This window comes from Aricia agestis, chromosome 17, assembly GCF_905147365.1.
Source record: "Aricia agestis chromosome 17, ilAriAges1.1, whole genome shotgun sequence".
Classification (NCBI taxonomy): domain Eukaryota; kingdom Metazoa; phylum Arthropoda; class Insecta; order Lepidoptera; family Lycaenidae; genus Aricia; species Aricia agestis.
Window position 1 is genome coordinate 4,599,503 of NC_056422.1, and position 60,948 is coordinate 4,660,450.

A 60,948-nucleotide genomic window follows, 5' to 3' on the forward strand; every position below is an offset into this window, starting at 1 on the left:
CGGGCTAATAAAGGCTCTCGGTTCTAAGGTAACAGGCAGACACGATATATACGCGGATACGCCCGCAATTCCGTTGCGTCAAAACTCGTTTATCGCTCGAGAACAGCTTTTTTTTTTTTGAAAAAAGCATCATAATATTATTATTATGGCATAAGGACATAATTATCCCGGGACTCTAAGTATCTCCATACCAAACAGCCAAATCGGTTCAGCTGTATGGGCGTGAAAAGGATAGACAGACACACTTTTTAATATTGTTATGGATATTTAGAATATCAGTTTAGACTGTGGTTTAGACATTGTTATAATAATATTGTTTCTGATAATAATTTGTGGGTCAACTCTTGTCTCGACTCTTATTGCGACTTGTGGTTGGGTTTTTTCGTTTCTATCTACGTAACATGCATTCAATAACATAAATTAGTAGTGCCATTAATAATTTCGCATACATTATGAGTTATGACTATATATTGTATGGTAATAATAGCTCGGACGTAAGTGAATAACAGCCAAATACAAATAAAAAATCCGTTTAAGCCGCCAAAATAGTGAAATTATCAAATTACAAACACGTCTTTGGTTTGCCCCATCATAAATTTTTTTGCATACTTAAATAAGACAATCTTATCTTCTTATATATATAAAATTTTCGTGTCACAATGTTTGGCCGCGTGCTCCTCCGAAACGGCTTTACTGATTTTAACCTTTTATATGCATATTCAGTGGGTCTGAGAATCGGCTACTGGGTACTTTTTATATTGATAAGTACATTTGTTGAATAAATAATAGTAAATTATAACAACTCGAGACTGACGGCGACCATTATATTTTGTGCGACGGGATAGCGATGGACGTTGCCATAATGACATAATATTACTTATTTAATCACTTCAATAAAATAATACGGGCGAAGTGCTGGCTAAATACTTTATATGGCAAAGAAACGTTTGCCAGGACAGCTAGTATTTATATAAAAAATATAATAAGTATAATATGAGTTAATATAATATAAAATTTCTACAAAATGCTGAATTCCCAAATACTAATTTTTATTGATGTATCTTGTTTTGTTACCAACAATAAATATTTTTTGCGCCGAAACCCTCACTTTTTTAAAATATTTTTACACACACGGGAACGCAAAAAACGTCCGCTCAGGTCGGCCTGTGGTCAGTCCGACCGTGTATAAGGGCCCTAAAAGTTAAGCTTAGAACAAACCTACGCGTAAAATTGCGTCAAGTTGTCAAATGTGTTTTTTGTATACAAAACACACATTTGACAACTTGACGCTCCGCTTCGCAGTCGCCTGGTCGCGTAGGTTTGGCCTAAGATTTAAAAGCGAAACAGTTTATTTCCGCACATTTCCCAGACACTTCTAATGTTTTCTTTAGATTAAAGTGAGTGGATTTAATGAAAAGCTTTCCTGTAGCGAGTTGAAACGGTATCGACTAATTCCGAACCACTTCATTTTATAGTTCAATAAAATTGAAAGACTTTTAAAGTTTTTAACCCCCGACAAAAAAGAGGGGTGTTATAAGTTTGACGTGTCTGTCTGTCTGTTTGTCTGTCTGTCTGTCTGTCTGTCTGTCTGTCTGTCTGTTTGTCTGTGTGTGTATCTGTCCGTGGCATCGTAGCATCCAAACGGGTGGACCGATTTTGATCTAGTTTTTTTTGTTTGAAAGCTGACATGATCGAGAGTGTTCTTAGCTATAATTCATCATCATCAGCCTTTTCAGTGCTGAACAATCAGGGTTTATCTGGTACATGAAAAGCCGTTAGCAACATGTAGTCGTTTGATGGGTTTTATATTTCATTCTAGTTTGTGACATTTGTGAATATACAATATACGTATATACATAATAATGGAAAGTTGACCTGGTGCTGCAACATCACTTGGTAATCAATAAGACATTCAACTCCTCGCCAACTTAAAGCAGAGGTTTGGTGTTTGGGCTCATTTTAATTGCGACAACCAGTAAGAAGTAGATAAACAGTAAATATTTACATGCTGCTGCTGCTGCATCACCTGGATTCTATAGGAACCGAGCTTCGTATGAACCCAAAGTGGAGGTTTCATGTTTGGACTCATATTAACAATGAGGCATCGAAAACGACATTGATAGATGGTAATCATGAGAATATGATTCTGTTGATAGGAATTTAATTTTATTTAATACTTTTTAAACACAAGTTTAAAAAGTATTAAATAAAATTAAATTAAGAAATTTAAAAAAACCCCGCCAAACAACTTTAAAAAGTAATGAAATAACTGCCTTTAAGAGGAGTCCACACCGCTCTTTTTACCATACAAACGTTGTCCCCTGTTTCCTCCCTGGATAATGCTAGTAGAGTTATAATTTTTTTCCTGAATATCTACGGCCACTAATACAATACAATGTCCCTATGTTTTCTTTTTTTTCATAATTTAATTATTAAATAAGATATAAACGTTCAAAAACCAAAAAAAATGGCCAGATTTTTCGCTGTGTTCAAACTTCCAGAAAACAGATTTGGCTAAATTATACAAAAAAAAGCAAAACATAGGAACACAGCTCAAGCCTTTTTTTAATCTTTAATGAAAAAAGTACTTAAATCGGTTAAGTTTTGGAGAAGGAATCAGGGGACAACGAATCGATGATTTTCTCGATTTTCTACAGTTGTCTCTATCGCGTTCTGCGGTATAGGCTTGAGGTAAGGGAGACAGCTATAGATATTACACGTACTTTTTTTTCATTTCTCTAGCCCCTGGTGTATCCTCTTAAGTTCAAATAATTCCTAACTTGTGTAAAGTAATATTTTAGTCCATAATTTGTTGTCACGGTGTGTCGGGGGACCGCTAATGTAGATGTTTGATTTCGCATAACAAGTTTAAGGATCAATTCACAGCGAACTGAATAGAGATAATAGCGACTTGGCGGTTGTAGGTTGTTGTAGTTTACTTGGCGGTCCCCCGACACACCGTGACAACAATTATGGACTAAAATATTACTTTACACAAGTTAGGAATTATTTGAACATAAAGGCAGTTATTTCATTACTTTTTAAAGTTGTTTGTCGGGGTTTTTTTTTAATTTCTTAATAGCTACACGATCTGATTTACAGGATTAAGAAATACTGTATCGTGTATACTCCGTTTAAATTTAACTATATCATTATTTAAAATTTAAATCTAGATAGTCGTGTAAAAAAATATAATAAATATTTAATTTTTTATGCTTTCCAACATACTTCTTGACATTTAAAATAGCAGCATAGACTTCTCTACTGAACTATGTGTACATAATATTGGTGTCACTGCAGCACTATAATGAAGTATGAATATCAAATCATACCAATTTTACCTGCTGAAACTACAACTGATAATGCAATTAAATGGTAGGCAACGTAGTTTCTTCGTTCGACTTTCAAAAAGTGTATCATGATACCCATTTTGAATAAAAAGATATTTTTATTTTTTTTATTTTTTATTTATAAATACAACTAGCTATTTGACCGAGCTTTGCTCGGTATTCGGTAAAACACGAATAAAACGACATTTTCTAAAAACGATTCTTAGCTAGATCGATTTATCGCCCCCGAAACCCCCTATATACTAAATTTCATGAAAATCGTTGGAGCCGATTCTGAGATTCCAATTATATAAAATATACAAGAATTGATCGTTCAAATATATAAGATAAGATAAGATTACAAGAATTGATTTAGGATTCGGGATTTCATTGTACTCGGTACTATTGTAGTCAAATTCGAGGTCAAGTTTTTTTTATCAAAATACTACTAGTATTCATTTTCATAATTCCTAGCATGCCTACCACCGGCAAGAACAACCGGCCTCAGAAACAAGTCCAAAAATATAGTTTTTTTTTTCTAAAATCTGTCCTTTAAAATCTTTAAAATAGTTCTGCCAATTTGCAGGAGCGTGTAAGCACAGCTTTCCGATCGTAACAACTTGTCTAACCATTTATTAAAATAATTATTGACTGGGATTGACAGTAATAATTGTTTGTTATTCAATTTTTCTCATAGAAAAACTGTCCGGGCATCCGATTCTCGTTACACAAATTTTGCTTCGATCACTATTCATATTAATCTCTTTTTTTTTATGAAATAAGGGGGCAAACGAGCAAACGGGTCACCTGATGGTAAGCAACTTCCGTCGCCCATGGACACTCGCAGCATCAGAAGAGCTGCAAGTGCGTTGCCGGCCTTTTAAGAGGGAATAGGGTAATAGGGGTGGGTAGGGAAGGGAAGGGAATAGGGGAGGGTAGGGAAAGGAATAAGGTAGGGGATTGGGCCTCCGGTAAACTCACTCACTCGGCGAAACACAGCGCAAGCGCTGTTTCACGCCGGTTTTCTGTGAGCCCGTGCTATTTCACCGGTCGAGCAGGCCCATTCGTGCCGAAGCATGGCTCTACCACGTGATCTCTATCGAAGCAACGTTCGAGTGTGTGAAAATTGAGCCCCTAAATTAAAAAAAGTTTCACGACTAAGGCCGTTTGTGCACTACACGGAAATTTACCTTCCGGCGCGACGCGGGCGTCCCGATTTCTTACGTTTTGATATGGAAAACATTTAAAAAGTTATAAACGCCGGACGGTAAAATTCCGTGTAGTGCACAAACGTCCTAAGCATAATATTATCCTTACACAAGTCCGATTGTCGTACAGTCCATTATCTTCCGCTTTATAATACTTAATATTATAAAGCGGAAGAGTTTGTTTGTTTGAACGCGCTAATATCAGGGACTAGTGGTCCGATTTGAGAAATTATTTCAGTTGTAGATAGCCCATTTATCGAGGAAGGCTATATTTTATCACGCTAAAACTAATAGGAGCTAAGAAATAGAGGAAAATGTGGAAAAAAACGGGGTAAATTATTTGAAATTGCTTAAGAAAACTACTGGAGCATTTTTTATGTTATTTGGCACACATGAATTATAGACCACGTGAAGGGATATGGGTTATTTTTTTATGCGGAAAATGTACGGTTTCCGTGAAATCCCAGTTTTACTAGGCTGGTACCGCCGAGATTTTGTTGTGTGCCGTACGTGGCGATGCATTGATACTATGGCGCACACTGCACACATACAAGCCGCGCGCGGTGCCTTTGTATGAAGATAACTTACCGTCGTCTTACCTCCCGTCCTTTACTATGGTTTCGGTGACGGTGGCTGGTTTCATTAAAACCAGGCTAGGTACGCAGGAGTAATTTTATAGTGCCCAAGTGTATGCGCATTACACAAGAGCACTCTCTATTTCTTTACTCTCATAACCCACTCCCAGTGGGACGGAAGACCGACACGACCGGCGAGAGATCAGGCGCAGGACCGACTTTTTACATGCCCATCCGACGCATGGATCATCTTACTTGTCAGACAATCAGGTGCATGATCAGCCTGCATTGTCCTAATCAAACTTGGAAATAACATGTTTCCAACGCGGGAATCGAATCCACGACCTCCGAGTCTGCAAGAGCCACGCTCTTAATCACTGGACCACGGAGGCGATATTAATATTATCCTACTAATATTATAAAGGCGAAAGTTTGTTTGGATGTATGGATGTATATAGATGTTTGGATGTGTGGATGTGTGGATGTATGGATGTTTGTAACTCTTTCACGCAAAAACTACTGAACAGATTTTAATGAAACTTTACAATAATATAGCTTACACATCAGAATAACACATAGGCTACAATTTTAACCGACTTTCAAAATGGGGGAGGTGTTATGTTCGTTTTCTTATGTTCAACGATTACTCCGCCGTTTGTTAACCGATTTTCAAAATTTTTCTTTTGGTATGTAGGGTATCATCCCAATTTAGTATTATATTCACAAAAGTGGAGATGATGAAGGATCCATAAGTAATCGAGGGAACTCCTCAAAATTTATGGGGAAACATGTGGTGACTTCGGTTTCGTGAGAAGTATTCTAAGCATATGCTACAAACAAGTAAGATTTTGCACCGAGGTATACCTGGTATACCGTGGTTCGGAAGGTGCTGAGAGAACTCCTGATTCTTTATAGATACAAGTTTGGGAGTTTCGGCGTTGTTTTAAGAACGGAAAGCATATGCTACTATGCAAATTACATCATCATCATCACTACCATAGAATTATACCATGCATCGTCCCATGATTATGAGCGTTTTCATAGTCTTTTAGATCGAGGCTCGAGTTTCTCAAGCGATAATTAAAAAAAATCTATACTTTATATTATATAAAACCTGAAGAGTATGTTTGCTTGAATGCGCTAATCTCAGGAACTACAGGTCCGATTTAAAAACTTATTTCAGTGTTAGATATCTCATTTATCGAGTAAGGCTATAGGCTAAGACTAATACGACCGAAGAAACTCAGGAAAATGTGGTAAAAACGGGGAAAATATTAGAAAGGGTTTATCTCACGAACTACTGGAGCAATTTTTATGGCAATATTTGGCACTAATATAGAGTAGACCACGTGAAAGGAGTATTTATAGCTATTTTTATTCGAAAATGTACGGTTTCTGTGAAATTCCTAATTTACGCGGGCGAAGCCGCGCGGGACATCTAGTTTTTGATATAATGCAGTATCCACGTCTTGCTGCAATAAATAGCAGCCTCCATCCCCGTGATCACCTCTGTGCCAAATTTTATCAAAACCGATGCAGTAGTTAGGAAAACATTTTAATTCAAACAAAATATATTTTTATCATTATAATATTGTTAAAGTGACTTAATATATTATTAAGACCCTTGTTTACGTAGTGAAATCTTTTTGATATTTAAGTGGAAAATTACTTTAGCGACATGAAAAAAAGAGACTTGTTATTACAGTTAATGGATGGAACGCAATTTTAGTTGTCTGCTCCTCTGTATTTAGGTAATTTGAGACGCTCCAATTTTTATTTACTGAAATATTTATTAAAGCTAGTTAGTTTGAAAATATTTTTAGTATTTTGGCACATTTTAAAGTAGATAGATAGGTACTGCGTATCTTATGTGTATACATGTTTTGTGGTGCAATATAAATTTATATTTCATCTATACTATAATATTATAATTCTGCAGAGTTTGTTTGTTTGTTTGTTTGAACGCGCTAATCTCAGGAACTACTGGTCCGATTTGAAAAATTCTTTTAGTGTTGGATGGCCCATTGATCGAGGAAGGCTATAGGCTATACTTTATTACGCTCAAACTAATAAGAGCTAATAAATAGAGGAAAATGTGTAAAAAACGGGGGAAATTATATGAAAGGGCTTATTTGAACGCGCTAATCTCAGAAACTACTGGTCCGATTTAAAAATTTCTTTCAGTGTTAGATAGACTATTTATTGAAAAAGTCTATAGGCTATATTTTATTACGCTAAGACTAATAGGAGCGAATAAATAGAGGAAAATGTTGAAAAAACGGGGGAAATTATATGAAAGGGCTTATTTGAACGCGCTAATCTCAGAAACTACTGGTCCGATTTGAATAATTCTTTCAGTGTTAGATAGCCCATTTATCGAGGAAGGTTATAGGCTATATTTTATCACGCTAAGACTAATAAAAGCAAAGAAATAGAGGAAAATGTGGAAAAAACGGAGGGAAATTATTTGAAATTGCATATTATCTTAAGAACTACTGGAGCAATTTTTATGTTATTTGCCAAACATGAAGAATAGACCACGTAAAGGGACAAAGGCTATTTTTTTGCGGAAAAATGTACGGTTGCGTGATATTCCTAAATTACGCAAGGAAAGCTGCGCAGAACATTTACATCTATACTAATATTATAAATGCGTAAGTATCTCTATCTGTCTGTCTGTCTGTCTGTCTGTCTCGCTTTCACGCCAAAACTACCGAACCGATTGTAATGAAATTTTGTATACAGATAGTCTAAAGCCTGAGAAAGGACATAGGCTACTTTTTACTGGAAAAAAGGGTTTTCCCCTTACAACGTTACGTGAAAATACGAAAATTTGTTCAAATTAAGTTAGTTCCAAAAATTCGTACTAGTCTACTACGAAAAATTTTTTTCACTTTTGTATGGGCAAGGGCCCGAGCGTCACGAGTTTTCCCATACAAAAGTGAAAAAAAATTTTTGTCTTCCAGCGCTGCTACTTTCACAGTGAACTCTCTACAAGGTACACGTACACATCCTAAAGTATTATCACTTATTTTTGTTACACCCTGTATAATAAAATCGTAGGAAAGTCAATTCTGTACATTGAATATTTCTGTACAATAAATAATACTTGGGATGTGATCTACTATGCTAACGCAGACGAAGTCGCAGACAACGGCTAGTTTATTCATAAATAGGTGATGTACTTAGTAAGTTTTTAGGTTTTATTAATCTCTGTTTTGCAGGCCCTGTCTAAACTGGTTCAATTGAAAAGTAACATACCACAGGTTTATGGGGATTATTAAAAAGAGGTATGCGACGTATCGCGATTCGCGGTAACAATATAGATTAGCAGTAGAAAACCGCAACACCGTCGCGTTGCGCTATATTTAGATTATTGCGCGGGAACCGTAAACCGTACTTTTTCAAGATGAAAACTATCTTTTGGCCTTTCGGACGGCCGGGTCGTAAGATATCTTCGTACCCAATTTCATCAAAATCTGTTCGGCGGTTTAAGCGTGAAAAGGTACCAGGAGATACACTTTCATATATTACTAGATGTCCCGTGCGGCTTCGCCCGCGATACTTAGGAATTATACAGAAACCGTACATTTTCCCATAAAAAATAGTTATACTCCCTTCACATGATCTACTCTATATCAGTGCCAAATATTGCCATAAAAATTGCTCCAGTAGTTCGTGAGATAAACCCTTTCTACTATTTCCCCCGTTTTTCCCACATTTTCCTGAGTTTCTTCGGTCCTATTATAAAGGCGAACTTCCTACTAATATTATAAAGGCGAAAGTTTGTAATATTAGATGGCTTTACCATCAAAAAACACTCATGCTTTGAAAATCTTTTGTTAGCATTTAACATATAAAAAAAAACGTTTAATGTTTGATATCATCTAAAAGCTTTTACGTAACTCAGAAAGATTTAAACCACAATGTATTAACTGTTACTGTAAAAAAAATGAGGAAAACAAAAATAAAAGTCAATTATTTTAAAGATTTCTGAAGCAAAGCGAGGATTATGTGAACATGATTATTTGATCAGATAGGGAATGAAGACATTTTTTTCCTCATCTTGAGTCCATTATGACAACATACAGTTCTTTTGTCAAGTTGAAAGCTACATGAATATTAAGCCCGGCCGCACATTGTCCGAAATTTCTGATCAGAAACAGTTCCGTCGCTGTCTCTTACATTTTGTACTGAGCCGAGTGAGCTCGAACTCGCCGGAAGGATATTTCGGATGGTGTGTGGGGTGGCGCGGGCGGTCCGGCGAAATTCAACTGTTTCTGATCAGAATTCGGACAATGTGCGGCCGGGCTAAATCTGATGCCTCGGTAGTCGGTGACAAACTCTAGTGACTAAGGATACTTTTTATCCCGGCAAAATGTCCGGTTCCAACGAGATAAACAGATAAACGAATTTTGGCACAACGGAGTTGCGGGCGTCATCTGCGGGGCTAAAATGGTCGCTTTTAAGAATCATGATATGAATCATAATTTTGCTTGCAATTCATTTCTGTATTTTTGTACTGATTTGACATTTGTCAGTTTGACAGTTTTGACAATTCATTTTCTGAATTAATTGAGAGGAATTGCTAAATGTGACCATTTTAGCCCCGCTGGTCATAACAAAAGTAAGAAGTCAGTAGCCAAACATTGTCATATAACATATATGTCTCTAATGTCTAATGTGAGCTATTCCTATCTCTAGTAGGGCAAAACCAGAGATAGATCAAATATTGGGAACGGCCGTAAGTATACCTACTACTAATCCGCCTTTAAACTCTAAGGGTAGGTTGCACCAACCTACTTTAAGTATAATTGTAACTTTAACTATAACTTTAATTTTAACTACAATGTAAAATGTCAAATCTGGTTAAAATAAAAAATGAACGCCATATTAATTAACCATAACCATAGAGCTCGACAAGGCATTAATGCACGTGGCGAAAAAAAGAACTAACGCTGCCTGTCATCATACAAAAACGCCATTTTTGACAGTTCTCCTTTACCAGCAGCGCCTCCGCCCACGTTCATTTAAAAGCCTTGTCGGACCAGCTGTCATAATGTCACATTATATGGTAAGAGTTAAGGTTAAAGTTAGCTTTAACTTTTACCATAACTTTGACCATAACTTTAACTTTAACCACGCCTCTGGTGCAACCCATCCTTACTTGTAAACCTAACGTTGTTTTGGTTGTGTAATAAGCTAAGTTTAATTAGGAAATAAGTTTTGGCTGTAAGCCTATTGGAACAAACGTTCCTTTAATATGAGTTTAGTAAAGTTGAGGCCTGCCCGACTAGAATGTCACACGTGTGACTTTAGGGGAGGGGGCCAGGCCCCCCTCATTGTTTATTTCCAAACCAACTAGTAACAGACTAGTTATAGCCACGATTAAACTACCATGGTCTTAACCAGACCAGTAGCTTAGACCCTTTCGAAAAAAAAAAAAAAGTTGAGGTTGTTGTTTGGTTGAATTGTTGACTTACTGAGACTAACTTTTTTGTTTTAATACAATATCTATATTCTACTAAATGACGCCCGCAACGTTTGGACGTGAAGAGGTAACAGACAGACAGACACACTTTATAGTATTAGATGGATAATATCTATACTATGGATCATGGTGACATTGGTGACCCTACCAAATGGCGGACCGCGGTCCGCATCCGCCGACCTATTGTGTGCGGGACGAGCATTTATGAAAAAGAACTTTTTTTTAAATAAATTTCGCTCTCGACTTACTGATGAACATCTCCAGGATTTATTGTCAATGGTTTGCACCAATATTTCATTTCAAGCTTCAGACAGATAATTTATTAGCAACAAAAATTGACACTTTTTCATTGATAAAATCAATGAAAAAGTAAAAAGTATAAATTATACGTTTGTAATTTCCGTAATTACTTTTGAATTATAAATGTTTTCTTTTTGTAAAATGTGTGGACCGCGAAGGTCATTAATTCATTTCTTAAAATGGACCCCGAGCGAAATTAATTGGTGACCCCTGCTATCAACAAAGGTTTCTATAACATTTTCATTTGAGGCATCCCAAACTTTTGATAATAAAGGTGGTTTTATATTTAAAGCAATAAACGAAATTCTTCAAGGAACTCAACTCCTTTGATTTAAAATATGAACTAAAAATAAAACGCCTGTGAAAATTAAATAGCAATAGTATCACTTGAACATTTTCTTACTACGCTACTACGGGACAAAGTGACAAGAAAATTATTGTCATTATAAAAATCTATAAAATCACAGATTTTAGAAGTAAACTAATATGGTACACATTTACAGATTTTTCTGTCATCAAGTTAGTTTTTTTTAATAACTCGATAACTATACAACATTTCAAAAATCCGCTATGTCGGATTCTCAATGATAGAATTTTATACAATGTGTTAAAATATTAACTTAGTGTAATGCGCGGTCACAGTATAGCAATATGACATATCCCTACAGTAGTAAAACGAATGTACTTGCGCAGAGCAACGGAGACGTGTGATTAATTATTGGATATTTTATATATTCGAAATTTCGAATGCGTCTTCATTATTTTAATTCTTCGATCGTGATTCGTGGATCCTTAGAAATCTATGTTATTCTATTGTGACTCGCTTACCGGTGAGCTTATGGGGCTTGATGGGTTAATTAAATTTTTAAATAGAGAACTAAAATCATCTAAAAATAAAGTTTCACGTAAATATCTGGCAGTACGACATAATAATATGTAAATATAACACGCTGATTAAACAGATTAAATGATAACATTTGCATTACAAGCAGAGTATTTTATTTTTATTTTATTTCCCGTTCCGGGGCAACCCTGGCATTTCTGCTCGGTACCTACATCAGTGGCGGCAGCGCGATGCCGCCACCGATGCAGCATCGTGCGACATCAAAGGCGTTTCGTTACTGTAGGGACTAATATTGCTATACTGTGGCGCGGTTATGGCAATATATGAAAAATGTTGAAAATTAGATGCATCTTTGTGATTTTTGTGTATCGAGAAAATTTTAAGATGTCGTGTTTCCGCTAGGTCGGATCCTCGGAAATATAATGTAGTAGGTAGCAGTAGGTTTTAGCTTTTAAACAGCTGAAACAATTCGGGGCTTATTTTCAAGTATAAAAATCAATTATAAAATCGTCAATTTTGGGTTAATTGACGATTTTATAATTCAATTTTAAGGGGCGGCCCCTTAAAGCAGATACGATGGTTGACATAATATTATGTCTTATTAACAAAAACCCCCATAAAAATAGGTTAAAAAGGCGGACATTTTCCTGAATTACGGTAATACCCTTTTTACTACCTAATAAGCATAATAAGCACGCTGAATTTTTTTATAAATAACTAGCTGTCCCGGCAAACGTTTCTTTGCCATAAGTATTTCGCTCGTATTATTTTACTGAAGTGACTAAATAAGTATGTCACCATGGCAACGTCCATCGCTATCCCGTCGTACAAACAATGGTCGCCGTCAGTCTCGAGTTTTCAATAATTTAATATTATTTATTCAACAAATGCACTTATCAATATAAAAAGTACCCAGTAGCCGATTCTCAGACCCACTGAATATGCATATAAAATTTGGTTAAAATCAGTAAAGCCGTTTCGGAGGAGTACGCGGCCTAACATTGTGACACGAGAATTTTATACATAAGATAATGTAGCAAATAAAAATTGTTACCTTTTTGTTTACTAGTTTTCTTGACTCTTTTAAACTAATTTTGCTGACACAAAAGGCCCTTCCAGTAACTTGAATACTTAGGACTTCGTCAAATACAAAAAACTGTTTATCTCAACTTCAAAGGGTCAAGGGGAAGGACGAAGGGCGTCAAAGGATAAGTACTAGCTATGAATAATGTATGTAGTGAAGGTACTCTTTATTTGTATGCATAAATCTTTACTCATACGGGACAAATAGGTTGATTGTGCTAAATAATATTATATCTTACAATACTAGCGACACGTATGGATGGATATATTATATAATAATAAAATAAAAATATGTTTCATACGAGTTAGCTTTTCTAGTTTGTTTGTTTGTTTGAAACATATTATAATATAATAATACTATAATATTACTTTGTTCTTTGATACAATCCGAATTCGATCGAAGCTGTATAAATATTGAAATGAAACAGCAAGATAGAGACTAGAGGCATAACCTCATCACCTGCGACCCCAGCATGACCACAGTAGAAATGTGAAAGTACAGAAACTCTGTGGAGATAAACAGTAACTGCAGAAGGTGCCATAACTCTGGTGTTTACCGCGGCTAGCCGCGACCCATATAAAGTCAAATAAAATGCTACTTTATGACTATAGTCAATGTCATTAAGTAGGATTTTATTTAATTTTTTAGGACTATAGTCGACTTTACTCTATGTGATCATGAGTGGCATTATAATATGTATTTGTTTTTTGTCGGCCTTTCGCATTTCTACCGTGGCCATGCTAGGGTCGCAGGTTGGGATAGCTACAGGGTGCTTAAATTTAATACATATTCATTTACAACTGTATTTAAAACTTGGGAGATTAAACTTTCCAATGTTCTCAAAACACCAATCACGTCTACAACAAATCTCACTTTAAGCCTTAACACTACAACATACGTTTTATTTTCGTTTGGACTGAAACAGGTAGATAATGGATTTATAATGTGGCTAATATTCGAATCCTAAGGGATGGGGCCGGGGTTGGGTTTTATTTCACTCACGTGCACACAATCTGCCTTCGAGATGAGTGGCAGTCTTCCACCGTGCGTTTTTCGCGTAGGTAACTTTAGAAAGTTAGACCGCGCACTGTAAAACTCAGGAACGAACTGTCACCAGCAGTATTTCCGGACCTATACGACCTGCAAACCTTCAAGAAGAGAGCGTATTCCCTCTTAAAACGAGCTACGCACCTGCAGCTCTTCTGATGTAGCGAGTGTCCATGGGCGACGGTAGTTGCTTTCCATCAGGTGACCCGTCTGCTCGTTTGCCTCCTTATTTCATAAAAAAGCCCTCCTCTACGTGTGATCGAAGAGTAATTCGAGCTATCGGACCCTTGGTTATATCGGATTTCTATCAGCAATCGCAAGGGAAGCCCCTTGTCAAGAAAAGGTGAGTTCTGACTTCTGAGTATTTGAGTAAGTCAGCCCTTTGAAAGAAGGATTTGTCAGGATTGCAACGCAAGTACTATAAACATAATATACCTAGCGGAATAGAGAAACAAAGGCCTGAGCAAGAGAGATGTCACCATCAGTAACACTGCGTGGTAAAAAGAGACGTGTGATACATGACAGCAGCACTCTTTTTTGACGTCCAGTCGGCACGTGCCGCACGTTGACAATTTAATCTCATAGAATTCATGTTCAGTCATGCTTGTGTAAGTGTATACGTACACAATATATTTTTCACACAGATGAAAACCAATTTTGGTTTCGTTTGACAGCTCGAGATTATTGCTCTATTCCGCTGGGTATATTAACTTTATGGCAAATACACACTCTGAAAGAAAATGGCGACAGCTGGCGTGACATATGCCCGATTTGCTGTTATTTGGAACTACCTACTGAGGAACTACCTGAACATTTAGTAGCTTTTTTGTTGGCATAGATAAGAGCACAAATATTTTTATTTTTATTTCACGTCTCTCTTAGTCTTAACCAATAATTGAATACAAGAGTGGATTGACGCCTCCGTGGTCTAGTGGTATAGAGCGCGGCTCTTGACTCGGAGGTCGTGGGTTCGATTCCCGCGTTGGAAACATGTTATTTCCAAGTGTGGTTACGACAATGCAGACTGATCACCTGATTGTCTGACAAGTAAGATGATCCATGCGTCGGATGGGCATGTAAAAAGTCGGTCCTGCGCCTGATCTCTCGCCAGTCGTGTCGGTCGTCCGTCCCACTGGGTTATGAGAGTAAAGGAATGAAGAAAAGAAAAAGGAAGAGTGCTCTTGTGTACTGCGCACACACTTGGGCACTATAAAAATTACTCCTGCGTAGCTGGCCTGGTTTCAATGAAACCGGCCACCGTCACCGAAACCGGTGTGGGAGCTATTATTATTATTATTACAAGAGTGGATAAAGTGGGTAACTAACAATTACAAAACTGTCGTTTTTGCATAAATGGTTTTAATGAGGCTGCGAGACCGGGAAATTATTAATTTGAAATACAAAAAAATGTGGATGAATTAGTAATGTTAGGTTGGTTCAAATTATGAGGAAAAATGGGTACTCTTGAAAAATATAACCCACTTCATTCATACACTGCCATACAGTCAGCGTATTAAAAAAACTTGACAATAATAATGGGGATTAAAAAATAGGCATGGCTCTCCTGACTCTACCACAGAATAGATTATAGTCCTACTAAGGGCCATTTACATGACGTCTCCCGCAATTTAAGTCTGTAAAATCCATACTTTAGAAATGCTGATGCTTCGCTCGCTTTGCGGTCTGAATTGACCCTAAGCCCGGGCGCGCACTAGCGGCCAAGCCGCGACGGCCATCGAGATAGATACCTTCGTATGAAACTGCTATAGACGACGCGCACCTGGCAGCAACGCGACCTGCGGCCACACCATACTTTCGATGGCCGCCGCGACCTGGCCGCTGCTGCCTGGCCGCTAGTGCGCTAAGGATGTAAATCTTCTAAAATGACAAAAAACCACTAAACTTCGAGCTTCGTCGCCGAGCACCAAAATAAAATTTTAGTCATTATTGGATTGTCTCTTACAACGAAGTCTCACCAAATTTAATTAAGCGAATTCTGTTCGAGGTAAATTTAATTTAAATTTAAAAGCGGCCATAATTCTGAGAAGTCGAAATACCTCGGTTTCAGCATCTCTAATAATTTCTTTTCTTTAGCGGTGTGCTCTCTTTTGGGATAAATTCGCGTCAGGACACGTGCCTTATAATGGCTTACATTATTACAATTCAGTGAATCAGTGATCCAATCCAGTGCCCGCTTACATTATTCCAGCGGGGCTAAAATGGTCACATTTAGCAATTCCTCTCAATAAATTATTCAGCAAATGAATTGTCAAAACTGTCAAACTGAAAAAATGACAAATTAGTACAAATTACTAGACATGAATTGCAAGCAGACTTGCAATTTGCGAATTTAAAAAATGAATCATATTATGATTCACAATATGATTCTCCAAGGCGAATATTTTAGCCCCGCAGCTGTAGTAATTGCACGCAAATAAACGGGCTCTGGCATGCACTGTAATGCAATTTACTAATATACAGGGTATCACAAAACTATAAGTGATTATATTTTAGGGTGGGTATGTATAAAGTTCACTTTGAAAGTAGCAGCGCTGAAACTGATTTTTTTTCTAGTTTTGCTATGGGAAAATTCACGTCGCTCGCGCTCCGGCGCTTGCCCATACAAATCTAGTAGTAGGACTAAACATTTATATTTATGACCTTATGTGTAGAGACTCTAAACAGTGATGAAATCAAAACAATATTAATTCTTTTTCAATTTTGCACGCTATTGTCATAGCAAAACATGCCGCACTGTAACATAGTCAACAACCCATGTAACCATGTTTTTGAGCTAATAAATATGATTAGGATTATGATCACTAAAAGAAATTGCTCTTTCAGCACTGCTACTTTCACAGTAAGCCCTATACAGGGGGGCCCATACACACCTTAAAGTATTATCACTTAGTTTCGTTACACCTTGTATAAGAAAAGCTTTGCAAGCTTAGCATGGTCATTGGGCACCATAGAAGCGGTTATTCTTTCTACGGAAAAATAGACAAAGTGGCAGTTAGACAAAGCCAATTCGCCAGTTTGTCACTAAAATCTTCGTCCATTCTTTCCCGTTTCTAATGTTGTTATGCTAATAAGCCTGCTGGAAAACAACCCCTTATTTCTAAGTTACTTCTTCAGCCGAGAAAACGTTCAAGCTATTTTAAATTATACTTAGAAGATCCTCGACTTGTCGTATACATTATCGTTCGTTATACTTTGCCGATTTTCTACAGAGCGCGCAGCGAGAAAATTGAAAAGTCAAAATAAGACGACAGGCTATAAGCAGCTTATTTAAGTTTTATTTATAATGAGTGGTATTGCAGACTATAGGTCTACCAGAATCTGATGGCAAAAAATGAGAAAAGAAATTGACTCTAGCATTTTGATCCTTTTTTTTCCTTATAGCGGCTGATTCTGTGTGTGGAACATGCAAATATAAAAATTTATCCAATGATCAAGGATATCTTTTGAAAATCTGCCATCAAAATTTGCCATCAGATCCTGCTAGACTTATTATAGTTGGTAATTATTTATATTATCTTTAACGTTGTGTATTCTTTACTCGCAACTTAAGTGCGCCGAGTTTCTTTTTTCGGGAACCGTACATTTTTCCGTGATAAAGACTATTCTTTATCATGGACTTTATTCCTAGCTCAGCTGGGGCTAGGGCTCGAAAGTCGAAGTATCTCCATAGTAAAAAAAACCGGTCAAGTGCGAGTTGAACCCGCCCATGATGGGTTCCGCAGCAGCGTTAATAAGGTTTATTTTTATGAAATCAAAAAGCTTTTCATTTATTTTTATATTTCAGTTGATTTAATCTTATATCTTTAAACCAGCAATTCTTGTATATATACCTACTAGCTATTTGACCGAGCTTTGCTCGGTATTCGATGAAAATGACATTTTCTAAAAATGATTCCTAGCTAGATCGATTTATCGCCCCCGAAACCCCCTATATACTAAAGATTCCGAGATTCCAATTATATATATACAAGAATTGCTCGTTTAAAGATATAATATATAACTGGAATCTCGGAATCGGCTCCAACGATTTTCATGAAATTTAGAAATATATAGAATATATAGGGGGTTTTGGGGGCGATAAATAATCTTTATTTGGTAAACCAGTAGATGAACATTGAAATAACCAAGAACATTTTAAGATAAGTCTTACCAAATTAACTATGGAGTTATGGTCGCGATTACCTTAGGAGCTATCCAGTTCTGAAGGTCTACCTGACCTTCGACAAGGAGTGAAGCTCTTACATTCTTCGCGGTAAGTGGAGAAATCCCGTCTTCCAGTGCTGAACATCTTTGACAGTTACTTCCCACCATTAGACTTAAAGTATTAGACTATGAGTGTCTAGCAGTGGGAAGCAACTGTCAAAAATGTCCGGCACTGGAAGATGAGATTCTCTCTCGCCCTAGCAATTTAAAATCCGTCTTATCCTTTGTAAATACTCCCTTTGTAAAAACTTTGTGTACATATATACATACTAACCAAATTAAATTATAAGGTGTGTACTAACTCTTCATGTTTGTGTTTGTTTTAGGTTAAGGAATTGTCAACAGACACCGTACGCCTTTCGTAATTACCGTACCCTTGTTTTTCCACAAAACCCATAAGGCAGAGTATTCATCAACGCACTCTGACATTGGCGATTCACTAAGGAGCCATATTTTAAAAGAAGAAGAAGACGAGATTCCTCCACTTACCGCGAAGAATATAAGATATGAAATTTCATATCTTATATTCTTCGCGGTCAATTCAGCTTTACTCTTTCTCGAAGTTCAGGTAGACCTTCAGAACTTACTGGATACCTCCTAAAGTAACCGCGAACGAAACTCCATAGTTGCTGGTCGTTCTTACCTCTGTAAAGGTCACAAGCAGGTCAACTCTCAGCTTTACGAAACGAAGGAAGGTCTGGCCCTCGCGGGCTCTTACTCTATTAGTATTCTAACCCACATTTTTTTTTGTTGTTTTTTGAATGCAGTCTTGTTCTAAATTATCTAAAGAACATAACTGCATTCATAACTTAATACGTAATTTTTTTCTGGGTTAGTACTTAGTACACGAATAGCTTTGTCCACATTGTGCCTTTTTCTGTTCATCAAGGGCATGCAGCCCACGGAGCTCATACGAAGAGGAGCTGGCCTAAGCAACTGTGCACTGTGATTTTTAACTAGGTCCTGACGTCATCATTGTGGGCGGGGCTTAAGTCAGTACACTTTCAGCGTTTGTCAGGTGCACACGTAACGAGACTCCCAATAAATTGGTGTTTTCTACGTTTTTAACAACGAAAGGATGAAGTATTGTGTTTTACAATGTCAAAGCTACTCAGACAGACGTTCTGATAATATAAATAACATCACATTGCATCTGTAAATAATTTTAAATGTAATTTAAATATAAAAGTTCTAGAACATTTCAGATTTCAGCGTTAATTATACTACTTGACACTAGATGGCCAAACCTTTGAAAGATAATACAGACGTAAATGCGTATAATTTTGCATAAGTTTATTGGAATAATCGTACTTGAATACTGGTAACTGTTATATACTTAGTCTTAAACACATTTAATAGCTAAAACCGTAGTTATATAGCTTTTATTATTATACTACTTATAAACCGCCATCTGTCGTCATCTATGATAACTATTTGAAACGTAACAAATATCCAGGGCTGTATTCAGAATTATTATTTTATTAACCGATTCAGTGCGGATAACACGGTAGCCGTGTCATACATGTTTTTAACGTGTGGCGTATGACACGTGAGCCGTGTCATTTAAAAAACGATTGTATCTCCCTCAAATTACACTTTAGAAGGTTCTACTCTGAACAAAATCATCTTAATTTTCCACGTAGAACAAGCCTATAGGCTTCGCCTCATAATATTCTGTGAATTAAAAAAACGTAGGGGCCGTCAACCTTTTTTAAAGGTGATTGCTCGGCAGCCGCGGCTTATGGGTTTTTAACGTGTGGCATGTGACACGTAAGCCGTGTCATTTAGAAAGCGATTGTATCTCCCTTAAATTACACTTTAGAAGGTTTTACTCCGAACAAAACCGTCTTAATTTTCCACGTCATGCGTTGACATCAAAGTATTACTAATCCACTAACGATTTTTGTTTAACGCCTCCGTGGTCTAGTGGTTAGAGCGTCGCTCTCGACTCCGGAGGTCGTGGGTTCGAATCCCGCGTTGGAAACATGTTATTTCCAAGTTTGGTTAGGACAATGCAGGCTGATCACCTGATTGTCTGACAAGTAAGATGATCCATGCGTCGGATGGGCATGTAAAAAAAGTCAGTCCTGCGCCTGATCTCTCGCCAGTCGTGTCGGTCTTCCGTCCCACTGGGTTATGAGATTAAAAGGAATAGAGAGTGCTCTTGTGTACTGCGCACACACTTGGGCACTATAAAATTACTCCTGCGTACCTGGCCTGGTTTCAATGAAACCGGCCACCGTCACCGAAACCGGTGTGGGGAGTATTATTATTATTATTATATTTTGTTTTAATCTAAGTTGTTTCTTTCGAAAATATTTTTAACTAGCTGCTACCGCAAACTTCCTTATCCATAGGAATAAAACGTTTCCCTGCGGTTAAAAGTGGTCTTGTACCTATGAGCTTTATTACTGGAAAACTTGTTTAAATTTATCTACGAACGTATAATAATTTACATCGGAAACCCCGATTATATTTAGTATACTCATTTTTCTAACTTTGAAACCTACATAAGGTTTGTAACATCTGAATAAAAAAATCGCTTACCTGCCATTTTCAGGTTAACACTTAGTAAAACTACTCGAAGTCATCTCAAAACAACGTAGCCTTCCGTTAACATCAATGGTTTGGGCTCAACTAAACAATAAACCTTTTTGAACGTGGCGGGTGACACGGTAGCCGTGTCATCTACTTCTATGGCGTATGACACGGATAACCAGTCACGAGAAAATTGTGTGCCGCCACGACTGAAAGTCTTCAAAAATATGCGCCGCATTGAATCGGTTAATGACAGTTTTGTTTGCTAATGTTGACGTGCGCTTATATTTGGCCAGCCGTAGGTAATTGATTAAAATTGTATTCATTAAATTTTTGAAAAAGAGTACTTACCTATTACCTAGTACCCACCCCATTCCCTTCCCTACCCTATTACCTCTTAAAAGGCCGGCAACGCACCTGCAGCTCATTTGATGTTGCGAGTGTCCATGGGCTACGAAAGTTGCTTTCCACCTGTAGCCCTAGCACGGCCACCAGTAGAAATGCGAAAGTATAGACAAACTGTGGAGATAAACTGGCGTTCCGATCTTTTTTCGTTCCGAAAAATTCAATTAAAATGCCACTTTATGACAGACTCTAGTCCTAAAAATTCAAATAATATCCTACTCTATGACATATACTATAGTCTGTCATAAAGTGGCATTTTAATTGAATTTTTGTCGGTCGCGATTGACCGCGGTAAAGATCGGAACGGCACCTTTAGTTTATGTCCACACTTTGTCTATTCTTTCGCATTTCTACTGGTGGTCGTACTAGGGCTACAGGTGACCCGTTTACTCGTTTGTCTCCTTATTTTACATTAAAAATTCGGTCAAAATTGATTGACCTTATTATAATTAATATACATTTTTTAAAGTTCTGAGTACGTCCCATAATATTTAAGAATTTTGACATCTAGTGTAAGATAGCTGAACTACGTAGTAACATCAACATCGACCTAAGCTAGTAGTTTTGCTTTTACACGATAGGTGAAATATGGAAAAGTGGGCGGAGCTTGACACCCCCTCACCCCGCAAATTGTCACGCGTTGTTTCTTAAGGAAATTTGATTACCACACCTCCTCTCTGTATTAGCTCCGTGGGCATGCCTTATAGCGCTGTCAACAGCGAACGTGAGGCAACTCGCGTTATAATCGTAGCGCGCGCTATGACACTTTTCTTTCAACGCGGGTGGATTTTGACGCACGTCAGACGACGTTGACTGCGCTATAACGCTTGCCCTTGTTGAACAAAAAAAAGGCACAATGTGGACAAAGCTAATGCTTAACAGCGTCCAATTATAGTTTGGATTTATCTGTATTTATCGACCCTACAGTAAGTCGTGGTGTGTAAATCCCCAGGATTTCAATGCATACGAAATCCGAATTAACCCTCAAGTGGCAACAGAATAAATTATTATTAGAATAATAATCACGGACGGCCGAAAAGACCCTAAATGGTGGAATTGAATATTTTAAAATTGTTGGTTTTCAATTAAGCTTACCCGGAGCCATTAAAAAGTATAAAACAGGGAAAGATTTGAAAGTTATTTTTCACGTGTCACAGGAAAACGGGACGAAAATTATAGAAGACCCTAGGGGGCAAGCACGGAAGTTCGCTACGTGGTGTATTTGTAACAAAACTAGTAGATAAAACTAACGGTTTGAAAAATGACCTAAGGGCTTTGGGATTATAGTTTTAGTGCTTCTACAGAGTACAAATAGATAATATTGAACGCTTATTTTGACTTTTGTAGCAAAGATTTACAAATCATACTTTTAAACAAATTGATTTGAAAAGGCAGAGGTCCGTAGAGTATTATAGATTCACTAGTTTACCTGGCAAACGTTGTTTTGCCACATACATTATTTCTAATATCAATATAAAAAGTAGATAAAAACCTATTCTCAGGCCTAACGAATGTACATACGAAATTCCATTAAAATCGGTTTAGCCGTTTGAAGGAGTTCGCGAACAAACACTGTGACACGAGAATTTTATATATTACTAGCTGTCCCGGTGAACTTCGTGTTACTTTAAAACCTTCCCTGGACTTCTACGGATATTTTAAGACTAAAATCAGCCCGAACCGTTCAGCCGTTTTCAAGTTTTAGCGTTACTAACACATTTGAAAATCTATTTTTAATAAATATTAGATTAGATTAGATTGAGGCTCTTTCGCATTACAGTACCGTCTCCAGTCCAATACGGCATAATTATAATATGAATTGAACTATGTGATTTTTTTGGTTGGTTCTAGTCTTTTGTATTGTTAATAGTGACTAAGAGGAAAAATCATTGTAGAACAACTCTCTTATGAACTATTATTTATGATCAAACAACGCCTCCAAGAATTAAGCGTATTCCCTATTTTATAATCGCAATAATACATATTGGTTATTAAACATTCCAAACTCATTAGATGTTTTATTGTTTAAAAACGTATGAGGAAATTGGATTAACGAGTTTTCATGAAACTTTTGCGCCTGCGGGATATCCGTTTCTAACTTTAATGTTATTGGAATTAAATTTTATGAGCAAAATTGTTTGCTCAACTTTAAGATAATATCGCTTTACTTCGCATTCGCTTGCAGTCTCCATACTAAGATTATAAATGCGAAAGTGTGTCTGTAAGTTTTCTTCAAGTTTACGATGTTGAATATGTCCTAAGGTGACTGCATGGAGCAGCAACACAATAGAGTTAACAATAAAGAAAACCAGCGTGAAACAGCGCTTGCGCTGTGTTTCGCTGAGTGAGTGAGTTTACCGGAGGCCCAATCCCCTACTCTATTCCCTTCCCTACCCTCCCCTATTCCATTCCCTTCCCTTCCCTTCCCTGCCCTCCCCTATTATCCTATTCCCTCTTAAAAGGCCGGCAACGCACCTGCAGCTCTTCTGATGCTGCAAGTGTCCATGGGCGTCGGAAGTTGCTTTCCATCAGGTGAGCCGTTTGCTCGTTTGCCCCCTTATTTCATAAAAAAAGTCATTAACACAATATACATTACGAGCTTTTGCCCACGGCTTCGCTCGCGTTAAGAAGTATTATTAAATACAAACTTTCATCCCCTATTTTAACCCCTTGGAGGTGGAATTGATCAAAGTCCTTTCTTAGCGGATGCCTACGTCTTAATATCTACCTGCATGCCAAATTTCAGCCCGATCGGTCCAGTGGTTTGGGCTGTGCGTTGATAGATCACCATGTCAGTCAGTCACCTTTGAGTTTTATATATATAGATATTGCGCGCGGGTGCACTCTACGGTGCCTTTTAAGAGTTAAGATATACTAAAGAAGCATTGTTTAAGTATGAACTATAATGTATTACATATTATATATAGCGACCCTTACAACGGCTTAGCTGATTTAAAGTACTTTTTTTAAATAAAAATTAGGGGGCAAACGAGTAAACTGATGGAAAGCAATTACCGTCGCCCACGGACGCTTGCAACACGCGAAGAGTTGCGGGTGCGTTTCCGGCCTTTGGAAATTCGGTACTTTGAGAGACGGGAAAGGACATAATTATTAAGATTATTTTTAGTCGCGGAAAATTGCATATCGTTATGCGGGTGTCTTCTGCAGGCGTAGCATGGTCACCATATAAAAGGTTTCTTTCTACGGAAGAATCGACATACTGACAGATTTTGTCGACAAAATGGCGGATTTCCATTGTCTAGCTGTCATTTTGTCTATTCTTTCGTAGCTAAAGAAACCGTTTCTATGGTGACCATGCTACGCCTGCTGGTAATGTAATAAATGTAAAAGTGTGCATGTGTGTTATATTTTCATGCTAATGTTTTCAAATAATAATTGTACATATTGTTTTGTATTGTGGGAGAAATCAATAAAGATTTTTTAATTTTTTTTCGATACTGTACTCGGCGAAACATGGCGGTGGTGGTCATTGACCCTTGTCAAAAACTTGTCATTTTCTATACTTACCTACAAAGCCGCCATTGACAACATCTGACACTTCATTGTCAATCGCGGTTTAGATAAAAAATGACAAGTGGTTAACAGGGAGTCAATGACCGCTACCATGTTGCGCCGAGTAACTATCTATGGACGCTTCACACCACGTCAGTCTGGCCCCGTGCTAAGTACCTGAAGGACTTGTGTTACAGGTACCAGACAACGGAAATATATTAAATACTTTTATACTATACATATATTTAAGATTTTTATTATGTCATACACATATTTAATACACATCCAGATTCGGGAACATTGAAAACTTTTTGTTCCGTCGCGTCGGCGGGATTCGAACCCACGACCCCCGGCTTGAGCTGCCACACACTCAACCAATTGAGTCACAGAGGGCGTCGTCAAACTCGTCAAGTATAAAATCACTAAAACAATTTTGGAGATGCTTTGAGTTCTGGGAAAGGACCTGTTTTCTACTATCCTATGATAGTTGTTGTCCCTGATTCGTCAGTCCCATTGTATCATGTGCGCCTAGCGTAATTCATACTATTCCATACTATACTAATATTATAAATAAGAAAGTGTGTCTGTCTGTCTGTGACCTCTTTACGCTTAAACCGCTTAACCAATTTTGCTGATACTTTGAGTCCCGGGAAAGGATATAGGATACTTTTTATCCCGAAAAAGTGTACGGTTCCCGCGCGACAAAGGAGTTAACGGAATTAAATAATAAACGGAGTTGCGGGCGAGTGGGCATTAAAAGTTAAACACTTATTTTTTTACATTTATCAGCAAGCTTAAGTATTTCCACATCAGCACCAAAGTTACTGCAATTTATCACTATCAGTGGTCACAGTGATTGATAGTTGATACTCTCTCGATACTGGATCATTAACTATCAATGAGAATTCGGCAGGAATGGTATAAGCTCTTGTTGTTATCCTACCGCTATCCTACCGTCTCTATACCCGTTCTTATAAAAAAACTAGAAAACAAAGGTATACGGGGAAGGCCCCTAGATTTGTTGTTTGACTATCTTTAAGAGCGAAAGAAAATAATAAAGATTGGTGAGGTCGTTAGTGAGGAATAGGATATTTGCTATGGGGTTCCACAAGGCAGCGTACTCGGTCCAACCCTGTTCCTCGTCTACATTGACGACCTCTGCCGACTCGAACTCAACAACGCCAAAATCTTCTCCTATGCAGATGATACTGCTATTATTTTCACTGGCAAATCATGGGAAGAAGTTAAACAAAACGCTGAAGCTGGGCTTAGACTAATATCTGAATGGCTCAATAACAATATTCTTACCCTCAATGTTACTAAAACCAACTTTATGACTTTTACAAAGTACAACACAGCCCCCCCACTAACAACAGTGTAAAAATTCACTCATGCAATCGTAATGCTCCTGTATGCCCCTGTCCTGAAATCAATAAAGTTAAGGCAACCAAGTACTTGGGCATAATTATTGATCAGCGACTTTTTTTTTATGAAATAAGGGGGCAAACGAGCTAACGGGTCACCTGATGGAAAGCAACTTCCGTCGCCCATGGACACTTGCAGCATCAGAAGAGCTGCAGGTGCGTTGCCGACCTTTTAAGGGGTAATAGGGGAGGGTACAGAAGGGAATAGGGGAGGGTACGGAAGGAAATAGGGGAGGGTAGGGAAGGGAAAAGGGTAGGATATTGGGCCTCCGGTAAACTCACTCACTCTGCGAAACACAGCGGAAGCGCTGTTTCACGCCGGTTTTCTGTGAGGACGTGGTATTTCTCCGGTCGAGCCGGCCCATTCGTGCCGAAGCATGGCTCTCCCACGTCAAAAAATCAGACTGTTATGGCATGCACAAATAGAACTGCTGGCGGGTAGAGTTAGGAAACTTACCTGGATATTTAAAGGCTTGAGACATTCCGCTACGAAATCTCTACTAAACCAAATTTATACTTCCCTAGCAGAATCAGTTATAAGCTACTGTGTAACTGTTTGGGGGGGAGCCATAAAAAGTAAATTAATAGAAGTCGAAAGAGCACAAAGGTCTCTCATTAAAGTAATGTACTCTAAACCATACAGATATCCAACTCACCTGCTTTACACTGAATTAAAACTGCTTACGATCAGAAAATTATATACCTTACACACAGTCTTAAAAGTCCATAAACAATTAAATTATAATAATAGCAAAACAACACAGCGATGAAATAAAAAAATTATCGATAAAGTCACAGTAAGATCCAACTTTGCTGCAAGACAATATGCAAACTTCATCTCAATCCACCCACATTTACAACCTAATTAATAAAAAACAGAACATTTATGGTTTAAGCAAATATAAATTGAAACAGACACTAAATAAATGGCTACTATACTTAAGCTACGACGAAACGGAAGCACTGTTTGATAGGTTATGTTAGGTTTTCGTTATCCAAAATGAAATTGTTTTTACCCAGCATGAATTTGGCTTATTTATTTACATCCACATAATATTATACCGAACATTGTCACACACAACACAGACACCCACAACACACATACACACAATACACATACACACAACACTCACACCCACATTTCACCAACAGAAGTACATACGCGCTCGCTTTCCGAATAGCTTTTAAGATATTAGTAATTATAATAAATAAATAAATAAAAAATTAAATAGTAAACTTTTATACATCCATGAGTAAACTCTATATTATTTCTCTTGGTAATAATTACTAGCCTCACTTAATATACGGTACTTACTTCCCAAATTTATTGTTTTCGGCAGAGCGAGATTCCCCTAACACTTTACTTAAAAGGGGGTCTCAAACACTGTTATTATATTGTATTTTAAATTTGTGAATAAAGATTTTTGTATTTTGTATTTTATTTTGTTAGGCAATCAGTGCGTCTAGCATGCGTCCAACGCGGAGATTATCACTCTCGAGTTATCTCCGCGTTGGACGATAAAAACTACTCTTCTCATAATACGTGCGCTATTGCGAATGAATGAATGGACTTACTAGATTATCTCTATAGATGTAGACATTTCAATAGAAGCCGAATCGTAGTGTCATTAATACTGTACCATAGGGGTCTTAGCAAACAATACATGTAATCTTGGGCGCCTCACTATAGAGACAGGCTTCGCTTGCCGTACTTGCTACGTAGAATGTGTTAGAAGTGGCAACTATGGAAATGAGCTGGCGCGGCGCGGCTCGTGATATTACGCGCTGTGAGAAGCCAGCCCGCGCCACCGCGAGCCACACCCTTCACACGGCGCGTGGCACGAGCTGGCGCGGCGCGGCTCGTGATATTACGCGCTGTGAGAAGCCAGCCCGCGCCACCGCGAGCCACACCCTTCACACGGCGCATGGCTCGAGGTGCGGCGTGGCTCGTGATATTAAGTGCCGTGAGAAGCCAGCATCATGGCAAGGGAGTGTGGTAGCTCCGATCCTGTACAACTACTTCATATAATAATTGTATTTGTAGAGTTTCTCAATCTAGGATAGAGGTCTGGGCCTGTCGCGCAGGCGTAGTTTTATAGTGCCCAAGTGTGTGCGCAGTACACAAGATCACTCTCTATTCCGTTTACTCTCGTAACCCAGTGGGACGGACGACCGACACAACTGGCGAGAGGTCAGGCGCAGGACCGACTTTTTACATGCCCATCCGACGCATGGATCATCTTACTTGTCAGACAATCAGATGATCAGCCTGCATTGTCCTAACGAAACTTGGAAATAACGTCATGTTTCCAACGCAGGAATCGAACCTCCGGAGTCGAGAGTCACGCTCTAACCACTAGACTACGGGGGCGTTCTTATTGATTAATAACGACAAGCAACTATGGAGCATCAGTTGCAGTGATCACTTTAGGAGGTATCCAGTTCTGAAGGTCTACCTGACCTTCGATAAAAAGTAAAGCTCAATTTTTGTCTTTTATTCTTTAGGGATAGACAACTCGAGAATTCTTGTCTTCTACTGCTTGTCATTTTTGACTGGCGCTTCCCACTGCCAGACTACTTCAAATTCTAATATTTTGAGGAAGTTTTTTTTTTTTAATGTAATAACGGGGCAAACGAGCAAACGGGTCACCTGATGGAATGCAACTTCCGTCGCCCATGGACACTCGCAGCATCAGAAGAGCTGCAGGTGCGTTGCCGGCCTTTTAAGAGGGAATAGGGTAATAGGGGAGGGTAGGGATGGGAAGGGAAGGGAAGGGAATAGGGGAGGGTAAGGAAGGGAATAGGGTAGGGGATTGGGCCTCCGGTAAACTCACTCACTCGGCGAAACACAGTGCAAGCGCTGTTTCACGCCGGTTTTCTGTGAGAACGTGGTATTTCTCCGGTCGAGCCGGCCCATTCATGCCGAAGCATGGCTCTCCCACGTATAGTTTAAGGGTGTCTGGCACTTAAATTTCGATGTTCATCTCAAATGGTTAAGGTTTCTCAAATTATTGATGTTTGGGAGTCGGAATTTCTAAATTTTATCTGAGAACCGCGTCTATATACTTCTAAGCTCTATGTCTACAACCTCTTATGAACTATGGGAGCACAATGTTGTATAGTGTATATATACTAAGTATTTGACAAATCCAAACTGCTAGACGTTATTGAAACTTGCTACAAAGACGTACTGAAGTTCAGATATTTAGCTTGAGAGTTTGTGGTATCTACAGTCTATATATTATGTATCTATACTTATATTATAAAGAGGTGTGGCGGTACCCACAATTCGCCTAACATTCCTGCATCGCGCTATCGAAGTTTCGGAGAACGGCAAGATATATACAACGTCTGAAATGACGTCAGTGGGCTTCGGCCTGACCGAGCATGCTATCTCGCTCGGTCGGAAGATCTTCCTTTTCGGCCGCCACGAACAACGTTAAATTGGTGACCACCGACAAGAACACGCATCCTTCTGGACATCAATCATCATCAACACTCCCCGCCCCTCCGCACCACGTCAGCAGACATCAAGCATAACCGGGTCGCCTCGACCATAAGCCGCGTTGGAGGTCCGCGCCGGTCGAACCCGCGTCTGGCTTGAACGGGGCAGCCATAGGCTACAACAACCGGTCAGCAAGCAGAGCACGGGGTCCGTCTCCTGGTCATTGCACGCGTAGCTTCGGCCCACACCTGACAACACAAGCGCATCGAAGAATACCACAGGTCTTCGGGGGGGAGTGATGTGGCGGTACCCACAATTCGCCTAACATTCCTGCATCGCGCTATCGAAGTTTCGGAGAACGGCAAGATATATGCAACGTCTGAAATGACGTCAGTGGGCTTCGGCCTGACCGAGCATGCTATCTCGCTCGGTCGCTTTTCGGCCGCCACTAATAACGTTAAAGAGGTAAACTTTGTTTGTTTGTTTTAATATATAAAAACCGGCCAAGTGCGAGTTGGACTCGCCCATGAAGGGGGTTCCGCAGCAACAATAAGGTTTTTTTTTTTTAATTAAAATGTTTTTGATTTATTTTTATGTTTCAGTTTATTTAATGAAAGTTAATTTAAGGTTTACCATTTATGACGTATAAAAAAAACTACTTGCTACATTTCATTCAAACCAATTTTCGTTGGTAAGTAGTTTGTATAGTAATGTACATCATATATTTTTTTAGACTTATCATGCCCCTAATTTAAAAATTAGAGGGGTTTTAAACACACATTTTACCACTTTGGAAGAGTCTCTTTCGCAAACTATTCAGGTTAGAAAAAAATGATGTTAAAAATCTCAATATGATTTTTTAAGACCTATCCATAGATACCCCACACGCATAGCTTCGATGAAAAAATTCAGTTGTACAATTTTTAATAATTTTTCCATTTTTGTATCAAAATCTTAATGCGGTTCACAGACTACATCTACTTACTAAGTTTAAATAGTATAGCTCTTATAGTTTCGGAGAAAAGTGGCTGTGACATACGGACGGACAGACAGACAGACATGACGAATCTATAAGGGTTCCGTTTTTTGCCATTTGGCTACGGAACCCTAAAAATGAATCCATATTCGCGTGGTCACGACATCACGCGTAAACGGCTGGGCCGATTTTGCTGAAATTTGGCATAGACATACTTTTTAATCCCGAAGACGAACATAGGATATATTTTGTCCCGGAAAAATGTTCGGTTACTGCACAATATACTTTTATGTTTTGCGCGTAAACTATTCAATCTATTTTGATGAAATCTGGTATGGAGATACTTTGAGTCTCAGGAAAGTACAAGGGATACTTTTGTCCCAGAAAATGTACGGTTCCCACACGATAAAATTTTATGATATTCGCCTAAACTATTTACTATTCAGCCTATTTTTATGAAATTTGGTATGGAGATACTTTGAGTCTCGGGAAAGGACGAAGGATACTTTTTATCCCGGAAAATGTACGGTTCCCGCACACAAACTTTTATGGTTTTTTGCCTAAGCTATTCAGTCTATTTTTATGAAATTTGGTATGGAGATACTTTGAGTCTCGGAAAAGGACAAGGGATACTTTTTTCCCGGAAAATTTACGGTTCCTGTACAATAAAGTTTTATGATTTTGGCGTATACTATTTAATCTATTTTGATGAAATTTGGCATGGAGATACTAATTTTAATCTATTGTTTTCTTAATTATACCAATTCGAATTAAATAATCATCGTTAAGACAGGACAACGTCTGTCGGGTCAGCTAGTCTCAAATATTTTTTTCCAGTGGTTTAGAGGATGGCTCCAATTCCTGCGTTGGAAACACGTTATTTCTAATTCTATAGTTGGGACCCAATCACCAGATTATTATCTGACAAGTCTGTCTGTAAAGTCTCTTGCTAGTCGTGTTGGTCGTCTATCCCACTGGGTTAAGATAGATAGATAGATAAGAAGATTAAGAAGATAAAAATCAAACATCGTCCTTCTCTCTTCACTCTCACGCCTGTCTTTCATATGCCAGGTGAAAAAGAACGACGCGGATTCATCGCCAAATTAATTTTTTCTCAATAACTCGATAAATATACAACATTTAAAAAATCCGCTAGGTCGATCTCTTCGTCGATCGATCGATCTCTTCGTCGGTCGAATTTTGTACAATATGTTAAAATATTAACTTAGTTCAATGCACGGTTATGGCAATCAATGAAAAATTCGTGAAAATTAGATGCATCTGTGTGATTTTTTTCTATCGAGAAAATTTTAAGATATCGTGTTTTTGCTCAGATCGAATTCTCGGAAATATAATGTAGTACTTATCTAATTTTAGAAAATGAAACAATTCGGGGCTTATTTTCAAGTATAAAAATGAATTATCCCCTCACCAGTGGCGAATCCCGCTAGGGGGCGCACTTCAAAATTTCGATACTGTGCGCAATCCCTTTCCGGGGCGATGGGTACCCTCACATGTTTAATGTGCAAACACAGCGATAAAACTTCTTTTGTCTTTGTCTATCCTATTAAAACGCGTCTAAGTAGAACAAGACAGCTAGCAAGCGTCATTTGAGTTCTCGGTAGACAAGGACGGAATGCGAAATCTCACTTCAAAAAACGGCCGCGACGAGTAAGGACAGCGCAGTTTAAAAGAGTTTTAAAAAGTTATAAAACAGAGTTATTTGCTGAGAAGAACTGGGAAGTGCATATTATGTAAGTAATCTTTCAGTTTTTATTAGAATGAAGTGTGTGTTTAACAAATAGAAGTAAAAAAAAAAGAGTTGAAACGGCAATCTAACCCGTGCATGGCCCTTACTCGCACAATGATTTTGGCTTTTAAAGCATTAAATAACATATTTATGCAGTTCATATTACTTTACTGTAATGATAATTTAACGTAGTTTCGTTTAACTAAACTCTAACACTAATAAAACGTTCTTTAATTTCTAAATAATGACGAAAACTAGTACCGTCCGATTAGAGCCCCGAATAGGGTTTTGTCACAGACAGGTGACATCCCGTATCGGGGGGCCTCACAGACGCCTCCTCTGAGTTTTAATGGCCGCTAGTAGAATGTTCGCATAACATGGAATAGCCGAATCATTTTGTTGTTGGAATTCACTGTGAAAGTAGAAGCGCTGAAAGATCAAAATTTTTTTTCACTTTTGGATGGGGAAACTTGTGATGCTCATTCCCTTGCCCATACAAAAGTGAAAAAGAATTTCGTCTTTCAGCGCTGCTACTTTCATAGTGAACTCTCTACAAGGAACACGTACACACCCTAAAGTATTATCACTAATTATTTTTGTTACACTTTTACACTTTTACACTACACAAATTTTCTTTTTTGTCTGCGATGGTCAAACGCTTGCACAATGCATCCAAGTACTGGATGAAAAAGGTCTTATCCATACTAATCTTACACTCATTTATGAAAATTTTAGCATTTTTGCAAGTTTTCTTTTCATGTTTCTACTCAGTTTTCCTTTAATTCATGTAATTTGGAGGATTTTATTTTGTAGTTTGTTAATTATAATTATAAGAAAATCAAACTTCTGTGGATAAAGTTAGTACTTATTTTGTAAATTGCATTAGTATCAAAGTAGGTTTTTTCATGAACAAAACAGATATCTTTTTGTGTAACTCCTACATATTATTTACTGAACCTACAATATTGATACTCTTGTACCACCCAGATAATAACCTTAATTTATTGTTTATGTAGTATTGTAACGCCTAGAGTATGAAATTACTTTAAGATATCATGTAATACACAGCCTACTTGAAGCTGTTTGAAAGGCAGCCTCCATTTTTGTTCTGTACTTAAATCTTTGATTTTATAAAATATTTGTATGAGAGTCATGACTTGAGTGATATTATTTTGTAAGTAGTACTATAAGGTTATAAATAAATACTCTTGGCTCGCTACATAGTGGTTTATTATTAAAATATGACCCAAAATCTACTGAACATTTTGGTACCCAGTAATTATACCAGCTGTATAACATTATTGCCGTCAAATATAACATAAAAGTACTATTTTCTAGGTAGAAAATTTAATTAAAAAATGATTTAGATCCTTTTATGGGCTCCTGCAAGACCAAGGAACAAGAAATTGCAGTTTTAGTGTATGCTGGTCGTGTAGGTACCTCGGACTGTGCGGAACCCCCCCCAGGGAGCCACAGATGTGCCAAAATCTGCCATTTTGCATGCCACTGGTGAGGGGTTATAAAATCGACACTTTAGGGTTAGTCGCCCCCTTAAGCAAGCGTGCTCTTGCGTACTGCGCACACACTTGGACACTTTAAAATTACTCCTGCGTAGCCTCGGTTTCAATGTAACCGTTCACCCGTTCACCGTCACCGAAACCGGTGCAGGAGTTATTTTTTAACTAAATTTTACTACAAATTTTCTCATACGAAATGTGTAGCGCCTTCCCCTTTCTTGAAACTTTCCTTTGGTATCCTGGATACTAATATTATAAATGCGAATGTGTGTCTGTTTGTCCGTCTGCCTGTCTGTCTGTTATCTCTTCACGCCCTAACCGCTGAACCGATTTCTGAGTCCTGGGAAAGGACATAGGATACTTTTTATCCTGGAAAAATGTACGGTTCCCGCGCGATAAACGAATTTTGGCGCAACGGAATTGCGGGCGTCATCTAGTTTTCAATAAAATAATAGTTTCGGCATGTACTCGAAAAGGATCAAAACTCAAAAGACCCTAATTCTTGACGATTCGCCGAAACTATTCCCTTTGCTCACCTTTTCCTAAACTGGCTTCTAATTAGGTATTTCTAGTAAATTACGCAAGATTTCTGAAAACTTTATTAAGAAGTTAGAGCCCGTAAATGCTAACACCTACGCTACAGCTAGTATCATTAGTTGCTATATTATTACTAATCTGGGGGCACGGCAGTGCCCCAGCCAAGCTTTTTATAGGAAAGGCACGGCTGTACCATATTTTTCTCGATAAATATTTTCTGTGTACCTTGAAAATTACCTGGTACTCGTCCTAAGGGTATTTATTTAAATTATTAAACCTTTAATTCGTCTTCTCGAGTGTGTCGTGTTTGTCCGTCCGTCCCTCTGTAAAAATTTGTCCAAGTACAAACTAAAAATATACTCTTTCTATCACGCTCTTTATAAATGAACTATATAAATAGCCATTTTATAAAAAATAGCTTAAAGCACTCCTTATGGCTCCTTAGGGCCTTATCACACTGGCGATTAGCGAGCGATTTGAAAGCGACGTGACTGCGCAGCGCACACGCCGCGATGACGCCGTTGCCTTCGGCGTTTTGGACACTCAGCAGCAAAATGGATTCTGACATCACTCCCTAGACGAGTCTACTATATACATATAATAATAATCTGTGTAGATGAGTGTACAAAATGGCGTCCACGTCACGCCGCGACGACGCTGCGCTGTCGCGACGTGCACGCCGCGCAATCGCGGCGTGTGCGCTGCACAGTCGCGTCGCTTTCAAATCGCTCGCTAATCGCCAGTGTGATAAGGCACTTAGAAATAAATTTTAAAACAACTCAGGACAATACATATTAACTTAAGACAAACTGTGTCACAAGCAGCTGAGTAGTTAAATATGACTCGGAAAGTTCTAGTTTTCAATTTAAAATAATCTTTTATCTCGCAAAACAGTTGCTTTCACTCGCGAAATGCTGCAGCTGTTGCATGATTGCAAGTTGATTCAGCGAAACAAACGTTTAATTTTATTAAAGCGAATTTTTTAAATAAATATAGGCATGAAAGTAGTTTATTTAAACAAAGATATTATATAGTTTTTGCAGTAAGCAATTTTGAAGAAAATATATTATATAACATCTATACTAATATTATAAATGCGAAAGTATCTCTGTCTGTCTGTATGTCTCGCTTTCACGCCAAAACTACCGAACCGATTGTAATGAAATTTTGTATACAGATAGTCTAAAGCCTGAGAAAGGACATAGGCTACTTTTTTACTGGAAAAAAGGGTTGTAAGGTGGTGAAAATACGAAAATTTGTTCAAATTAAGTTAGTTCCAAAAATTCATACTAGATGGCGCCGTGCGTCTCTTACATCGCGCTAACGCTTGCCCAACATCTTTCTATAAGAGGTGGTATCATTGTACATTTAAGTTTCGATTTTTTTTCGATTCTTATTACTGTTTTACGTTATTTAATAAGTCAGTACTTTATCTATACTAATATTATAAAGAGGTAAACTTTGTTTGTTTGTTTGTTTAATTGTAATGAATAGGCTCAAGAACTACTGGGCCGATTTTAAAAATTCTTTCACCATTCGAAAGCTACATTATTTACGAGTAACATAGGCTACTTTTTATTTTAGAGAATATAGGGTTCCGTAAGATATTTACTTATTTTGCGTACGCTGCCTAAACTATAAAAGATAGAACTATTCAATGTTCTAAGTAAATGTAGATCTTATAAATATCTACAAAAATGTCCGCGACACAATATACCTATCTATGTCAAGTGAGACACAAAAACCATTTTTTTATATCAAAATCTTGATTTTTTTTTGGACTACATTTAAACGCATTTATTTTACTCATGCTAATAATCCTTATCAAAATAAATAATTTCATCACTAAGTACAGTTCATGTAGATTATATTTGCTCTTTGAATGATTAAAATTGGACGTTTGGTTTAGAAGTTATGGCGAAATTAAAATATTGCGATTTACGTCCGTTTCGAAGTGGGCGCTACCAATGCCACAGAATAGATAATAGAACAAGTACCAATGCAGGGGTGCGCATTGTACACATTGAAAAGGTCTACAGAAAACTCCGCGATGGTATATTTTTTTTTATGAAATAAGGGGGCAAACGAGAAAACGGGTCACCTGATGGAAAGCAACTTAAGTCGCCCATGGACACTCGCAGCATCAGAAGAGCTGCAGGTGCGTTACCGGCCTTTTAAGAGGGAATAGGGTAATAGGGGAGGGCAGGGATGGGAAGGGAAGGGAAGGGAATAGGGGAGGGTAGGGAAGGGTAGGGGTAGGGGATTGGGCCTCCGGTAAACTCACTCGGCGAAACACAGCGTAAGCGCTGTTTCACGCCGGTTTTCTGTGAGAATGTGGTATTTCTCCGGTCGAGCCGGTCCATTCGTGCCGAAGCATGGCTCTCCCACGTATAAGCATATCTCTTATGGATATATCCCACAATAACATATTTTTTTGTCATTTACTTTTAACTTCAAATGGCTAATTTTCGAAGCGATTTTAACCAATACGGCAATAATCCTTATTCAATTAAATACTTTAAAATTTAAATGCATTGTTGATTAAGGCGCTTTACAGCATAATTATACGATTTTAATTTTAAATGAATATTTTCGAAGATAATACAGATTTAAAAATTGTGGGACGTAAGTAGCTTTTGCGGTAGTAATGAATATAAATTAATTAAAATCAAACTACTGAATCGATTTTAATAATTTTTTCAGTGACTTAGGCCATAATTTATTTTATACCCGTGCGAAGCCGGGGCGGGTCGCTAGTATTATATACAGTGACGTAACCTTAAACCTATCAATGATAAATAGTTTATGGGTAAAGTTGTGTAATTGGGGGGCTAAATAAGCTAAAATTTGGCATAATATATAAAGTTTAATTTAAAAAAATGAAATATTATGTGCACACTGCACAGCTGTTTTGATTTAAGGGATACCAGGGTTTTTTTTAAAAGCTTTTGACACCAATTTTGTTGACATCGCGCGCTATAAACTGAAATCCACGCGGACGAAGTCGCGGGCAACAGCTAGTACCTATATACTATATTCTAGACATTTCCGCGCGGCTTCGCTCGCGTAAATTGGATATTTCATAAACAAATTAGTCCACAAAAATAGCCTATGATCCTTCACGTAGTCTATTTCTTATCTGTGCCAAATAACAAAAAAATTGCTCCAGTAGTTAGAAATGTGAATGTGAAATGTGGAAAAACGGGGAAAGCCCCTTTAATTCCAGTATTTCCTGTATTTCTTGGCTCCTGTAATTTAGTCTTAGGGCCTGTTTCACCACTTCCTGATAAGTGCCGAATAGGCTATCCACCACTTAACTTGACAGATGAAGTCAAGTTAAGTGGTGGAGAATCTGTCAAAAAAGCTGTGATTTTTTTATCAGAGATCAGAAAGTGGTGAAACAGGCCCTTAGCGTGATAAAATATAGCCTATAGCCATCCTCGATAAATGGCCTATGTGGCCATCGAAACGATCCCTACTACTTATACATGTCTTTGTTTTATATAATATTACGTGCTATTCAGACATAATAATATTATAATATTATATGCCAATGCAAATATGCTCCCACGCTTTAATTTAATTGATACCAGCTTGCTTTGATTCTGATATTTGTTATAACATTACAATTGTTCACATTACGTAAAACTCAACATCCGACTTTGATCCTTTATTTGTGTGTTCTATTCATGCCTCAGGCCTGTTTGAATCGTACAGTTTGGGAAATTAAGGTGTGTCAGTTAAGGTACCTTCATGATAAGTTCGTATTTTAATAAAATAAGGGGGCAAACGAGCAAACGGGTCACCTACTGGAAAGCAACTACTGTTGCTTATGGACACTCGCAACATAAGAGCTGCAGGTGCGTTGCTGGCCTTAAGAGGGAAAACGCTCTCTTCTTGAAGGTTTGCAGGTTGTATCGGTCTAACCATTGGAAGAAGTCAGCGGATGTATGAAGGCCAGGATCGGGAAGGTTGGCGCTTGTTGGGAGAGGCGTACGTTTAACATTCGGACAGCAGTAGGCTGATGATGATGATATTTCCTACTATTATTTCCGTTCGAATACGGGAATTTTAGTCCAACAAAATCGTCCTGTAAGCCACGAATCTACATTATGCATGATTAATGTTGAAACTACAAACCTCTGAAATATTCAGTCGATTTCTGCGACCCAAAATGTTACCTCTACAAAGTCCCTTTTTGGGAAAACGGACAAATTTTTAACGTTGTTCATGAAATGATAATGTGTTCTGTTCTTCTGTGTTTTGTTTTTTTTTTTTACATTCGCATGAGATGATTGATGGCGTAAAGATGAAGTGGGTAACTAACATTTTATAACACACGGGCAGTTACTATTTTTCCCTTATAATTTCAACAAACCTTGTAACTTACTTACTTCATAATCTAGATAATATATTTTTTATTTTTTATTTATTTATTTAAGTCAGGCATCCTGGCCCATAATTTATAAATACCTTATAGACTAACATACATACAATTATACTAAAACTAACACTAAGCACTCAACACGTATTATCTGCGACGTGGGGCGCGACGTGTTCGGAAGACGTCCTCGGAACCTCCTGTAGACGACTCCAATCGGCCAGAACTCCTCCTTCTCGAAGGTCGGTAGATGATGCGTCGGGACTCTCACCACAAAGGAGCTAAAATTCACTTTGTGGCGGGTCTCCTACCGCTCGACCTTCAAGACTAAGTGGGTCTTGCTCCTGATGTAGTCCACGACCTGCTCGACTGTCGATCTGGCTATATCTATTACATACTATATCTGGCGATATGTATATAGATATAATCCACATTTTTGAAGTGAAAACTTCCTTAGCGGCGTTGAGCACTTTTGTGGGATGGCCTGGGTAAAAACTGTGAAACTCGCGTCAGATTCTCGTGTTGATCGAAAAACCGTAAGACGGTTGGAGAGTAGTGTTGTAACATCGAAATCGCTTAATCGAACAATCGATTGTCGATATTTTTTAATCGATTGTAAGGGTTTCAATTAATTTAAAAAAACGATTTTTTAAAAAACGATTTTCATAAAAAATTGGTTAAAAATTTAATCGATTGTAAGGGTTTGATTAATTAACAAAATCGACTTTTTAAAAATCGATTTTCATAAAAAATGGGTTAAAAAAATTGTAATGGTTTCGATTAATAAAAAAATCAATTTTTTTAAAATCGATTTTCATAAAAAATGGGTTAAAAATTTAGTCGATTGTAAGGGTTTCGATTATTTAAAAAAATGATTTTCATAAAAATAGGTTAAAAAAAATAATGCACAACGTTAATAATCAAGTTTTCACTTCTGCCGGCACTCCCGGAGTGCAAGTGCAAAAGTCTTTTTGTTTAATTTCAAATCTTTTTCCGTTTACTCAACATGTCAACCAGAACTTGTCTTCTGTATCTGTTCTGTGCTATTTCCGGTGGCGAAAATAAGGCTTAGGTACGTGTACATTTCCGGAATCCAATAAGGCATAAGCTGCCACAAAACATAGTTTCGGTTGGCGCTGCATTGAAATATGGCTGTCTGAATTTGTGCGGCTGCGGGGAAACGGGAGAATTTTCACGTGCCAAGTGCTCGGTACGGTCGGGGAAATATGATAGTAGAACAAACTAAGTATTTTAATTTGTAGGTAAAAAGTTGGTACTATAGTTAATAAGACTGCTCTGTGTACTTTTTTTTTTGGAAAATATGTATGACCACCAACCAAATGGTGTTTGTTGCCTTTAATAAACGAAAATCTGTCAAGCTACTAAACAGGAAAAAAGAACGCTAATAAAAATATTGCGTAGACATTTCTAAGAACTGTGTCTACTTTTAGACTTTTAGAGGAAGGTCAACTTTGGCAGCGAGATATTAGGTAGGTAAAAGATTCTGGAAATTCTTTTTAATGATGCATATAACTATTATAAATTATAATGCGAAAGTTTGCCTGTCTATCTGTTGCCTCTTCACGCTTGTTTGCCTGAACCAATTTTAATACAGTTTCGGATAAAAATACCTCAAGGTATTTTTATTTTTCCCGGGTTCAAACCCGGGAAAAATCCTTTAGTTTTTATCCTAAAAATATAGGTTTAAGCGCAATAAACCAAAGGCGAAACTCGAAAGTGATTAACAAAAATAATGTTGCACTGTTATTTTTTTCGGAAAGGATATAATATATTAAAGCATTTGTGCACTACACGGAATTTTACCGTCCGGCGTTCATAACTTTCACGTTTGCCATATAAATAAGGTATGAAATCGGGATGCCGCGCCGCGCCGGATGGTAAATTTCCGTGTAGTGCACAAACGCCCTTACTGCAATAGTTTCATGCTACGGACAGCACCAGCATAGACAGTAAACGAAAAGTTTTGTTTGACGTTTGACAACGTTTCTGTCAATATTCTGACATGACGTGTGTATCATGTCGGATTATTTACTGTATTTGCTAGTAGCGCCCTCTGCGTGATACCTTTGCGTAATATTCCCTGTTCTGCGGGGCTAAAATGGCAACATTTAGCAATTCCTCTCAATCAATTCAGCAAATGAATTGTCAAAACTGTCAAACTGAAAAAATAATATGTCAAATTAGTACGAATTACTAGACATGAATTGCAAGCAGACTTGCATTTTACGATTTAAAAAAAATGAATTAAGTATAATAATATTATGATTCTTAATATGATTCTCCAAAGTGACCGTTTTAGCCCCGCTGTTACATTTAGACTCAGTCATAGGTGCAGGGCCCCAGCTACCATATGTGCATTGTGCAATGTGTGCAATGCACACGGGCGCCACCCTCTAGGGGCGCCAAATCGCCATCTTTAGGGGTGCCAAAACCAAGAATCCAAAAAATTTGCCTAAAAGGGCGCCAAAATCCTTTTTTTGCATACAGGCGCCAGTAGCCCTTAGGGGGGCCCTGCATAGGTGCTTCTTTTTTCAAAGGCGTATCTATTTTATTCGTAGCTCTACGGTATGATATCTGGATAGTAAACCTTAAAACGCCTTTAAAGTTTTATATTGGCGGAGTTAAAATTAATAAAAGCATCCGTTCCGGACGAAGTTATTACACAGAGCGTTGAGGATAGCTGCGTCGGATAGTTTAGTGTGAAAGCTTTTTATAACCAGAAGAAGTTAACTGAAGTGTAGTTACTGGAAAAGTCAGAAATGTATTACTTTCCTTAGTTTTTTTTTTTGTCTTATTTCTAAAATGTACTTTTACCTACTTATAAGTATATTATAAGATACAAAATAGCAACATCCATACTATTATTATAAATGCAAAATGCAAAAGTATGTTTATCTGTCTGTCTGTCTGTCTGTTATCTCTTCACTTTACATCTTTAATTCGTTTATTGTACTATAGCTATGTCCACACTGTGCCTTTTTTTGTTCATCAAGGGCATGCGTTATAGCGCAGCCAACTGTCAGCTAACGTGAGGCATGCCCGCGACGCATGCGCTCTGACCGCATCCAAAACATTCACTTTTTTCTTTTTTTTCTGGAATTTCTTATGACCAAATAAACCGCAGATATTCCACCGCAAATGTTACAATGCTGACAGACACTGCAACTGAACAAAAATGACAATGTTGGCGTTGCGTTCGTTGACGTATTCAATTAGTGAATGCGCAAAAACGAGAGTTGAATGAAAGAAGATGACGAAAATTGAAGATGAAAGCGCATAATGTGGACAGTGGACATATCATTGATAAAATACAGTTCTGTAGACACAACTCTACGTTACGCGCGCCCGATTCGCTCGTGGCCATTTTTTCATGGCCAGTTTTACATTTTAACAACAGCACAATGATTTCAAAAGGTATCTGATGGCTGAGATATCTTTTGTGTTTTGACAACGCAAAGGCTAAAAGAGGAAGCTTTTTGCGCAATAAAAGCCTTTGATCAAGCTTTTTACAGCTTCCGTTAGCTTTGCCTAGTTAACCATGGATTAAACACAATGGTCGAATATTTAAATATTAATATATAAACGACCTTTTAAAAGAGATAGTCACGTCTTATAAAAAGTAAAGTATTACTTTGTAAAACCTGCATTTAATAACATATTTTATAAACGTGAGCAAATTGCTCTACGCGACTGCTCGTGTAATTTTTAAGGGGTGCGGATGCTGGCGGGTTATAGCACTTTTCCTGTCATCGATCGCGCGCGGATCTCTGGCCATGTAAGTTGCCCACATCCAATCATTTCGCAGATGTTTTTTCTGCGGGCAACACGCGTGCGGCTAGGATGTTTCACACACATGCGGACAAGACAAATGCGTGGGTGACAATTACATATTGTATGACAGTAAAAGTGCCCTAAGCACTCCGTATAGCATTGTGTATTAGGTAAGGCTGGCAGCATAGGTTTGAAGATCTTTATTCTCACCAAGACTACAGGCTACGAATAATAAAAACTAACTACAGGTCACTTACATGAGAACAGAAAATTACAAAAAGAAAATTAAATGTTGATACATTGCGTTCGTCAGTTAGCAACTTGACATTCAATCAGACACAATAAAATATTATTGTTATTATTTTTCCGACCCAAATATCGACCAATAGAATTGCACCATTCGACGTCACGTGGTACAACCTACATGGTATTATACTGATAATTTTTTGAAAATTTTCTCTGGTAGTTGCTATATATAAAAGACAAACACGTCAAACTGACAGGTTGAATTCAATTGTGTCTCATGGTGCAATTATATTGGCCGACATTTGGGACGGAAAAATAATCCCCCGAATACCACACGAGCTTCAAAATTATCTGGCATTTCCCTCAAGGTTCCCTGCAAACAAATAAAGTCGTCAAGTTTTTCAGGAAAAATCACTCGTTGGGATTCCGTGAGACTAGCGCATAAGTATAGTTTTCACAGAGCCAGTACTGGCTGCCAATAAAACTGGCTGCCAGTCTTATTGGCAGCCAGTACTGGCTCTGTGAAACATATACTTATACGTTCGTTTTTTTACGCGCGAACGCAACGGCTTGCTCTTGAAACGTATGTCCGTTCGGAAAGTGTGGTGTACCAGTTACTGTATTTTCTGTTGATTCTATGGATTTGGATTTTCGAATACAGGTTACGAATTTGGAAATCGAATCAAAACTTATACTACTAATAAATAGTTTTTATTATTCGTATGCGGCCAGCTACGAATAATAAAAACTATTTATTATATTATTCGTAGGCGGCCACCCTTAAAAATACAAGGTCATACAATTGCCACTTGGTTTTTAGCTCCAATATTAATATCCATACTGAAACTATGCGACTGTCAGATAGTTTGAAATACCGTATACGTTCCAGAAATACGTAATAGTATTCATGTGCTACGTATTGCTTTCCCGAAGGGCACCGAAATATGAGCTATGCGAAGTATGCTTTTACGGCTATTCCCTTTATGCTAGATCCGGCAACCGTCGTTTTGCCATATCTTTTGTGGGAATGTGCTTGAGAGCACAACTTTAATAAAAATCGATTCAGCCGTTTTGGAGGAATTTGGGAACACCAACAATTAATTGTTGTCATTATCTATACTAATTTTATAAATGCGCTAGTGTGTCTGTCTGTTACCTACCTCTTCTGGCCAAAACTGAACCAATTTTGTAAAGGACATAGGATACCTTTAATCCCGGTAGAAATGTACGGTTCTCTAGAACCGTACATTTTTACCGCTCTTTATTTTATTCGCTCTAGCGATAAACGCATTTTGACGAATCGGAGCTGAGGCGCCATCTATAATCTAGTATTATCAGGGTGAGCGAAGCGACCTATAGTAAGTATACAGTGTGTAACAAAAACAAGTGATAATACTTTAGGGCATGTACGTGTTACTTGTAGAGAGTTCACTGTAAAAGTAGCAGCGCTGAAAGACGAAAAAAAATTTTCACTTTTGTATGGGGAAACTCGTGACGCTCGGGCCCTTGCCCATACAAAAGTGAAAAAATTTTTTCGTCTTTCAGCGCTGCTACTTTAACAGTGAACTCTCTACAAGGAACACGTACACACGCTAAAGTATTATCACTTATTTTTGTTACACCCTGTATAATCTTACAACTTGGACATTTTGTGGTACACTTTACGGAAAAACTATCACGCCTATTGATTTGTGATTTAACATAGTAATTTTTATTTATATGTAGATGTGTTATCATCAGTCAGTCAAGGTGTGACGACTGACGACGCGAGCCCTCACAAAGGTTCACAAAAGGCGAGCACTAACTCGGCTTTTAACTAGTTATATAGAAAACATAATGTTTTTGCCTAAGGATGCTAAACAAAAATTATAATGTCCCTTTGACCAGAAAATAAAGTGTGATATTTTATTTTCATGAAAACATGCAATTAACATAAACAAATTACTTTTTGTATGTTTAACTTGTCCTTAGCTTGAGATTTAAGCTAACGACGAGTTGGAACCGAGCGACACGCGACAACTGCAGACGACGACGTGTCGTCGCGACAATACTGGTTTGTATGTATTTCTATGAAATACCCTCCGCAGCTAGCGACATGAAGCTAGCGACACTTCATAGAAATACATAGAAACCAGTAGTGTCGCGAGTCGCGACGACACGTCGTCTGCTGCCGCTTCATGTACCCGGCTTCCAACTTGTACCTTGAAAATAATATTAATTTATACAGTGTGTTAGTGTAAACACCGTTATCCTTGAAATAATTGCCGATCCGGGCATCCGTATGGGTATAAAGACGACATTTCTTTGAGTTCCCAGCATTGTTCTCATAGAAAAAGTTGTTCATTTTGACGGGCTCATTTGATGGTTTCAAGGAAAACGGTGTTTACACTAACATCTTGTATATTACCAGTAATTTTAATCTTCGTAACAAGACAAATGTTTCAAAAACATCACTCAGAACAAAATATAAATATCATCTTTTGGCGGCAGGCCAAGATACTAATTTCTGTTTATACTAAAAGAAAACATTTTTTCTATTGTTATTCCTTAGTCTTATACTTGTAATATGTGCTAAATATGTACATAAATTAAGATAAGCTTTGTGACGTTATTTCAATAAGAAATATAACATTTTGGTTAAATGAAAAAGTATTTAGTTTCTTCGTCAAGGCAAGCCTACATTATATCTACTATCTACTGATTACAGTGAAGTTTCTAGACTAGACTCAAAATAAGTAATTATGTTTCTGACTATACGAGGTATGTATAACAAAATTAAGTGAAAATAATTTAGGGTGTGTACGTGTCCCTCATATTATGACGTGTGTTCACACTTCACAGTGAAATTAGCAGTTCAAATTAGAGAGCAAATATTTTTTTGTGGTTTGGGGCAATCAGCAAGCGCCCCCTCGGCCCGCGTCCTGAGCTTTTCCATACAAATTCAGTGCTGCGAACTCTACAATATAGGGGATATACACAGCCTAAAGTTTTATCTCTTTAAGCAAAAGCTTCATTCTGTACACTTTGTATCTTTCTTATTTATTTTAATAGTAAGTGCTGAAAACTTCTTAGAAGATGAAAACCAGGCGGTTAAGTAGATAAAACTACCAGAGTAATATGATTATAGGTATGACTGAGAGATATTACTAGTATTTTAAAAAGATAAATAAAACCGACTTCAAATTGTACGTAATTAAGAATTAAATTTCTTAAAAACTACTGAACCGATTTTGATGAAACTTGCAGTATTCCCTAAGTTGAACAATACCTAGTACAACAAAAAAGAATCACTTGAATCGGACTTGTAGTTTCGGAGATATGCGTGCACAAACATAAAAACGTACATACATACATTTTTGAAATTTGGCACATTTGTTCAGAAGCTGTATATACAAAAACTTCACAGTTCTGAAAATATTACATACATACACGTCGAATTGATAACCTCCTTTTTTTGGAATCGGTTAAAAAAGAGAATAACATCTGTATAGAAGTTACTACTTTTCTGCATTATTACTTACAACCTCAACTTACAAGATACGTGGGAGAGCCATGCTTTGGCACGAATGGGCCGGCTCGACCGGAGAAATACCACGTTCTCACAGAAAACCGGCGTGAAACAGCGCTTGCGCTGTGTTTCGCCGAGTGAGTGAGTTTACCGGAGGCCCAATTCCCTTCCCTATCCTACCCTATTCCCTTCCCTTCCCATCCCTACCCTCCCCTATTACCCTATTCCCTCTTAAAAGGCCGGCAACGCACCTGCAGCTCTTCTGATGCTGCGAGTGTCCATGGGCGACTGAAGTAGCTTTCCATCAGGTAACCCGTTTGCTCGTTTGCCCCCTTCTTTTATTTAAAAAAAAAAGTACAAAATGCCAAAATTCGATTATCGAGCGGGATACAAAGTATCCTATGTTCTATTCCGGAACTCAAAGTATCTCCATTCTCCATACACAGCCTTGCAATGCAACTTAAGCATTTATGGTACTTATTACTTACTACATGATGCCCGCAACTTTGTTGCGCCAAAACTGGCTAATCGTGCGGGAACCGTACATTTTTCAGGGATACAAAGTATCCTATACTCCACTCGGGCTAACTTGTCGCTAGCGGTCGTTGACTCCCTGTCAAAAACTTGTCATTTTCCATATAAACCACAATAAACAATATCTGACACTTCATTGTCAATCGCGGTTTATATGGAAAATGACAAGTTTTTGACAGGGAGTCAATGACTGCTAGCGACAAGTTAGCCCGAGTGGAGTATAGGTATGTCCTTTCCCGGGGCTCAAAGTATCTCCATTCTCCATACACAGCCAAATCGGTTCAGAGTTCTAGGCGTGAAGATGTAACAGACAGAAAAACTTTCGCATTTAGTATGGATAACTTGCTACTGAAGCTGATTAGGATACAGCTATAGTAGCCACGTACAATGGGTGTATCTGTTATTCTACTGAGCTGAGCCAAGAGCCAAGTGCGCAGTTAATAATTTGAATGTCGTACCTCATGTTGCCCGAAATTAATACAGAACACTTCACAGCTGTAACATGTACTGTTTGTACTTCCAACTCAATATTGCCTGTAAAATTGTAAAATCCATACTATTATTATTATTATTATAGCTCCCACACCGGTTTCGGTGACGGTGGGCGGTAGCCCATTTGATTGAAACCAGGCCAGCTACGCAGGAGTAATTTTATAGTGCCCAAGTGTGTGCGCAGTACACAAGAGCACTTTCTATTCCTTTACTCTCATGACCCAGTGGGACGGAAGACCGACACGACCGGCGAGAGATGGCGCAGGACCGACTTTTTCCATGCCCATCCGACGCATGGATCATCTCACTTGTCAGACAATCAGGCGATCAGCCTGCATCGTCTTAACCAAACTTGGAAATAACATGTTTCCAACGCAGGAATCGAACCCACGACCTCTGAGTCGAGAGCAATACGCTCTTAATCACTAGACCACGGAGGCGTTAAAATAACATTGACAACAAAATAACGTTGTTATCAATTATTACTGCAATGTTTTAACTTTTAACGCTAGACGGTAGCAGTCAGCACCAGCGTCCAGCACAGACAGCAAACAAAAAGTTTTGTTCGACGTTTGACAACGTTTCCACAGTATAGCAATATGACATATCCCACGTTTCTGTCAATATTCCGATATGAGTTTTCCTATTATTTTTCCTAATTTTCTTCACTTTTACGTGTACAACCAATGTACATAAGTTCAAAGATATTTTTATTGAACTCATCAAAGTCTTCTGTACAAGATAAATGGAAAGTTAAGATTGATCTGGGGAAAGTTTAATTTAGTTCGTCAATCACAAATGTGATTTCAATATGGGAGATCGAGTCTTGCGGCGAACCGCGTCGTTATAACCGCACGATATTACTCTTACTATACTATAATATAATATTGTGTGTGGTTCCTGTATTATAATTTAAATTATTATTTCCCGTGGCTGAATATGCAGAATTTTTTCCAAAATGATGTGATTTAAATACGGAAACGGAGTCTTTCGGCGAACCTCGTCGTTTTAAGTTAATATAACAGAACCGAACGGCAGCTTAAATTATGACTATAACTATAATATTATTTATAGCATGTTGCGTGTACATGTGCATATTTTAAAAAGTAGCTATGTTCGTTTCACTGTCTTTTATTTACATTCTATATTCCGCGAGAACTCTTTATTTTGCCGAAACAAAAATAAGTATACCCATACTGAATGCCGATTAAATCGGTATCGTTACTATTAGGCATGATGACTTTATTTTTTTCTTATCGGTAATTGAAAGACACTTAAAAAATAGAAACATCGTTGAAAGAATGACTCTGATAGCTTAAAAATTCACCAAGATATGACAATTCAAATCTATATATATAAAAGAAAGTCGTGTTTGTTACAACACTTATAACTTGAGAACGGCTGGACCGATTGCCATGGTTTTTGATTTGTTGGATTTGTTTCCGTCCCGAATAGCAGAATACATCTTAAAAACAATGAAAACTCGATATGTGTAATGATTAATGAATACTTTATCATTTCAATAGATGCTGGTTTGTTTATTACATGTCAAACATTTGTTGTCCAATCCTGTCAAATAGTGTAACAACTATTTTTTTTTGGAGCTTATGGCCTGGTTGCTGAGACCTTTAGCCCGGCCGCACATTGTCCGAAATTTCTTATACGAAACATTTGAACGTCGGCCGGACCGCCACACCGCACACTACGTCCGAAGCTGGCTGAACCGGCAAGACTAGACGATAAAGTACGAGACGTCATCTTGCAGGAGTCAAAGGGCGAAGAAGGTCATGACAAATTTACCGGCGAAAATTACCAGCAGAGTCACCGGGAATTTTTATAATTTTGTAATTTAGAAGACAAGACTTATTTTATTACTTATTGATTATGTTTATTTTTATGAAGCATTTTTAAAATAGGTTTTGATGATTATTGCGCACATGTTGATTTATTTTTTGTAAAATATCTACAAAGTTCAGGTATATTTGTTTGTTTTAGACATTAATTTTCGAAAATTTTTTATTAACCGAAAATAATACCTAAGATTGCCATTATTGGTTCCGCCACCAGAGCCATTGTGCTTTATGGCGAAACACTAGAATCACGACATTTTCCTTCGGTTTTCCTTCCTGGCGCTATAACTCCAGAACGCACGAACCGATTTCCACGGTTTTGCATTCGTTGGAAAGATCTCGGGCTCCGTGAGGTCTATAGAAAAAAATCAGAAAAACCTTCAAGAGAAAAGCAGGAAAATAGGGAAAATAATTTTATGGCAAAACAACGTTTGCCGGGACAGCTAGTATCTCATAAAAAAAGACCTGCCCGAAACGCTCCATACAAAGTGCTACGAAAGACTGACGTCAGTCTTTCGTAGTTTGTACGCATCGGGAGACAACTATGGTCGACAGGTATATTAAATATTGCGTTTATGAAAGTGGTTTCATAACAAAAGTTGCTTTTAATTGCATAAGTTATCGAATTGTATACAAATATTAAGAAATTTAATTGAAAAAGAAAAAAAATCGACTTGAATATCCAACTTTGAAGGCGCATAACAAAAAAAATACAAATGCTATCGGGCTGAAATTTTGGGAACACTTATTTTTTACCGTGATTCCTTTATTTTATTAACAAAATTCGCTAATCTTTGACCTTATCATCATCCCTATTGCTATTGCATTGCGAGAGCAATTATTGCGCGATAATTGCTCCAATTTTTTTTTTTTTAATGAAATAAGGGGGCAAACGAGCAAACGGGTCACCTGATGGAAAGCAACTTCCGTCGCCCATGGACACTCGCAGCATCAGAAGAGCTGCATGTGCGTTGCCGGCCTTTTAAGAGGGAATAGGGTAATAGGGGAGGGTAGGGAAGGGAAGGGAATAGGGGAGGGTAGGAAAGGGAATAGGGTAGGGGATTGGGCCTCCGGTAAACTCACTCACTCGGCAAAACACAGCGCAAGCGCTGTTTCACGCCAGTTTTCTGTGATAACGTGGTATTTATCCAGTCGAGCCCATTCGTGCCGAAGCATGGCTCTCCCACGTATACGCAATTTCGTATCACGTATCCGCCAAAACAATACGATTGTAATTGATCACTATACATTTATTACGCTGTGATCTACGAATAATACAAACTAAGTAATCGTAACTCCCATACTATTACCGTTTAAAATTTGGTTCCTTTTGATCTGTCATGTAACGTCAGCCTAGTACCGCTCAAGGTCACCTAAATATTGTAAATGTATTGAAATGTGTACACTTTTTTGATAAGTATTGTGGACCATGTTTTTTGACGGAGTTACTTTTCCATAGTTTTTATTATTCGTAGGCTGTGATACACATGTTATCATGTGACACCCAGCCATCGCTCGCGCGATTATTGCTAGTGGATTGTTGATCGCTATTTTTACGTGATAAGGTAGCGGACTGCCGTTTAACTGTCAATAGGTTACAGAAAGACGAGACAGACACACTATTGCCTGTTATTGCGTTGAAAAGGATTTCCGCTACTGCTATAAAACTATCAAACATTTGCCTCGCTTGCCAACAATGCTTGCCAATAATAGATGTGAATTTTATTCAAGCATATTAGATACGAAAAATTGCATATTTAGAGATCCGCAAGCTTTGAGTAAAACTCGTTTTAAATATTAACAACACTGTAGAGAGCAGAGCATTTTTATGAAATAAGGGGGCAAGCGAGCAAACGGGTCACCTGATGGGAAGCAACTTCCGTCGCCCATGGACAATCGCAGCATCAGAAGAGCTGCAGGTGCGTTGCCGGCCTTCTAAGGGGTAGGAATTGGGGAGGGTACGGAAGGGAATAGGGGAGGGTACGGAAGGAAATAGGGGAGGGTAGGGAAAGGAAAAGGGTAGGGGATTGGGCCTCCAGTAAACTCACTCACTCGGCGAAACACAGCGGAAGCGTTGTTTCACGCCGGTTTTCTGTGAGGACGTGGTATTTCTCGAGCCGGCCCATTCGTGCCGAAGCATGGCTCTCCCACGTAATTAATTGTGTTAGTAACGCTAAAACTCGAAAACGGCTGAACGGATTGGGCTAATTTTAGTCTTAAAATATTTGTAGAGTCCAGGGAAGGTTTTAAAGTAACACGAAGTTCACCGGAACAGCTAGTAATAATTTTTTAATTGTCTACTTTTCCTAATAATCATTCTAAAATTAATTGATGGCCCAGCGAACGCTGTTTATAACCGACCACCAAAAAAGGAGGAGATTCTGCATTCGGTTCTATATCTTATATCTTTAAATGAGCAGTTCTTGTATATTTTGTACATAGGGGGTTTCGGGGGCGATAAATCCATCTAGCTAGGAATCATTTTTAGAAAATGTCATTTTATTCGTGTTTTATCGAATACCGAGCAAAGCTCGGTCAAATAGCTAGTATTATTTATTCACGTACGTTAATTATTTTTCAGGTATGAAAAACCTGATTATCACAAAATTTAATCAACATCTGCCCAGCCGTTTCAGAGGAGTTAGGCAATAGTCACCGCAAAACAAGAATTTCATGTATCAGATGTAATTCATACAATATGTTATGTTACGAGGCGCAAAAAATGAAGATCCTATAATATTGTCCCATTGGGTGAAATATATCATTGGTTTTTCCTTGTTTGTGTTTTGTTACAAACTTACAAGTTACAATATTTACGAATGTAGTCGTAAAGTTTTATGATATATCGTATATTAAAAGTAAGTATATTTATTAACAAATATTATATGCCTTTTAAAAGGTTGGAAAATAGAGCCTATCTAATTTTTATTTTATCATATATTTTTTTATTAGTAAATTTAGAAAAAATCGAACTTAGAGGCAAAGCTTTTACAGATCCTAATATTGTATAAAAAATCATTTGTCTAGACGCATTGTCCAGGGAGTAAATTGGTGAATTATTTGTATGGAATACGTTTATATGGAAAAACACTGTTAGCGTATAATATGATAATGCAATAATTTGCTAAAATTAAAAATAAAAGTAATCGAATAATTCTAATAAAAGATGAAAATTACACTATTATTTACTTATTTATTGTTATATTTTAAAATGTGTCTTCTTAACTTATATATACAATTCTCTGGCTACTTTTTATATTGATAAGTGCATTTGTTGAGTAAATAATAGTAAATTATTACAACTCGAGACTGACGGCGACCATTGTTTATGCGACGGGATAGCGATGGACGTTGCCATTGTGACATACTTTATAATATGGCAAAACAACGTTTGCTGGGACAGCTAGTAGTTTTATAACACTGGTGGAACCCTCTTTGTTATACGTTGTAGAAGGCTTTACAAGTTTGCAGACTTTGGATATACGCCAAGCAATATACAATAACTTAAAATTGGTTTTGAAAAGATATTACTTGTCAATTTATCACCAACTAAAGTTGAAAAGAATACAAATTATCAGAATCTAGACGAAACAAAAGAAAGTCTACTATATTGAAGCCAGTGTCATAAATTGACATGATTTATGTGAAAATAACAAGCGTTATGAATTTTTGTTTTTCGACGATAACTTGATGAATTAGCTTTCTTGTTCAATCACTTGCTTATCACTAGGGATTTGTCTTTAATGGTGCCTTCTCACGGCGCGTATTATCGCAAGCCGCGCCGCGCCAGCTCGAGCCACGCGCCGTGTGAAGGGGTGGCTCGAGCAGGCGCGTTTAATATCACGCGCCAACTCGAGCCACGCGCTCGAAGAAAGTGGTGGCATGGTTGCGTTCTCACGGCGCGTGCTACCACGAGCCGCGCCGCGCCCGCTCGAGCCACGCGCCGTGTGAAGGGGTGGCGCGGCGCGGCTCGTGCAGGCGCGTCCCGATCCGATTAAAGTCGGTAACTTCAAAGGCGCGGCTTGAGCAAACAGGCGAGCACGAGCCACCCCTTCTCACGGCGCGTAATATATCAAGCCGCGCCACGCCGACAAAAATTCAAGTAAAATGAAACTTTATTAACACGAAAATAGATATTATTTTGCTCTAAGTCACTACGTTAAATAAGTAAATTTTAATGAAATGCAACTTTATTCACTAGGCAATTTGGTTGCATTTATTCTATGCCGCTAATTTTGTTAAATTAAGTGTAATTCATTTATTTGATAGAGATGAACAGATGCCGCTGCTTGGCGGCTTTTTTATTATAGGATTTTTATTATAGGTGATTAACTAATATGAAACTCTTTTCACTTACACTCATTCTTGCTGTTGTAGAATTATCACGCCAGAGGGATTTAAGTCCCAGGGTGGGATACCCTGGTGGCTGGGACTAAATTCCTATGGCGTGTATTGGTCCTCAAATACTGGTGGCAGTTCATTCCTGAGTTTTACAGTGCATGGCAGGATGTTACGCAAAAAATGCACGGTGGAAAACTGCCACTCACCAAGGTGATGAGGATTGATGATGGTATGTTTTTCGCGTGGAATGATGACGAAAGCTTGCAGGATGTACGATTCCGAACAATAATAATTGCTCAAAACCTTCACAGTTTCCCGTGATGCTATACTACTTTTATAATTTATAATTCACAATAATAATAATTATTATGTTTCCACTCGTACTGGTGGAAGAATTAGGCTTGTCGAATAAATATCGATATATCGATATTTTCAATTTTTGTTACGATATATCGATATCAAATATCCAATATCGAAATTGTAGCAAAAACGATATTTTCTGCTGCGATTTTGGCCAGACGTCTTCTTAATGGGTCCAGTTCTGTCAAAACAAAAAATTGGTCTTTTCATAGGCTTAGCTGTTGGCTCAATGAAAATAAAAATAAATAAAAGGCGAAAAAGATGGTTGAAATTATTTTTGCTCCACGAAATATTATGAATTATAAACGAATGGATTTCAGATCGTATAACATAATATATATTTACTTTAATACAGATTTAGTAGTTCTCACTACAGATAAAAGGTTGAAATCATCTGGCAACACTGATTTAGTCAGTCAGAAGCCACACTTTTTCCGATTTAGTACACTAATTATGATCCTAGCTTTCTAAATGTTATTCCACTTGACTAAATTTAGTTACTAAATCCTTAAGATGTCTAAATTTAGTCGAATGGAATAACAACTTTAGAAATAAATTAAGAAATTTATAAAAAACCCCCGCCAAACAACTTTAAAAAGTAATGAAATAATATTTACTGCCTTTAAGTTCAAATAATTCCTAACTTGTGTAAAGTAATATTTTAGTCCATAATTTGTTGTCACGGTGTATCGAGGGACCGCCAAGTAAACTACAACCTACAACCGCCAAGTCGCTGATTATCTCCATTCGGTTCGCTGTGAAATGTTATTTGAAATCTCAAATCAAACATCTACATTAGCGGTGCCCCGACACACCTTGACAACAAATTATGGACTAAAATATTACTTTACACAAGTTAGGAATTATTTGAACTTAAAGGCAGTAAATATTATTTCATTACTGTTTAAAGTTGTTTGGCGGGGGTTTTTTTAAATTTCTTAATTTAATTTTATTTCATACTTTTTAAACTTGTGTTGGTTATAGTGCAGAATAATTCCTATCAACATAATCATATTCTCATGATTAGCATCTATCAATGTGCTTTTCGATGAGGCCGTTAATATGAGCCCAAACATGAAACCTCCATTTTGGGTTCATACAAAGCTTGGTTCCTATAGAATCCAGGCGATGATGCAGCAGCAGCATGTAAATATTTACTGTCTATCTACTTCTTACTGGTTGTCGCAATTAAAATGAGCCCAAACACGAAACTTCTACTCTAAGTTGGCGAGGACTTTCAAACAAAAAAAAACTAGATCAAAATCGGTCCATCCGTTTGGATGCTACGATGCCACGGACAGATACACATACAGGCAGACAAACAGACAGACAAACAGACACGTCAAACTTATAACACCCCTCTTTATTGTCGGGGTTTAAAAAGGGATGACACTACGATGTTGCCACTTTTAAATTTCTTCACTTTTTTTGACGGACTATAAATTAATTTAAAAAAAAAGCAAATTGGTCGAAAAAATTTGACCAATATATCGATATTTTTTTCGCGATATATCGAGACCGATATTGATATTTTTTTAAATATCGATGTATCGATATCTCCTTTCATTTTCGACATCCCTAGGAAGAATGACTCTTCTGTTCGAGCCATAGACATAATATATACTGTCTATGGTTCGAGCACAACATCACGAAATCCGTATGTACGGCTACCCTGGAACTAAAATCGCTCTGGCATGATAATTCTACAACACCAAGAGTGAGTGTGAATGGAATCAACATCATACTAGTTAATCACCTTATACCTATAACAAATATCTTCGTGCTAGCTATAGCGCGATGTAGCCGCCAAGCAGCGGCATCTGTTATCAAAATAAAGGAATTAAACTTAATATAACAAAATTAGCGGCACAGATTGAAATGCAACCTAATTGCCTAGTGAATAAAGTTGCATTTCATTAAAATTTACTTATTTAACGTAGTGACTTAGAGCAAAATGATATATATTATCGTGTTAATAAAGTTTAATTTTACTTGAATGTTTGTCAGCGTGGCGCGGCTTGTGATATAACGCGCCGTGAGAAGGGGTGGCTCGTGCTCGCCTGTGGCTCGTGCTCGCTCGTAATAGCTGGCTCGGCGCGGCGCGGCTTGTGATATCACACGCCGTGAGAAGCCAGCCTAAGAGTGGAGCCACATTGATCTTGTGCGTCGCGTTGCGTCGTCACAACGAAACGCAACATTGCGTGGATGCTGCAAAAATGCGATAAAGATGAAATCGCACTTAGCGACTGCATTAGAGCAACGTGCCACTTCACATCTCATAGTAAAGTTAATTATTTCGCTGCCGCGTGGTTTGGTGTGAAAACAGTGTTAGTTACCTATATTAGGCCGTGAAGTAAAAATTATATTAGGCCATGAAGTGTTGCTTTTTATAGTAGTTTATAGTTACATACGTCCAGTGTAATCTCTCACTTTAAATAAAACATGTCAAAATCAAAGACTGCTCCTTTTTGCATCGCCATACTCGGGTAAAAAGGACGTTCACTCTGAAATATTAATAGCTCCCACACCGGTTTCGGTGACGGTGGCCGGTTTCATTGAAACCAGGCCAGCTACGCAGGAGTAATTTTATAGTGCCCAAGTGTGTGCGCAGCACACAAGAGCACTCTCTATTCCTTTTACTCTCATAACCCAGTGGGACGGACGACCGACACGACTGGCGAGAGATCATGGATCATCTTACTTGTCAGACAATCAGGTGATCAGCCTGCATTGTCCTAACCAAACTTGGAAATAACATGTTTCCAACGCGGGAATCGAACCCACGACCTCCGAGTCAAGAGCCGCGCTCTATACCACTAGACCACGGAGGCGTTACTCTGAAATATTACCGCACCAATGGCTGCAAAAGTATGGACCAACCAACATTACTTCCGACAACGCAATGCATATACGCTATCCACATTGTACAGAATATTATGTGAAACGCAATGTTGATACTGCAACGACACAACGGAGAAATGTGGCTACACTCGGGTGAAGCCAACGAGCGTAATTTTGTGAGTCGTGAGTCGCAGAATTTCTGCCGCGTAAATATATTTTCATACAAATCATGACTCCAAAATTACGCTCGTGTGAATCAAACAGGACTTTTGTATGAAACTGAATGCAGCAGAATTTCTGCCAGCCGAAATTCTGCGACTCACAACCCACAAATTACGCTCGTTTGGTTTCACACTTCAAAAACAATGTTTTAAAGCTTCTCTAAAAATCAGCTTTCGAGCGTTTTGACGGGAATTTATCTATTCAGTATAGCGGTTTTGCCTACGTCAATACATTCATCAATCGATAGTGCTTTAAAAAAGAATAAACTTCTGACAAAAAACCTGAGAAAATGGATACTTATAAAAGAATATCAAGTTAAGTGATTAAATAAAAAAAAACTCATTTAAACTTCCATTAATTATAACATAACAATTCCGAAACAAGATATTCAGTAAGGTTAAAATAGATAATAATTTAATATTATGATCCCCTAGGGCTATGTCTAGAAATGTCTTGATTCTAAAATATAATGTCAGGACTTATGACTCTCTGACATAATATTTTAGTCTCTAATCTTGAGTCAGGGGCGTGGGTTACAAATTCATTTTCTAAATATCTAAATATACAAAATAAAATTAATAGTTTCTATCCTGAGTATTCCTGAGTATAGGAATGAAAATGAAAACTTCCTTGGAGTTGTGAGCTTTTATTGGGAAAATAAAAAACCTTAAATTTATGTCAAAACACATGATATTATCAAAAATTCGTACGACGGTAGGCGCATAGACCGTCAGAGCGGATAGATATATACCGCCGTCGAAAATGTATATCCGCTCCTGCTGTTCTCATTTATGTCGGCACTCTTAGTGTGCACTGTGCCATAGACTGTGCAGTTGTTTTTTTCCTATGTAGGTAATCTTATAATACAAAAAATAAGGCACTTCAAAAAGGTTATACACCTTCATAAATCATAATACCTCATGATAAAATCTACGCCGGTACGAAGGTGAAATTTTATTATCGACACACATAAAAATGTCTCACAGATATCATTCCCCGTTTTTTCAATGCGGGTCATATTTTATTCATCCCGCGTTCGATCCTGCTCGATACGGGAAAAAAACTGGTGAAAATTTCTGAAGACGCGGGCGACATTGAAGGTTAACTTTTTAGTTTAATATAAACTCCGTTTCTACCTGTCAGTAACCGGATAGCCAGCTGCAAAAGTGTAATAAGGTCATGTATGTGCTTTCATACATACCGGCTTATTGTATCATACATTTTGCCTACCCGGTTACCGGAGTTGTGAGAAGGGGGTAACTTAAATATTTTGATGCAAATAATTATTGCTGCTTCGTTCTTTATTTGATTAACTTCTTTTAAACTGAATGGTACCCTAACAAATTGCAAAATAATTGTTTGACTTCAGAAGAAGAAACCTTTTCACACCACAGATTTTCATTCTGGATTAAAATGATGGATGGTAAATATTATAGTTTTAACCATAAAGTTAAGTCCACACCGACCTTTTTTCCATACAAACGTTGTCCCATGTTTCTTCCCTGGATAATGCTAGTAGAGTTATAATTTTTTTTTCCTGAATATCTACGGTTACTCATACAATGTCGCTATGTTTTCTTTTTTTCATAATTTAATAATAATTATTAAATAAGATATGAACGTTCAAAAATCCAAAAAAATTGCCAGATTTTCCGCCGTGTTCAAACATCCAGAAAACAGATTTGGCTAGATTATACAAAAAAAAAACATAGGAACACAGCTCAAGCCTTTCTTGAATCTTTAATGAAAAAAGTACTTAAATCGGTTAAGTCTTGGAGAAGTAATCAGGGGACAACGAACCGTTGATTTTCTGCAGTTGTCTCTATCGCGTTCTGCGGTATAGGTTAGAGGTAAGGGAGACAGCTATAGATATTACACGTACTTTTTTTCATTTCTCTAGCCCCTGGTGTATCCTCTTAATTATTTAGCGGAATAGAGCAACAATCTCGAGCTGTCAAAAGAAACCGAAATTGATTTACGTCTGTGTGTAAAAATTTGTTTACGTATTGCACAAGCATCTTTTTAAGAGATTAAATTGTCAACGTGCCGATAAGTGCCGACTGGACGTCAAACAGATGAAAAAAAATTGTTCTGCTGTCATGTATCAGCCGTCTCTTTTTACCACGCAGTGTTACTTATAGTAACACTGCGCTTGCTCAGGCCTTTGTTTCTCTATTCCGATAGGTATATTAATTTTATGGTTTTAACTGAGCTTCATACATTTCAAACTTCCCATTTAAAAAAGATTTCCCGTATCTTTTACTGAGCTTTAAAAATTTCATACCATTTTCATCCTGGACAGATCGTTCATCGCAAACGAATGGCCTTAGCTTTTACTAAGCTTTCATATATTTGAAACCACAGATTTTCATCTTGAATCGAAATGGTCAATTGCAAATGGCCGTAACTTTTACTAAGGCTGGATTTATATTCGGCGGCGCGAACGCTCGGCTTGGCCGCTACATAGCGAGATCACAAGACGTAAATGTATCATATCTGTCGCAGTCGCGTTGTCATTTCCATACATTTGCTTGTCATCTCGCGGTGTAGCCGGGAAAACGCTCGTTACTCCTAAGGGTTGGGTCAGACCGCAACGCGACGCGTAGATGCATTTCTAAATTAGTATGGATTTGACAGATTCGCAAGACGTCTGACGCAATTGAAATCTGTCAAATCCATACAAATTTAGAAATGCATCTACGCGTCGCGTTGCGGTCTGAATCAACCCTTAATGGGGAGGCTTACGCCAAAAGAAGAAGAAGAATATGCGCGTTCATCAAAGTCCAGCCTAAGCTTCATACTGACACACAAAATGTTTAAGCCCTATCACGACTCACTGCTTAGGCGGCTTCTAGACGAGCAATTTTATTGTTATTACTTATTAAGAGGAGTCCACACCGCACTTTTTTCCATACAAACGTTGTCCCCTGTTTCCTCCCTGGATAATGCTAGTAGAGTTATAATTTTTTTCCTGAATATATTTACGGCCACTAATACAATGTCCCTATGTTTTCTTTTTTTTCATAATTTAATTATTAAATAAGATATGAACGTTCAAAAACCCAAAAAAAATTACCAGATTTTCCGCTGTGTTCAAACGTCCAGAAAACAGATTTGGCTAGATTATACAAAAAAAAGCAAAACATAGGAACACAGTTCAATCCTTTTTTTAATCTTTAATGAAAAAAGTACTTAAATCGGTTAAGTTTTGGAGAAGGAATCAGGGGACAACGAATCGTTGATTTTCTGGATTTTCTGCAGTTGTCTCTATCGCGTTCTGCGGTATAGGCTTGAGGTAAGGGAGACAGCTATAGATATTACACGTACTTTTTTTTCATTTCTCTAGCCCCTGTGGTATCCTCTTAATCACGCTTCAATTTTATTGAACTTTTTATTTGTCATAGCTATGTCCACACTATGCGCTTTCGTCTTCAATTTTCGTCATCTTCTTTCATTCAACTTTGGTTTTGGCGCATTCAATAATTGAATACGCCAAACGTTGTCATTTTTTGCTTTATGGATCGGTCAGAGGGCATGCGTCGCGGGCATGCCTCACCTTCGCTGTTGACTGCGCTATCACGCATGCCCTTGACGAACAGAAAAAGGCACATTGTGGACAAAGCTATTTAGATTGAAGACGCGCAACCCTATTATAAATGCGAAAGTGTATCTGTCTGTCCGTCTGTCTGTTACCTCTTCACGCCCAAACCGCTGAACCGATTTTGCTGAAATTTGGCATGGAGATATTTTGAGTCCCGAGAAAGGACATAGGATAGTTTTTATCCCGGAAAAATGTAAATTCCCGTATAATTGGTTCCCGCGCGATAATTTTGGCGCAACGAAGTTGCGGGTCCGATGGCACCTGCAATTTCGTTTACAATAAAATTGCTCGTCTACGGGCCGGCTTAGACTACAGTTTCCAATAACTCTATCATGAGTTTAAAGCAATAGTTTTTATCGATACTCGATACCGACTACGTAAATATTTAGTATGGCGATTTTAGTTCCGCAAGCAACCCCTAGAGGCGCTGTAAAATTTGCTATACTAAAAATTTACGTAGTCGGTATCGACTATCGAGTATCGATAAATACTATCGATCTTACCACAAAATATTAAACATCTGTTGAACAGTTGTTTTGAGACCGTTTTGTACTGAATTTTTCTCTAATCAAC

The 60,948-nt window shown here is 37.9% G+C and overlaps 2 long non-coding RNA genes across 2 annotated transcripts; one reads left to right on the forward strand and one right to left on the reverse strand.

The window, feature by feature from the left end:
* Positions 1-12,070: 12,070 nt before the first annotated feature.
* LOC121735554 lies at positions 12,071-31,799 on the forward strand. Its single transcript, XR_006036879.1, has 3 exons — positions 12,071-12,178; positions 23,929-23,938; positions 31,781-31,799. It is a non-coding gene; the product is annotated as an uncharacterized LOC121735554 (long non-coding RNA).
* On the reverse strand, positions 31,155-56,047 carry LOC121735555. Its single transcript, XR_006036880.1, has 4 exons — positions 56,036-56,047; positions 52,603-52,612; positions 45,307-45,313; positions 31,155-31,221 (listed from the first exon to the last, which is right to left on the reverse strand). It is a non-coding gene; the product is annotated as an uncharacterized LOC121735555 (long non-coding RNA).
* Between the last annotated feature and the right edge of the window lie 4,901 nt (positions 56,048-60,948).